General features: G+C 40.2%; 1 long non-coding RNA gene across 1 annotated transcript; it reads right to left on the bottom strand.

Moving 5' to 3' along the window:
* Nucleotides 1-35,300: 35,300 nt before the first annotated feature.
* On the bottom strand, nt 35,301-44,742 carry LOC135310567 (uncharacterized). The gene is made up of 3 exons (XR_010370656.1): nt 44,648-44,742; nt 39,073-39,867; nt 35,301-36,636 (listed from the first exon to the last, which is right to left on the bottom strand). It is a non-coding gene; the product is annotated as an uncharacterized LOC135310567 (long non-coding RNA).
* Between the last annotated feature and the right edge of the window lie 27,347 nt (nt 44,743-72,089).

The following is a 72,089-nucleotide window of genomic DNA, read 5'->3' as shown; positions in this document are numbered from 1 at the left end:
TTTTGGGGCAGGTGAGATGAAGAGTGAAGAGGAAAAGTGATCATTTCAAAATAAGACTTTTCCAGACTGATAGGCTTGTCTGCAACAGCATCTGATCTTGTGGACATGGTCTTCAAGAACTTGGTCTGCATGTCTTTTTAGCCATTGCACAAATTGTGCTTACCTGCTTCTGTGATGGTCATGGGTTTGCACTTGTTTGTCACAAAGATAATGCTTGGGGTAGCAGGATTTTCCTGGTTTAGAGACTGATCTAAAATACACTGAAATGAAAAATGGGTCACTTCTGGCTTCTGCAAGCAAGGAATGTAACACTTAGATTCTATTTTGTAGTTACTGTAGAGCCCCAAAAGCACAGCTATCTGCTTTTATATTCACATTTTGAAGAAGATTTTCTTCCAGGTATAGTTTTTATTTCATTATTTTCTCTCTGCTTTTGTAGTTTTACAAGTAGAACAGTCTGCTCAGGTTGGCAGAAATGACACCTCTCCTATGCACACAGGAAAGTAAGTGTAGGAAACATTAAAATCAATACATGTATAACTCCAGTAACTCATTAACCATATCTGTCCTTTGCCAATATTGTGTTTGTGGTTGAACATATTGTGTTTGTATTATACATACAGACATAACAAATGTTAAGGTTACTCCATATGCAAATAATCTTAGCAAATTTCTCTGCTGTTGCAAAAACCATGACAGAATTAATTTCTTTATGAGGTAGAGTGCAGTGTTTTGTTGACTGCATTATGTCTTAACAGTAAGAAGTTTCTTAAATATGTTGTGTTTGATAGGGATCATTTGTACTACAAGGCAAAGTAAAAGTTTAAGATTTTCTAGTTCCCCTGTTCTACCAAATCCACTTTAGTGCCTTGTTGCAGTGTTCATTTTCTTAGCACTTCTCAAAAGTAACAGCAATACATGATCTCTGATGTTACAGTCCAAGATGAGATTGTTTTGAGTTACAAACAACAGAGACAGAGGTGGATCTCTGAGAAGGAACAGTCCCTGTCCAGGTGTTAGCAGGACATAGGATTTTGGTCCCTATGCACAAATGTCAGGTTCCTGAATGCAGCCAGCCAAACTCTAAGGTTTGGTTACCTACCTGCGCTAGATAGGAGGGGGAATACTCTAGGTCCTAAAAGCACCTAATAAACTAAAAACTAAAAACAAAAATCAAAATTACATCACAAGAAAAATCCACTGGAAAATATGATGCTGCAATAGGCTGGTGCTGGCAGACAAGCCAAGAAAGGAAATGGTCTTCTCCATGTGATTTGTTTCAGGTCTTAACTGCTTGCTGCGTTGAATTAATGTCAAGGAATTTAGTCTGCTGCTTATGAGAACTAATTTTGTGTTCCCCTTTTTTGCGAGGAGGTTGTATTCTTAGACAAAAGCCATTTTGTTACAGCCTTCATAAATGACATTAGTCACCTTTCTGGTTAATTCTGTAAGAATTACTTTTTTTCCCAGCAAAACTAAAATTCCCCAAGACTTTTCCTCAAGCACAGATGGCTACTGTTAACTTTGTCTACAGAAATAGAACTGGACAATTTGTTTAGGGTGGAAAATGAGAAAGAGCATCTGGAGCTGCTCTTAGCTGGAAGAATCAAATTACTAGTAACATTATAAATATTATTCCAGAGGAACGTCTTCTCACTCACAAAACATTATGCCTCCTTGTAAAAAAGACTGGTCTGAAAAACAACCTCAGCTCTTATTTGAAACTGTTGCAAAATGATATGCAGTGGAATTTATAACCACAGGACACCCCTTGTGTAAGAAAAAACCTACTGCCAGGCATTCACATTCTCAGTCTTCCCTTTTCTAGAGTAAATGCAAGTAAAAACACCATCCCCCGCCCTCTCCCAAGCATGACTCCCAGTTTGGGATCTCCTTCAGAGAATCATGTTTCTGCCTTTCACCAAAACTCTCAGCTCAGTCCTTGAGTAACAATATAATCATGCTTGACAGCATATGTACTAAGAAAAAAGAAAAGACATAGGCAAAAATTTACTCCCTAAGTGCTGCAAGTATTCTCCACTAGTTAAGGTCTGCAAAGCTGCCTCAACAGGGTGAGTCATGCAGTTGCTATGGCAGCCCTGAATCTCATCCTGCCTTTCCATGAGAAATGGTACAGCAGAATATCCAATCATGGCAATGGCTTTTCCTCTCTTCATCTCTTCCCTCACACCAACATACATGTGTACAGAACCAGACATCTGTGGTTGTGTGAGGACTCTGTGGTGTTTCTATTACAGTGAGTGTATTGGCTTTCTGTGGCAAGGTTCTGGCAGCAATGGGGCTGAAGGGGTGGCTTCTGTGAGAAGACAGCAGGAGCTTCCCCCACATCCAATAATGCCAATGCCCGCTGGCTTCAAGATGGACCCACCGCTGGCCAAGGCTGAGCCCATCAGCAACAGTGAGAGCATCTCTGGGATAACGTATTTAAGAAGGGGGAAAAAGTGCTGTGCAACAACAGCACCTGGGAGAAAGGAGTGAGAATATGTGAGAGAAAAAAAGCCCTGCAAATACCAAGGCCAGTGATGAAGGAGTGGGAGGAGGTGCTCCATGTGCCAGAGCAGAGATTCCCCTGCAGCCCCTGATGGAGACCATGGCAAGGCAGGCTGTCCCCCTGCAGCCCATGGAGGTTAGCAGTGGAGCAGATATCCAGCTGCAGCCCATGGAGGACCCCACACCAGAGCAGGTGGCTCCCCGAAGGAGGCTGTGACCCTGTGGGAAGCCTGTGCTGGAGCAGGCTCCTGGCAGGAGCTGAGGTCCATGAAGAGGATCCCACACAGGAGCAAGTTTTCTGGCAAGACTTGTGACCCTGTAGGGAACCCATACTGGAGAAGTCTGTTCCTCAGGGACTGCAGCCCGTGGAATGGACCCATGTTGGAGAAGTTTGTGGAGGACTGTCTGCCATGGGTGGGACCCCATGCTGGGGAAAAGCGTGAGGAGGAAGGATTGGCAGAGACAACCTGTGATGAACTGATCACAGTCTCCATTCCCTGTCCCCATGTGCTGCTTGGGGGGGTGGAGTTATGGAAATCACGAGTGAAGTTGAGCCCAGGAAGAAGGGATGGATAGGGTGAAGGGTTTTAAGATTGTTCTTATTTCTCATTATCCGACTCCAATTGGTAATAAATTAAACTGCTTTCCCCAAATTGAGTCTGTTTTGCCCATGACAGTAATTGCTGAGTGATGTCCCTGCCGCCATCTCAACACAAGAGCTTTTCATCATATTTTTTCCCCCTGTCCTGTTGAGGAGGGGGAGTGATAGAGCACCTTGGTGGGTAGCTGGTGGCCATACAGAATAACATAGAAAGCAAATAATCTGACAGATTATTCATCACATGGGGAGAGTCCCCTTGCAAGGAGCAAAGGAATAGGGAGGTCACAGGATGCATTCCTGACAAGCACCAGATTTTGGGGCAAAAAATTCCCCTTCTGTGTATTTATTTCTTGCTCCTAATCCACCCCTCACTTCAAATATTTTTAATACATTTTGGGGGAAAAGGATATCTTTCCTTCTTGTTTATGCAGTATCTAATTCAGTCAAGCTGAGTCTTGAATGGATTTCCTGTCCATTGCAGGAATAAAAAACTTTTTACCAAGAACACTAACGTAGAGGAGTGAGATAAAAATGACTGGCTGTTACGTTAGGACTGGCAAGTGCCAAAAGAGGTGTCTATCAGACAACTCATGCAATGACATGGGTAGTGCTCACTCTGCAAAGTTTTCAGCTTTATAAAGATTAATTACCAGCACAAGTTTATACACTTGAAGAAGAAAATAAAGCAAAGCAGAGAAGAGAATAGAGGCGAAGATGAAGGAAAAACTTTACAGCGCTTAGCCAGTGGAAGAACTTTGCGAGAGATCACCCTCATTCATTGCTGGAGAAGAAGGCCTTAAGTTTTCTCAGCAGGAGAAATACAGATCCTTAAGCTATTTTACCAGCCAGAGGCTAATAAGTTCTGGATTTCATAAAGCTAAATTTCCCTTGTATGTTGCTTTACATAGTAGTAAACTAGATTAAACTAGTGTGTGAACTACATTATACTTACTGCTTTACCCAAGAAGATGAAAGAAATCACATAGAAACCTATTTCAGTGACTAAATTAAAAAGCTGAAAACTGGCAAAATCTCCGGGTTCAAATACCAGTAGGTATTAACAGTGAAGAGGTACTGTGCATCATGTGAATTCAATTCTGTGATATCCTTATATCAATTCTGTGATATGCTTATGTCTGTAGGTGAACCAGTTTTGATGAATGACAGTTTTTGGGAAAAGGCTTTAGATTTGCCATTGTGACACATAAAAAATAAGATACAAGTGATGACAATAATTATCTAATCCCCAGTTGTCTGGGTATTTTGTTTGGTTGATGCATATATATACTTTACTACATATATACTCTAGTTTTCACTTTTCCTGAAAAGTAATTTTGTCTTGATTTGCTTATGCCTTCATTGGAGCAAATATTGATCTTTTTTCGCCTGTGGTTTCTGAGTGGCATGAGCCTGGCTATATATGAATGTACAGGGGATTAGATTTTCCTTTAATGGCTGTGTGACTTATGAGTCTGTCACAAACAAAAGGGACTCAATCTCCTTAGTCATTTTCAGACATGTATTTCCAAAGTCTGACATTTGTCTATAACCAATATTCAAGAAAAAAAAAAAATGCCAATGACTTCAGCACAAAATATGTTGCTACAGCTTTTACAGAGAATTTGACTTTCACATCTCAGCATACATAATGCATGGATTATCCTTTTGAACCTCTAGTTACAAGACTCACAGATAAAGGACGCTTTAGAAGACCTGATCCTTATTTAGGTTCTTAAACAAGGGAGCTGAAAAATTTTACCTTATCAGCAATGAAATATTGGTTTTGGCAATGAAATCTTAAAGGTTGCAGATCCAAGTGACAGCTGACAGTATAAATTTGCAAATGCAGGAAAACCTAAATACATCAGATAATGCAGAAAATCAGAGAGAGGCTGAGTAGGAGTGGGGACTGAGAAAGGGAATCTATTTTGCTTTTAAAATGAGATTTGACAACATTTAGTCAAACTTATTTCTGCCACTCCTCAGCTCATATGCTTCTTCATTTTTGTTTGCTTTATAACCCAACAAGCAATGTTCAAATTGTGCCTGTTTTACACAACAGATCATGGGAAGTAGCACAGGCTAAGAAGGCAAACCCCATTCACACATTCACTGTCCAAGCAGAGACTCCTGGTTTGGCCAATGCTGAGATGCGGAAAAAGACTTCCAAGTGGCAGAAGCCTGGCCAGATACAGACTTTTGGGTATGAATCCCATGAGGACACTCATTTACAAGGACAGACACCTACTTGCTGCTGACTCAATATAAGCAAATATTGTCCATGATCTGCAGGTGTTCCAGCCTTTACTGGCTGAAGAAGGTCCTAATAAACTGCATGTTACTGTCATGAGAAGCAGGAGCTACATCACAAAGAAGGCAAAGCAGTTACTTAAGCGAGCCTTAATATGGGAATGACTTCTTGCCTTTCAGTAACATTTTATTCCTGTAGAGTATCTGTAGGGTAGCAGATACCTCCTTCATTGTGACCTTATTGGATGGCATCAATCATCTCCCAAAAGCAACTCCCAAAATCATCTCCCAAAAGTCTTCTCCAATGACTCTACAGTGCACTCAGGTGATGCCTTCAAAAAAAGATGGGTTTGTTCTGCTCAGGATAGCTGAGAAGAACCCCATCATAAATTATTTCAGAACTGGATTTATGCTATTAAACTGCTTTAAAAAGTAGGAGGCTTTGTCCCTTAGAAATTGAGGCTTAGGTCCCTCCAGTCCCACAGCTTGCATAAGAGCTCATCCTTCACCAGCACCAACTTTTTTCCTCTCTCTGGACACAGGAGGGCCCATGGAAGCCAGAGTGGTGGTGAGGCAGTAAATCCTGCAGTAGCTGTGACAGACCAAGACGTAAGGCAAGATCACAGAGGTCAGAAGGGGGGGATAGTTAACATCTGAAACTTGGCTATATAATCTCAAGGTGTACTTTAGATTACATAAACAACCTCACAAAAACTTTGTGCACACAGCAAGTAAAATGTCTAGGACCAAAGCTAAAGCTCGTAACTCATCTCAGCCACTGACAGTTCAATATGATGATGAAGTGTGAAGTAATGATGGGATGGGAAGGGGAAGGAAAATAGAAGGAGGAAGAAGAAGGAGGAGAACAGGAAGGGAAGGAGGTGAAGAAAGGCAAGGGAAGACTGAGGCTGAATCTGCTTCAACATTCAGTGCTATCCATATTTTGTAAATGCATCTGTTCATAGAATGTGTTTGGTAGGTAAGCATATGTAAGACAGACTAGACATCTATCTTGGATGAAAGTGTTATTAATAGTAAGGCTTCATGAAGCAAATGATCCATGTGGGCCGATCTCTCCATCCCCGGCAGCACTTCAGAAATGTCAGTGAATCCTTCTTAGGTGTGGGGGGTGAGTCAGACCATACAACTGGATCTAGCATGATGACTCCCTCCTGACCTGTTCTGGTGGAAAATGCATATTTGAGAATTTATGGTATGAAATGGGATTTGTTTCATAACCTTTTAACCATGCAAAATGGGAACAGATATAGTTAGAAACCAGAAACAATCTGTAATGCATTGTATTTTCAGCCTGAGGTGTGAAAAATGTTTGCAGCATGATAACAACAATTTTAAGATGTGTCAAGATGTAATAGATTAGAGTCACATTTAGATCTCAAACCCTTATCCTTTCACTACAAGCCAAGAAATCCTTTATTTTTTTCAAGGACTCCTCTCTTATAATCTCTGGTAACCCTGATATTAACAGGAGTCACCAGCAGTTTATTATTACATTCTCCAACTGTTATGTTCTTCAGTGCCTTTAAAATATTTCACTGATTTCACTGTGAAATTGTGTCAGACAAAGACTACTACCACTTTGAATCTTCTCTTCTGTGCAATGTAAATAAGCATCTTTCTTCCCAGCATATACTATTTTCATGAAGATGCGCTGTGCTATGTAATGATCACTGTGCTAGCACTAGCAAATGAATCATGCAATATCTGAACATCTTGAGACAATGCAAAAATATATGGCCTCTTCAAGAATTTCTTCAGCCAGTGAAAAAATGCATGAAACAACTTTAAAAGTGGATGATAATTAATGCAAGTGGTTTCATATTTATTGACTATAACCTACTCCCAAGAAAGAACCTGCTCCTATAGTATGTAGGTAGAATTGGTGAGGAAATGTCATAGCTTAGTCAGGCCCTTGACAAAGTCATTGCAGTCCTTGGAAATGCTCTCATTTACATCATAGTTCTTCAGATGAGACCAGGAATGCTATTGCTATCTATGCATCTTTTATAGACAAATATTACTCTGGATGGCTCAGAAGTGTCAATGTTTTATCTTAAGAGGGAGGATTTAGGATGAGGTCCAGCCAGTTACATGTAACTCTGTTCAAATACTTCTCTGTTAAGTAGGGTTTTAACAGAAAAAGTAGTTTTTGATTAAAATTTTTGGCTTCTTTTTAGCGAAAAAGTGGCCAAAAGCCAGCAAGGACTGATTTAAAGTCCTCCATGGTCCTTCCAGCTGGAATTATTCTGTAATTCCACATCCAGAGACTGTGTCACGAGAAAATTCACAACAAAAAAAGACAGGAAATATGGCAAAACAGATGTGAGGATACTCTGGGAGCCTGATTAAATGCTCTAAATCACCACTGTCTAAGGACATGTTCAGCCAAAATAATTTGTTAAAAATTCAACACCTTCCATGAAAGATAGATTACATTGTCCTTTTTGCCTTCATCTGACCTTGCTGTGTAAATGGAGGGAGATGTTCTTATAACGGAGAAGTTTTGCCCTTTAGCACCTCCCTTTTCTACTCTAAATAAAAGATTACATGCTACTGCTTATCACCATAAATGAAAACAAAACTGCCTCCATTAATTCAGCATTAGCAAAGTTTTCCCTCCTGCTACCCTCTACATCTCATAAACTGCCTGAACCATTCCTTTTCTGTCCAAACTCAGTCTGAGATGAGTAAGGGTTTCAGGGATACAGGAGAGAGTGAAAATTGTGCGTACCACCATAGGTAGGAAGATTGTGCAGTGCTTCCTAAAGATTGCTAAACTCTGGTTTTGCCAGTATTCGTCTGGAATATTTTTCTACTCATGGATGATCTTGGAGGACACTGTGCCTCCAGCTCAAAAAAGTTTCATTGTAGTTTGTGTTCTGTGTGGCTTGAATGAAGGAAAATAAAAATTGTAAATTTTGGACTGAAATTCAGTTTCTCTTGTAGCTGGATTTGCTCCATTACTTGCTTTGGAAAATAGAATCAAAGCTTTAAATTCCTAGCAGAAATTGACTAGTAGCCAGTACAGAGACTTGAGCATGACCCAGATGCTAGTCCAAGGCAAAATCCAGGAACAAAATCACCTTTTATTGCAGATTGAATCTCTATGTATTATTGTGTTCATAACTGACTGGGGTAAGGCACGGCAATCCAGCCAGAAATGGGGGTACATGGATTTTAACAGTTACCTGCTTCTCCAGAGTGAGGAATTATGCCACCCAAAAGCAAATGTTGAAAAGTATTCTTGGTAATGGAGATGACCAGGCTGTCCTTTCACAGTGAGGGTCCTTAAATGGGATCTTCACACTTTATGCTACTGACAAAGAGGAACTGCATGCCTTCCACAAAGTATGTGGACAGATCTTTGAAATGTTCCCGCTTATAACCAGCATAATTTTCTACTGCTCACACCAGCCGCTTTCCAAACAGGACATAATTCTGTGTAGGCAGCATGACTGCTTAGTGGCAGCAAGGATTGCATCAGTGGAGAATAAAATACACAGTTGAGCGTTATCAGCCCGCTGTCAGAAGCTACTTTCACAGTCCATTATCTATTCCAGTTGTCTCAGACAGATGTGGAGGAAGTGGCAGGAAAAGCACTGATCCTGGCAGAGAAAGGGATAGGAGGAAAGGCAGCAGCCATTTCCTGAGCTCTTGGGAGCAATGAGAGCCAACTGAAATAGGACCTCCACTGTGTTGTGGAGATATAGTGATAAGCCCAGCAGTTCTCTGCATGAAAGCAGAGCAATCCATGCATATAAGCACGGAAATCTGACTCATGTAAAACAAATAGGAGATTGTCCTTTGATATTTAAAAAACCATGCAGCTTATGTGAAAGAGGACACAACAGCTCTGTGTCCCCCAACATGTTATTGGAGCTTTCTTGTAGTCATTTGTGTCACCTGAAGAGAGGTTTGTATTTGAAGAGACTTTCAGGGTCATACAGCCTCTATGTGTGACTTTTCCAGGTTAAGTGCCTCAACAGATGTTAGAACAGACTATTTGCAAGTACGATATTGGTTAACCTACCTGTGAACCTGCTGAGAGAAGTATATTCGTGTTATTGCAATGTCTTCCGTATACTATACAGATAATGAGTTATATTTGTTTTGCATTTTGAATATTCACTGTACATACACAATGATATATGCATAAATACTAGCTTCAAGTCCTAATTCCCACTTGGCACAGTGTTTGTAATCAATCAGAAATATTTAACAAGGAGTCATATTAGCTTCAGGCTTGATAGTATGGGTTGCTTAAAGTGGGACATGAATAATTGTAACTCTTAATAAATTCCACTCTTTCCAGTTGCAGTTTGTCCTTTATCTACCCTGTTGCATAGAAATCACTTATTTACAGGAGAGACTAAATGAAATTTCTTAATACAGATGAGAATTTTGTAATTCAGGCTGATTAAAAGGGGAGTTTTCTGTTAAGTGAAAAGAGAATTTAAATGGCCTGTTTCCTCAGCACTCTGGAGGAGGTTTTGCAGTTGAGAATGAAAAGGAAAAAAAATTTCTCTTAAGAAGTATCTTGAAAGAGCTCTTTGTATTATCAAAACCTGTTACATGGATATTGATCTCCATAATTATACATGCACTGCAACAAGTCATGTGACTTAATCTGGCCTGCAATTTTGAGTCGCAACTCTAAATCCTCATAAATATTTTGCTATACTCTAAAAAGTGAAGGAAAGCAGAAATACCAACATTTCTCAACAACATTTTGTGTATGGAAGGGTTATTTCATTTATGTCCCCTTAGCTGCCGGCCTAAGGTCTGCTTAGAACTACAATGAACCTTACTTTACTTCTTTTCACTAATACCAACATATGTGCTAACCTGGTATAAAATCCTCCAAGCCTTACACTGATTTGCACTGACACTGCTTTCCAGTGTTCCAGCATGAAATGTATTTTATCTGCTACTACAACTCCCTCTGCATTTCTAAAGCTGAGACATTTTCTCAGTGGAAGCAAAATGAATGTCTTGCTATCTGGACGTGGTAGTATTTTACACTTGCCTTGCTAGATAAAGGAGAAGCAAATTTGTTCATATTAATCATTACAGTTAAATCTTTGGTTAGAGGCCAAAAAGAAAATGTTAATTTAGGAAGTAATTTTGTCTAAAGTGTTTTAATCCAAGAACAAACTGTAGTCTGCTGACAAGAGCTATACTGTCCTTGTAAGTACAAAACTCCCTTGAACGATGACAGACCATCATCACAGAGGTCACATCTGTAGAATGAAAACCTACCGTGCCATTAACTTGACGTAAACTAAACATAAATGACACAGTTCTTCATCTTCAGCAAGGACTTGCCATTGTAAAGACATTATTAACATACAAAGCTCTTGTTTACAACTGTTGTTAAAATGTCAGACAAATCAGCCAACCAACCTCCTTTATCCTTCTTTGTCTTTTGCTGTTGCTGCTGATGAGAAATTAAGACACTGCTGTTCAGGGTGAAAAAAAGGAGACTATCTGATAGGTAGAAACTTCCTTTTTTGTTTTCCAATAACAATAGAGGTTCTTGTCTTGAATCTGTGTGTCAGCAGCTGCAGACGTGCTGAGAAGTTGTGTTTGGCCATCATGAGTAGGATCTGACTACCCAGATTCTTACTGCTTTAAAATACAGAGGCTTTAGGCAGTGACATGACCTTCTGCAGGAATACAGAGCAAAAAAGAGAAAGGAGTTTCTGGTAAGTTTTAATAATTAAATTATTATGCTTACATCAATAAGCAGACATGAAAGCTCATAAAGCATATGTCCTTGTTTCAGCTGGGATAGAGCTAATTTTGTGTTTTGGATTTAGGATGAGAATAATGTTGATAACACACTGATGTTTTAGTTGCTGCTGAAGAGTGCTTACACTAAATCAAGGACTTCTCAGCTTCCATACTACCCTGCCAGCAAGGAGGCTGGAGGAGCACAAGAAGCTGGGAGGGGACACAGCCAGGACAGCTGCCCCAAACTGACCAAGGGGATATTCCATACCATATGACGTCATCCCACTTGGGAACTGGCTAGGCATCAGTCAGCAGATGTTGAGCAATTGCATTGTACCTCACTTTGGTTTTATATTCTTTCACCATTATAATTATTTTTCCCTTCCTTTTCTGTCCTATTAAATCATCTTTATCTTAACCCACAAGTTTTCCCTTTTTTCTGATTCTCCCCCTCATCCCACTGGATGGGCAAAGTGAGTGAGTGGCTGTGTGGTGTTTAGCTGCCTGCCAGGTTAAACCATGACAGCATATAGAACTGAGTTAAAGCTAATTAGAAATAAATATTTTATTGTAATAAAGGTCAGGATTGCAGATTACAGGAAAAGAGGTTTCTGGTGGGAGGAGCATGGGCTTTAAAGGAAGGACCAGTTCTTGACCCTTGATTTGTTCCAACTTTCAAACTACAAAGATCTGGTGTTCTAGAGCTGAATTTTGGTGCCAGAAGTTTGAGAATAGGGAGTGATAAGAGCAACAGAGAATTTTCTCTATATACAGGAAGCACTCCTGCAGAGCTTTTCTTTTGCTTCAGTTGAAATTAGAAGTACTGTTTTGTTAATAATGTTTGTTCTATCAGCATTTTGGAGGAAGGAAAAAAAAACAACAAACCACCTGATGTCTATATTAAGGCTAACAATTCACCAAGGTAAGAGACCTTCACATAATTTAAAGTGTTATTTCCCTAATGAAGTCCAGTATATGTTGTTTTAAACAAGCACCAGCAGAGTAAGTCAGATCCTCTTTCCTTGCTCTGGCCTTTCACGTATAATTTAGGAGAGGTTAGGCAGTTTTATACCCAGCAAGATTTTAAATTCTTCAGAAGTCAAAACTTAATTCAAGTCAGGTTTATAAACATTGTGCCTTCCAGACTTCTAAAATCTCGTGTCCTTTTGTATTTGCTTGGAGTGCAGCTTGTTACTTCACAAGAAGAAATGTCTTGATATGGGTCTAATCCACTCTTTGTCAGGACACAGTATTTAACAGAAAAGGGAAAAAAAGGCATTTGAACAAAGCTTCGCTTATAAAAATGCTAGCTGTTGCAGCAATTACTTATCAAGACAAAAAAGTTTGGACTGTCATTTTCTGTGTTATTAAGTGTGCATGAAATAATGTTATTAAGCCTGTGTTATCAAGACTATATGAAAACCCACAGTACATTGTGAATCTCTGACTATATATTGTTATTTAGCCTCCTTAATAGTGCAAGTTATGGTGGATTTTAAGAACTCTGTTTAATTTAATTTTTTAATCACTCCTGTACACATACAACATTCAAAAACCATTAACTATTGTACTCAGTGTTCAGCAGAACACTGAAGGAAAACTTTGTACTAAATTTTTCTAACTCTTTTAAAACTCACTGTTGTTGGATACCAAGAGCTAGAAAGATAAAAACGTATAGGAAAGAGGGAAAGAGCATTTATTGTAGCAAACAGATGTATTGTCAGAAAACGTCCTTCAGATAAAATCAGAATTTCCAATGATCTATCCCCCACTTTAAGATTCTCTGCCAATTCCACCACACTGGTTTGTGTCAGATCTAAAATAACGTCTCCTTTGTAGATTCAGTCATGCAAGACAAGAACAGGGAACCCAATCCACTCCAAGAATTCTACAAATGCTCTGTGTCCTCCAATCTTGTTTTTCTTGTATCTGAGAATATTAAATCCTTCATCACCCACCAGTTCTGTCAAGCATATAAATATAACATGTATTTAAAAACATAAGAGTTTTGTTCATGTTTTCCTTCTGACTAGTGATACTAGTGGCAAACCTTCAGGGACACCTTGGGCTGGGACCTATCCTACCCTTGACTAATGGTCAGTTCTACAGACAGTTGTCTCCACCCTTCTCGTAAGAGTCTTTACTTTGGGAGGGGCATCTGTCCAACTTTAGGTATTTGTGGCTCTAAATGGGCCAAAGACAAGACTCTCTTTTCCTGATGAAGTCAATGATTGTTCCTTTGCCCATGGCAAAAAAAAAATAAATTCTTTTGACCCAAGTAGCTTCCAAGCACGTACTTTGCAAGACACTTACTTTCCCACACATGCTGCGCTCTCCCTTTTTTACTGCTAACAAAATCCAAGTGCTTGATACATACAGCTCCAGGATATTTTCACAAATAACTCATAAAAAGCGTAGTCAGCCTCCTGAGAAAAGCAATAATATAACCAAATAGCTTGACTTTTGAATGTCTTATTTTTGCAACTGAGGCCTTGTAAGCAATACTAATTGTTGTCAGTAGGTAAGGTACTTATAAACAAAGAATTAAAAATTTATATGCAATTTCCTTATGGATAACTGTCATGAAAAAGAATGGATGTTTGGAGAGTGTATTATTATAATGTGGTTATGTTCAAGATATGACACATGAGAGGGAGAGAGACATAAAACTTTACATATATACATATGTGTGTGTGTGTGTGTATATATATATATAGTAAAATCTCTCCTTTTTTTTTTCTTTTTAAAATATAGAGTTCTAAAAATGTATAAAACTCTTTGGCATTAAAAAAATCAAGATTCAGTAGTAAAGACCTGTCTAGCTTCCTGGACCTCTATTCTGGCCATCCAGGGGCATATGATACTGCTGCAAAAGCTATTCTTCAGACAACAGGTACAGACGTAGCCTCAAGGGCACCAGCCTGCCCTCTTTTTGTGTCATCAGCAGTATAAAGGAGCAGCCTTTTCTTTCAATTCCCAAATGTCAAAAATGATGTATTTTTGTATGCAAAAATATGATGATTTCTGCTCATGTTAGTAATATTTCACAGGGCCAAAGCTGATTAAGATTTCTGCAGTTTTACAAAACAGCAATGTAAATCCCACAAAGAACATAGTAAAGATGGAGGTTTGGTCACCCTCAAAAAGATACTCTTTCTGAAGTGTTGAATGAATCACAACTTGATCCAGAGTCCAGTGATGCCACCTTGTCCTGTCAATAAGCCATCTTGCAAATGCAGAGCATGTTAAAACCAAATCTGGTTCTATCACATATTTTTATGCGTATTTGTGTCCAAAAACTACAGCAGCACAAGCTGCAGCACACAGTGCTGTTACCAGTGGTTCTTGCTGCTGTCTGTTTCTGCCATACAACTAAAGGAAGAGGCACACTTTTAACAAGAAACACACACTTCACACATTTTGTGCCAGTCCTCATTGAGGACTGTGGCTAGCCTGGATGCAGAAAAACCTCCTGGAGACATCTCTCTTCTTCCATGGTGGCTCCAGGCTGGCAAAGGGACAGAGCAATGCTGGGTAATGCAGATCCCCTTTCTCCTCAAAGATCTCCATGCTGCCTGTGGCACTGGCATCACAGCTGATGCATTTAGAGATCTTCTGGTCAGGCAGAAAAAGTGTTCATCTGAGAGAGCTTCTCAAGTTTAGCTCTGTGAGCCCTCAAGAGAGACATCCAAGAAGGTAATGGAGGCAGCAGCCGGTGATATTTTAGTCTTGCATGGCCTATATTTATGTTTCATATCTTCTGTGTCCCAAGTGTTGCCAGGGGTAGTAAAAAAGAGTAATCAAGACAATCCCCCTATAAGATTAGAAGAGAAATTGCAAAGCCAATTTTGAGAATGGTTTGGGAGATCCTTCAAACCTATTCTGAATGCACAGGAATAACATGCTTTTCAACAGTAGCAGGATTAATGAATCCCACATCCCTCCAGTCTTGCGTTATCACCCTCCCATATCTTCCATCTCCTACACCAGCAGCCCACTAAATATGATGTTTTGATATTACTAGTAACATTATTTTTGTATTGGCCTAATACTGCAGGGTTTCAAGACTTCTCTGGACTATATCTAGCCTAAGCTATTATAGCATGCCTAACTGTGATGGCAGCTATCTCACAAGCAGATCAGCATAGCCTCAGTTTGAGTAGGTTCTGTTCAGCTTATGGTGACTGCAGGTAGTTATTTTGTGTTGACTGAACCATCCACGACTGTACAGTAAAATGTGGTGTGGCAGACTGCAGAGACAGGATGGTGCCAGAGGTCCCAGCCTTTAGGCACAGATCACAGTGGTCGAGCAGGGGTGGCTAAGAAACATGGGACTCATGTTGGTCAGGTAAAGGAAGTTTTAGAGACAAGAAAGAAAATAGAAAAACTGAAAAACTGGAAATCAATGGGGGCAAAAAGGAGCATGTAGGCAGACTTTGCTGAGAAAACCTATACAAATAAACTCATGTGGACCCAAGGACAAGAAGGAAGATGTTGTCAACATCAGTGTCTTCCTCTTCCAGACAAATTACCATCATGCCCCTCCCAGCAAGAAACACAGGACACCAATGACTCGCTGTACCAACCCCAACACCCCAGACTGCTGCTGTGAACCATGGGACTTGGGGAAGCATTTGAAGGGCAAGCATAGCAGCAGAGAGATTGGCAGGTACTGGGAAGCGTTTCTGTATTCAGTTCTAACTGCATTATTGAGGCTTTTCAGTATTAATTCATGTCACGGGTATTTTGACCAGCACAAATGCACTGCAGATATAACACTGTCATTATTACAGATTCTACACATACGCACATCCCAAACTCATTACACTTTCCCATACAATTCCTTTTTCTTTTTGATATTAATGAGGTTGAGGATTTTAATTGTGATTTGATCTAGTCACTTTCTAATAAGCATACTGAAGCAAGAGGTAAGCAATAAACTTTGAATCAATACCATAATTATAGAATAGATTCCCAAAGGAAGTCAATTAATATCTACTATTTTCTACTCCTGTTGTTTGTACTGAAATTTGACTTGCCCTCCATTTATTCCAAAAGAGATTCTTTCCAAAGATCCTTAGCCTTTATCAACAATGTTTAAAAATGTTTTCAAGCCAAACTATCTGCTCTTTGAGACCAAGATATATACTCCTTTTGAACAACAACAAAAAAAGGTTATCTCTGTTTTACATCATATGAGAACTGAATTCTAAGTAAAAGACATCTCATCTTCATTTATCATTTTCTGACTGCACTGTGACCTATTCAAAGGCATCATGTAAATGTTATTTAGTGCACTGTTATAGATCATTCATGGACTTATGGACTGCTAAAAGTATTGTAAAGCATGTACACATCATTGCCAATAGTTAATGACAATCTTAAACTCTTTAACATTTTCTTGACCCATCATTTGAGCAACAACATTATTCAGTTCCCATTGATCCAGGAACTGTTAAAACCAAAATAAAGTGTATAATTAATATACTGACATCCTCATCATTATTCTGGTGATTATGAACAGATTGTGAACAGAAAATATCCTACAGGAACTAGAAATAGTGTAGGTTGTGCAAAGCAGCACAGTGGACGTTCAGACAGCAGAGGCACTAGAAATACCTGAAAAGGGCTAGTTCCAGTCCTATGTATATCTATGTCCCCTCAAATTTTTTGACAAGAAGCACTTTGCTCCTATTTGCAGCACAGCTGAGTGTTAATCCCTTTCATATTAACTGTGAAACAACATAAATACATCAAGGGAGTGTCTGAATTTTCATTTATCCTTTTCATCTCAATGTTATTGACCTTTTATAAGAAGCCAGGCATTCTCTCTTCTTCAGCAGTGGCCATTCTCGTTTCTTTATCACCTATATGCCAGCAGCTATCCATTTACTTGGAGCTCTTATTCTATACCTTCAGGTTCCTCATGGCTGTTTTTGGGGGGGCAGATTGGCTATTTTTTTAACTTGAAGTTGCACTTGTTTATTCCCAGCATTCTTCATGGAGAGCTGAAAATAGTGCTGGGTATGTTCTCAGAAAGTACCTGGGCATTCTGTGATGCATTGTTTTTACAGATCAAATCCAAGGTTGCCACATGACAGCTAGCTTTTTTTTAAACAGAAGCTCAAAATGCTTGGCAGGTAACCCACACAATATTCTGAAACTGAAAAACTATGAGGGCTGACCCTTTGTTCTACCCTCCAGATAAATACAAGCACAGGAACAGGATAACTGGTGGCTCCAGCTCAAACTGCAGCTGTCAATGCCCTGAACCTGGACTGCTTACATCAACTTCCCTTTCACACGCATTCAGATAGACAAATCAAATCAGCCTCTCTTATTCCGTGTTATTTATTTGCTGAGCCTGGAAATGCTGTCATCAAAGAAAATTAAAATAATGACATATCAATTTCATCATATCTCATATACTTCCTGTGTCAATACTGATTAAGTAGCTCTGCTTTCATGTTATCTAAATGTATATGTGTGTATGGAAGAAATACACTTGGAGAAGCTGGGCATAGTATGGATACACGTTATGTTAATGTCCATTGCTCTAATTAATGTTAGGGCTGGTAAAACGTCATTTTACTATATTACAGAAACGATAGAAAAACAAGGAGATTTTACATCAGTTTACCTATTTCATGCTGTGTGACCGGTCGCAAGTTGAGACATTTTAATATGTCTTGAAATATCATATTTTATGATGACAGCACAAATTTGACGGAAAGTAACGCCTAAAATATTTCCAGAAATAGCCCCAGTACAATTTTATTATCACATAATTGTACAAGTCAAGGAATACTTTTTTTAAAAGTAGCTCATTACAAAGCACTTTATGGTATTCTGTTGTTGTCAAGGATACCAGTATTTATGGTAAATGTCTGCCATAAGCAAGCCCTGATTTTGCAGTAACAGGAAATAATCACAGAGACTGAGCTATATTTATATAATTTGCTCCTACAATATACAGAATGTCAGCTTAAGCCCCAGAAGCTTTTGTAACTATATAATATACAGCTAATTTTGAGATCTACCTTGCTTTCACAGGGAAGGGAAGGGAAGGGAAGGGAAGGGAAGGAAGGGAAGGGAAGGGAAGGGAAGGGAAGGGAAGGGAAGGGAAGGGAAGGGAAGGAAGGGAAGGGAAGGGAAGGGAAGGGAAGGGGAAGGGAAGGGAAGGGAAGGGAAGGGAAGGAAGGGAAGGGAAGGGAAGGGAAGGGAAGGGAAGGGAAGGGAAGGGAAGGGAAGGGAAGGGAAGGGAAGGGAAGGAAGGGAAGGGAAGGGAAGGGAAGGGAAGGGAAGGGAAGGGAAGGGAAGGGAAGGGAAGGGAAGGGAAGGAAGGGAAGGAAGGGAAGGGAAGGGAAGGGAAGGGAAGGGAAGGGAAGGGAAGGAAGGGAAGGGAAGGGAAGGAAGGGAAGGGAAGGGAAGGGAAGGGAAGGGAAGGGAAGGGAAGGGAAGGGAAGGGAAGGGAAGGGAAGGGAAGGGAGAAGGGAAGGAAGGGAAGGGAAGGGAAGGAAGGGAAGGGAAGGGAAGGGAAGGGAAGGGAAGGGAAGGGAAGGGAAGGGAAGGGAAGGGAAGGGAGGGAAGGGAAGGGAAGGGAAGGGAAGGGAAGGGAAGGAAGGAAGGGAAGGGAAGGAAGGAAGGGAAGAGGAAAGGAAAGGAAGAAAGGAAAGGAAGGAAAGGAAAGGAAAGAAAGGAAGGAAAGGAAAGGAAAGGAAAGGAAAGGAAAGGAAAGGAAAGGAAAGAAAGGAAAGGAAAGGAAAGGAAAGGAAAGGAAAGGAAAGGAAAGGAAAGGAAAGGAAAGGAAAGGAAAGGAAAGGAAAGGAAAGGAAAGGAAAGGAAGGAAAGGAAAGGAAAAGGAAAGGAAAGGAAAGGAAAGGAAAGGAAAGGAAAGGAAAGGAAAGGAAAGGAAAGGAAGGAAAGGAAAGGAAAGGAAAGAAAGGAAAGGAAAGGAAAGGAAAGGAAAGGAAAGGAAAGGAAAGGAAAGGAAAGGAAAGGAAAGGAAAGGAAAGGAAAGGAAAGGAAAGGAAAGGAAAGGAAAGGAAAGGAAAGGAAGAAATGAGGAAAAAAAGGACCATGGCTATGATTCGTGATGATACTTTAAAAGTCTACTGAAAGCCTCTGACGCTGAAGCACTGTCAGGGCTGACATCACAGAAGCGCTAGCAATATTTCTGTGACATGAACTTAATCTGTTGTGGTAACTCTGCCCTCCATTGTTCAGAGTCCTTTCAGTCTCACTCGCTTGTTTGCAAATCATCCAGTTTTCCTTCTCTCTAAAAGGAACTGATTACAGGGCACATGGGTATCAGTTTCCCTTGAGCAAAAGCAGAATAAGCTGCTTCTTGACTGAGCTGATTGAGTGAGGAAGGGATCTGCTCTAAAAACTACCGAATGTTAGAAGACTTCCATCACTCTAATTGTATCACAGTCTGAGAATGTAATTCTTCTGCAATGTTTGGACAATGTGCTTACAAACTGATGACCTTACTTCATCAGTGCTTAAATCCGAACATAATTTATGTTAGCCTTATACAAACAATTTAAAGAGACAGGCAGTTTAAACTGTATGTGTTCTGTACTCTCAATTGTTTTTCTTACCAAAATGCTATGGATTTTGTCTTTTTTAAAAATAAAACCACACTCAGAGAGAGATTATCTGTTCTCTTTCTACACAAAGATATAGAAATCTTCCCTGTTGGAGGTAAAGAATTTTTACATCTCTCTTCATAGATTTTTGAGGAGTGAAATGAAAATATAGATATATAGTAATCTGGGGGACCAGGTCTTTGGAGTCTGACCCCACAAATGCTCATCTACCCAACCCAGTACATAATTTCATATCCCAACTAGTGACTATGGCAGAACTTCCCAAGGGACATTCCTCATCTTAGTGCCATTTGTGCTTTTAAATCCTGAAAAGCAAGGATCTTTATGATATTACAACAAATATAAATCTTTCCATGACAGCTTGTTATATATGGGTGGAAAAAGAGGAAAAATCATTTTAGTTTCTGTATAGATTATACCAGTTAACATCAGCAGTGAAGACCAGCCTTATGAACTTTGACATTACTGACTCAAAACAGGAGTACTTGGTTGCTGTATCATGAAAAATAGAAATCTCTATGCATAGCATTTACCCACCTGTTTAAATAAGGTCTTAGAAGTCAGACTGGTCCCCAAACCATATTAGAAACATAAGTGAAAAGTGATAGAACAATAAAATTGTTAGGGCAAGAGAAGGATCCATGTTTTCTTGAAGGAAAAACGCACAGCCTAAACATTTTACACCAAGAAAAGTTCTCAGCTTGGACTCACTACTGGAAAATGTCATTTCAGCTTTTGTTGTATCAGTCACAAAACCCCATGTTAGTATTTTGAAATGGATATTCTTGTTCTGAGCAGGGAGCTAAGGCTCATGTTATTCAAAAGTAATTATAAACCCAGTATTTAAAATGTACATTTTACAAAACAAGATGTCCTTTTTTAAAATTGTATTTTTAGCCAAGCTACACAGAAATAATGTGATGAAAAGGAAAGAAAAACCTCTGTAGAATACACACACTCTATTAATTATGTTGTATAGTCATTAATAATTTGATTACAGGAACACTATAATTTTCATTGGCACCATTAAAATGGTACAGCACACATTCTATAAGACACTTTGGAATCAGGGTATGGAAGTACTCCAGCAGCCACTGAGCTAGGTTTTGATTTCAATGATGCTGTAGTGATTTGTACCAGCTGAGTTTCTAGCTCATTGTCTTTTGTAATCTAGTTGTGTCTGCAATTTCCATTTTAGTTAATTCTGATTTAAAGAGTTTTCTCAATATGCTTTTCTGCAAAATTCAGCTGTTAATCAGCATTAATGCAATGTTCTCACTTTCACCACTGGATTTCTGAGAATTTTGTGTAGTTTTAATAATATATTTTTAAATATTCATTCCAAAATATTTTAACAACCTCCTTTCTTTAAAGGAAGAACCCAATAACATTGAACAAGCACTAACGACTGTTTTGAAAATTTATTAAAGAACATTGATATGTATTTTATGGATGTAAAGATGATCCTTATCCTATACTTTGTACTATAGAGCAATTCCAATACTTTGCATGTTTCTTACATCTTTTCAAATGCAAGTAATAATATTAATATTCTTCCCTTTCATCACAACCATCAGGTAAAAAGACATAATAAATAACTGTAAGTCTCTTACTCTGATAAAAATATCAAACTCCAGATTGAAATTCTGTATTTGATTTCTAAATTGCCTCAGAAGCAAGGCATCAGAGAAGGTTTAAAATATGTAGCCATTACTACAAGACCAGGGGCATCTATGTGCATGCTGTTTTGTATTTTGCACTTAAGGTCAGGTCTCCAAGACATATTTGTTTAGCAGTCTTACAATTCAGAGACATGCTTCAGATTTGTGTGCTGATTAGCAGTTTTGTAAAACTCAGCCTGATAACCTGCAGATGTGAATAAATCCACTGAAACAAATAGAAGTGTCGCTACACTTGAACTTACAAACCTCCTGTAGCACCAGGCTGAACTGGGCCTTTGAAATCACTTGTCATGTCTGGTTTTGTCATGCCCTTTCTGTTACAGAGGAAAGGCAAAATAAAATACATCTTTCAGACCGATTCCTGTAACAGATATGCAGCTTTTTAATCAGCAAAGATTATTCTCTCTCTAGCACCTCCTTGGGTGCTTATGAAGCAAGGACAGGAGCTTTTGCCTGGTTCATTTACTAAAGATGTGTTTCTTCTGTTGCATTGTGCAATGTTGTCTGACTGCAGAGCCTGTTCCTGGCATTGCACCCCACATGCCAGAACTTACTTCAGAAATAAAAGAAATAATTATTTACTTCTGAAAATAGAAAACAAAAACAAAACCTGAAACTCGAAGAAAAGACTGTTCACCATTGGACCATTACATATAAGAGATTGTGACAGGTAGAAGATGATGAATGAGTTGTCAGATGTGAGTTGGGCAATGATGTGTATCCATTCTAGCCAATAAAAGATAATTTATAAAACTGAAGGACATTTTAATTCTTTTGGTCTAGTGGCAGTTGGCAGTAATTTTTATTTTTATTTTTATTTTTATTTACACAATGCTCCAGAAACTATGTCTGAGTTTGACAAGTGGGGAAATTACTAATCAGAATGAGACATTTGGTCTCAGTTTCCATAAAGATCTTAATGCAACTCCTGACAGAGTTGGAAACATCAGCTATTCTCAGCCTTGCTCAAGCCAAACTTTCATTTAGTGAAGGACAGCATTACAGCTTTTTCAAACATTCCTCCCCTCCCACTGATAATCCCTCAGACAACTTGTTCTTTCAGAGATGAAAGTAAAGCATTGTAAAAAATAGGGATGATTCTGGGAGTGGTGATGGAGGAATATGTGTATACCGTCCGTATGTTACCATCTGGCAATTGTTACCATCCTACAGAGGCTGTTGAGACATTTCGGGGATAGTGGTATCTTTACTGATGTTTCATCTTATGCTCAGATGATGGTCCTCAAAAGGAAGAAATAACTATGAAAACATGAGATTTAGCAGCATAATAAGCTTGCAGACATATATGCATCCACCAATAAAACCCCTGGAATTTAGGCAGACACTGAGAATAGGCCAGATTAATTTCTTTCGGTAGATTGTTTCCAAAGACTGTGAAGAAAGCTTATATGGTTCAGCTCATTTCAAGATGTATGTTCATTACAGGTGTTCAAAGCTGACAGTAACAAATAACTCCAGGAGACATTTACATGGAAAAGCCTTCATCTGCATGGAAGTCCAAGTGGCAAATGGGGTAGGTAATTTTGACAGTAGGACAAAATGACACTTTACCTAATTGGATATTCAGCTGTGAATAGCTAGGCTATATTTCACAGAAAAGCCAAACAGTTTTCTAATACTTGCAGTCACTCAAAGTAGCATTGTATCAAAGGGGAATGTCCTCTGTCTTTATTGATTATGGGCTTATAATTTTATTGAAAGTATTTTATTACTTACATGACTTCAGAGAGTTCATACCCAAACCTTGCTAAAGCAATGTCTCACGTTGGGATGCAGTTGTGTGGTCTGTGATGTCAGGATGTTTACTAGTGATGGAATAAGATCCCACATTCATAAGTCGCAGTGGACTTTTGATTAAAATAAGTATTTATAAAAATGTTGCCACATCAGTTGCTGTTCAGGCTGATTTCCTGGTACGTTCCCTGATTTTTGCTGTACAGACCTCAATTCACCCTTCTGAAACTCACACAAAAAGAGTATCTTGTTCTTCTTTTGAACTAGAGGTAAATTATTCTCTTTTACACTGATGTAAATCCAGTATAATGGCACCAGCTTCACTTAATTTCTTGTGTTTAAGGCAAGAGCTCTATAAAATGGTACTAGATGTTTGTACTTATAAAAATGGTTACCAAAACTGTCCCTTGCTTGTGTGTATGTGCAATCACTTTACCTTTAAAAAGTGACGAAGTGTACTGATGCTAGGATTAAAGAGACGTGCACAGGAGATGAGCTAGAAAAACTGAAAAATCACATGTAAGAGTAGATTTCATTGAGCACAGTATATGAAATATTAAAGAAAATAATTAATGTCAGAACATTTACCATTTTCAGTCCATTACAGACAAGAGAAAGAAACAAAAATTGGATTAAATGCTCTATATATCAAACAGCTGAAAACAAGGGAGTATGTGTGTATGTAGTGACCTGAAGCTGAGGCTGGGGGAAGGAATGTCTTAAAATGTGCAAGAAAGAAGGGGATACTGAAAGATAATTAAGCACTAGTTCCTCATCTGGCACAGATACCAAGACTTATCAAAGTCAAGGAGGGTCTGGTTCTAAAATCTGTCTCGAATGAGAAAATACACCAGAGATGCAGGATGAGCTGGAAGATTTTAATTTTGCAAGGCCTTTGGAAGCCATCTAAAACAAAAATCTAAAATGTTAGCTCATGTTGTTTACGGCATTATGCAGCTATTCATAGATATTTGCCTGCTGATTTAAGTGACTGCTTGTAGGTACTATGGCTTCAATCAGTAGAAGCTCAGAAAATTCAAGATGTCTACGCTATTTTGTCTCTACCTGCCTCACCCACAAGACCAAGGAGAACAGCCTTCACTACGTCAAAGAGATACAGAAAACAAATTCACTTGCAACAATTACAGACCATGTATAGCATTTCTGCAAATGCTCTTTGGAACCTGCCTGAGACCAGCAGACAACAGGATGTTGTGACATAAGGAATTCCTTGGGAACATTTTGGAATCAGTTTTCCTCAAGCAGAGAAGACTTTTCTGTCTTTTCCTCCCCAGACCATTTACACTGAAAGAGCTTGGGTTATTCAAACAGCTTAGGGTTCCTAGAAAGATAAATACAGATAACAAAATAACTTGCAAAGAGGTAAAGTGCAGCTAACAAGAAGAGAAGAATCTCTGCCACTTCTGTGATGAACAGGGCAGGACATGTGAGTTTTAGGTTCAACATCAGGAAAAAAATACTAACAGTCATAATAAGAAAGTACTTAGAGAAATTCTCATGGGAATGTGTGGAGTCTCCAATGGTCCAAAGCGTGACTTGTCCAAACTGATATGGTGACAGCTGACACTTTACTTTTAGTCAACAACAGGTCCCAGCTCAACTTTCTAGTTCCTCCTCTACTCTCTTTCCTAATCCCACTAATTCTAATGTAAAAATGCACTAATTCTTCACATCTTCACCAGTCTAAAGTTCCAGGCACTGCTGTCATCCCCTAAATTGAATATGCATTGGATGGACAAAACCATCAGTGGCATTAGGCGTCTCTCACTTAAGACAAGATGTCTAACACTGCAGGCACTTCATTCTGCAGAATAGACTGGACTACAGTAGAATAAAATATTTCAGCTGGAAGGGACCTAAAATGATAATCTAGTCCAACTGTCTGTCTACTTTAGGGCTGACCAAAGCTTAAAGCATGTTTTTAAGGGCACTGTCCAAATGCCTCTTGAACACTGACAGGCCTGGGGCATGAATCACCTCTCTAGGAAGCCTGTGCCAGTGTTTGACCACCCTCTAAGTAATGAGATGTTTCCTAATGTCTAGTCTGAACCTCCCTTGATGCAGCTTTGAACCATTTCCAGGTGTCCTGTAGAAAAGATTGGTACCTCCCTCTCTGCTTCCCACCTCAGGAAGCTGTATTGAGCACTGAGGTCACCCCTCAGCCTCCTTTTCTGCAGACTAGACAAACCCAGAGTCCTCAGCCACTCCACACAGGACATGCCTCCCAGATTTTTCCCCATATTTGATGCCCTCCTCTGGATGCATTCAAGGACCTTCACATCCTTTTTAACTTGTGGGGCCCAGAACTGCACACAGCACTCAATGTGAGGCCACACCAACACTGAATACAGCAGTTTAATCACCTCTTTGACGGGGTGGTTATGCTGTGTTGGATGCAACCCAGGGTGCAGTTTGCCCTCTTGGCTGCCAGGGTACACTGCTGACTCATACTGATCCTGCTGTCAACCAGCACCCCCAGATCTCTTTCTGCAGGGCTGCTCTCCAGCCACTCCTTTCCCAGCTTATACTTGTGCCTGGTGTTACTCCATCTCAGGTGCAGAATTTGGCATTTGGTCTTGTTAAATTTCATGTCATTGATGATTGCCCGATGCTTCAATCTATCGAGATCCCTCTGTAAGGTATCTTGTCCTTCAAGGGAGTCAACAGCACCTCCCAGTTTGGGATCATCAGCAAACTTGCTAGTAGTGCACTCAACTCCTACATCCTGATCAGTGGTAAAAATATTGAACAGAACAAAAATATTGAACAGAACCATCCCTAGAATTGAGCCCTGAGGAATACCACTGGTGACCAGTTCCCAGCCAGATGCAGCCCCATCATTCTCTACAACACTTTGAGCTCTGCCCTTCGGCCAGTTCTTCACCCAGTGCACCATGAACCTGCTCATCCCACAGTTGGACAACTTGTCCAGAAGTATGCTGTGAGGGACAGTGTCAAAAGCTTTACTAAAGTCCGGAAAAACTACATCCACCACCTTCCCTTCATTCACTAAGTAGGTGACTGTATCATAGGAGGGCATTAAGTTAGTTAGGCAGGACTTTCCCTTTGTGTACCCATGCTGACTGTGCCTGGTGATTACATTAGTCTTTAAATGCCTTTCAATAGTGCACAGTATAGTCTTCTCCATAATTTTTCAATAAGCTCCTTCAATCAGAGGATGCAGAGGTTCTCCGAGGGACCAGTTCTTCCTGTTCTTTGTTAGTATGAGAAGCTCTTAGAGGTGCATAATTCTCTCTGATGACAATAAGGTATTTAAAATTACTATCTTAGTTGGAATATCTAACTTTTACCTGTTTATATATTAGCTAGATGAGATCGAAATTAACACATAATGCAAAATGAGTCTTGGTTTTACCAAAATGGGAGGTCCAGCACTTAGAGGGAGGTCTTTGGTGTGACTGACAGTTACTGTTTATCTCAGTTACAGTATGACTTGGACTTCACATAGTTCAAGAAAGAAACACTTGAGGCAAGTTTTAACTCCAAGTCCTTTTCTACCTGGCCAGTTTATGTCAATAAGATAGTAACTCCCTTACACTGCTTTATTGAGTAAAGGCAAGGTTTAATCACAAAATTAACATTTTAAGCACATTAGTTCCTAAACTCCTACTCTGAATTAAAAGGAATAGTGGAAACAAGGCCTTTAAATGATCACAAGCCCTCCCGAGGCTTAAAACCTTTTCAGTTAGTGTGTAGTGAGGCCACTTTCCAAATTAAAAGCACAAAATTGTCAGTAATGTTCTACAGGGCAGGAGAGGTGTTTGTAATCTCCGGTTTTGTGTAACTCTACATTGACATCACCATAGGAAAGTTAGTTTTTAAGAATCTCTGTCTGGTGCAGAATGATTTAATTTGTCAGCCTTTTATTTGTCTGTGTTCCTAAAGTAAGTGTCAGGGCTGTAAATACACCAACATGCTCTGCAGTCTATTGTCTGTGCTTGAGGTCACCTCTGACATGGCGTAGCCATGAAACCTGGGATCAGACTTCTGTGAAAATAGCTGAGGCTTAAGAGACAGCCAAGAGAAGTTTCATTGAGGTCACTTTCCTTTGGCTCAGGGGCTGTCTTTAGGCTTCAGAGCTTGATTCTGGTTTCAGCTTGTTGTAGTTATGCCTGTGCCAAGGCACCTACCTTGTTGATCCTGTCACTGACGTGATGATTTTACCTCCTGGCTCAGCTTTGGACCAGACTTGTCAGTATGGATTTGTCTGGCGATCACTGAACTCTTGGTTGAACCTTGCTGCTCTCAGGAGACAATGTATGCTCTTCTTGTTTGAATGCTGTGGAACTGCATCCTGCCTGGTGGAGACACAGCTGCTCTGCCTGCGTTACACTCACTCTAAGATCCTGGTAGATGCGGATGTTTCACGGATATTTCACAATTTTATGTGACAGGAGAGTATGATTTATTCTGTAAGCCTTAGACATGAGAGACTGGAGCTCTTTCTGGAAGCATTACCTGTCAGGACCATTTACTTACACCCTGTGTCACCATCAAACATTTTTGTATCTATACTGCAGTCCAAACACTTGCTAACCCACACAGCTGAGCTCAATGTACCTCAGCTAGCCTGGCCACTGTCCTGGCTCAGTAGGACAGACCTCAGACAGGGCAAGACTCTCTAATTCTTAAACAACTTGCCAGTGCTCTCTGGATTGCACCATAGATATAAACCTCCATTCATCTGTAGGAAAGCTGAATGATAAATGAATCATTGTCTTCCATGGCGAAGTCCCATCTGCAATAACTGACACCTGGCTCAAGTAGAAAAATATATATCAACACTCACAGGTTGAAAACTGAAGTGAAAAACATTTAGACTTGAAAGAATGCTCAGACTCTATGCAAGAAAGGTATTAAGTATTAAAATATATTATCGCCAGAATGTGATCTTTTCTTTGCTTGCAAACGCTCTGCGGTGTACTGCCCATAATCCAATTGGTTGTACTAGATGGTGCTAATGATTTTAATTTTGCAGTGTAGGACTTTTTAATTTGGGGAAGGATATTTCAGCCCTATGTGGTTCTATGACCTCTATCATCAAACACCAGTTCTGCCTGCTTATGCTGTAAACTGTCATGAGCAGAGGCTGTGCTCTTGCCACGCTGCTTTACAGCCCAGTTGGTTCCTAAATGTGGCCCCCCTGTGATATCACTGCTAAAAAGTAAAAATCATTGTTGTTTATCTTTAACTGGTTTTATTTCCACAGTAATGTGGGGGAAAATAAAATAAAGGTACAGGTGTAAGAAGGCAAAACAGTGTTAAGAGAGATGGCAAAATGGAAACAGCACAGAAAACTGAAGGGAAGGGTGCTCAACTCCTCTCTTCCTCTTAACCCTCCTGTCTCTGCATTGCCTCTTTCAGCTGTGTCTCCCTCTACTCTGCCCCAAAGTTATAAAACATTCCAATGGATTAATGGTTTTATGGATTTTGACTATAAAAAATATTTATACAATACATAATTTTTGCCTTTGCAGGAGGAATAATTTTCAAGTGAGTGTGGAAAACTACTAGATTGGCCAGAGAAGCTAAAAATTCTGGCCTGTGTCATTCCCTGGAACAGGTTATCTCTTGATAATGACTGTGTTACAGCATCCTTTTCCTGCACAGAGCATCAGCACACTCACCCAGATGCCATCTCCATTGGCAGAGTGAGGACATGTCCATCCAGAGGGAGGGCAAGAGGAGTCACCAAAGTGACACTGGGAGTAGTCCCAGTAGATGGTTCCCCTTTCTGACACTTTCACCTCTCTGGCATGGCTGCCAGGAGCTGTCTATATAAATATATGCTACTGCGTCAGCCTGCAGATCTTTTTGAAGTTAAAAGGAGTTCTATTATTAGTTTAAATAGGTTAAGGTTTAACCCAGTGCTGAGAGCTCTGACAGTCCCACCACTTTTTTGTACATAAATCCAGCTAAGTCCCTTTTCAGACTCTTGCAGGCCACTCAATACCTCCATTTAAAATGTTTCCTTTCAAAGGGTGCAGAAGGGAGAGGAGAACACCTTGGCATTTATCCTGAATCTACTATTGCTGCCTGCTGTCCAGGATCAAATATTGCAAGTTAATAATCAGTGCCCTGGGTTGTACTGAACCTTTATTGCATTCACACTGCTTTTTTGAAAATGATCAGTGCAGCAGATTCAGATTATTCTACTGAGTGTGCAGGGGGTATGACATTATGATATGCAAATGAAGTATTACTCACTATAATTATCAATATTTTCCTGACTGGCAGTGATGAAACAGCCAACAGCTTTACAAACCCATCACCCCCACACACATATTCCCTCCCTAGCCCATTTTCTCTTATCCTACTGGCCTTTTAAACGGTAAGTTCTTTAAAATGGGGACTTCACATTATTTTGTATGTCTCCATTGCTTCTTGTGCCATAGATATGGCTCTGGCAATCTGTCCATGATACAATATACATACAGTGATGAACTGAGGTTGTATTTGCTTAATATAGATCATTTATAAATTGCTGTAACACAGTCATTACCAACAGCCAAACTATGCCATGGAATGACACAGTCCAGAATTTTGAGCTTCTCTGGCCAGTCTAGTAGTTTTCCACACTCACTTGAAAATTCTTCCCCCTGCAAGGGCAAAAATGATGTATTATGTAAATATTTTTATAGTCAAAATCCGTAAAACCATTAATCCACAGGAATGTTTTAACTCCTAGATACTCTTTGGTCACAGTTAATACATGAAAAACTGCTGACGAGGATCTAGTCTGGGAGACACCCTGTGACCTCAGAAGACATTTTTATACTTATAGTGAAAGTTTCAGCCCTGGATCTAAACACCTCTGTTATCTAGAGGAAGTGAGGTGAAGATTGGATTTGAAATCAACCTTCACACCCTGGGATTTTTTGTATTTATAGGTACAACTCCTCGCCAGAATTCTACATGAAAATGGCTCTTGAGAGTCTGTGCTGAAGTTTCTACAGTATGAGCAAGAAATTTGCTCTTGCAAATGCCAGTGATTAGTTCCTAAAAATCTTTTACTAGGCACCATGCTTGTGAGATGATATAGGGAGAAAATACTTTTCAATGTCAATAAAACAACAATGTAAGCAAGTTTAAGGTTTCAGCAAAACTACCCATTGCTTTCATTTCTTGCAGGTAATTATGATTTTGCTGATGCCAGCCAGTTAGCTCTGTAAGTACGACAGGTTGCACATTAGCAGAAGCATGAGCACTCTTAAAACACTGCTGTGGTATGTGATGGGATCCAACCAGTTCATTACTACAGAAGCAGTTCACCATGACAGGATATGCAACCTTGCTGGGGTACGCAACCAAGGTATGCAGTCATATTTTCTTACTAGGCTACAGTCATTCTCTATCACTTTTATTTCGCATTACCCAACAGATTTTCCAAAACCTACAAAGGGAGTTAGCTGAAATTCCTTTACATCAACCTTAAAATAGCTGCATTTAAGCCACTGGCTTTTGATTCTCCTTATTTAATGGTATATTTTTCACCAAAATAAAATAGTGTTTTCACAGAAGTAAAATGTAAGAATCATCATATTACAATAATAAGTAACTTTTACATTTCAAGTATGGAAATTATGCCAATGAGAACTCAACAACCAAAAAGTTCTCCTACATCTTTGACAGGGAGAATATAGAAGATACCTTCGCTGATTCCACCCCACCCACATCCACACCCCCCAAAAAAAAAACAACTGGTTATTATAATTCATATCTTTGACATTCTTGAAATCTGCTGTCACCAACACTGTCACAAAATGCATACTAAACTGACATCTTAACAAAAATAAAATAGCAAACGTAGCTGCAAACCACTGCCCAGGTTTCTTTGTACTCCCTTGTCACGGTTTTTTGTCTGGGAGTCAGCAAGCAGGTGTGTGGTGCTTAGTTGCTAACCAGGGCTATACCATTACAGTCCTTATAAATATTCTGAGCTCAGGACCTGTAGATGAATGCAGTATGACACTAATCAAGTCATCTCTGATTGCTCTGAAATATACCATTCCATGCCAAGGAATGCCCAAGACTGGATGGGACAGACTATTTCTGCTGGTGGTATACTGACAAAGCAATACACACAGGATGGATCAAGGAAAAGGAAGTATTGGCTAGTCATGCATCATGAGAATCTAAGTTTTTGCTGCAGGTGCTCCACTTCATTCTTCAGAGCATCAGCACAGCTTCACCTCCAGCTCCTCCCCTCTCCTCCACATCAGCTTATGGCAATTACAATTCCTGATTCATCCCCCCCCCATCATTCCCCTATCCCCTCCACTGAAGCAGTGAAGGAAAATAGCTTCAGGGAGACAACAGAGAAACACAGAAAGACACAAGTGTTCAGTATCAAGTCCAGACCCTGACATTTATTTTCAGTGCCTGACAACAATCACAGCACAGGAAGCACATTTAGCAAATAATTAGCATTAGTGTTTCTTATACTGTTTTTCTCTATCAGGCAAGTTGCAGGAGGATAATGTCCACTTTATGCAAAAGTGCTTTATTTCATCATATCTGTACTGGTTTGTCATTTATATATTGAAGTTCCTCCACTGACATATTTCTGAATAGGCTCCGCTGATTTAATTAGAAATAAATGCATTCAACAAATAAAAAGAATGCAGGCATTGCAGCTCCTTGACCTGGCTTATGTCTTAACCTGTGTACTTAAAAGGGAATCTTGAGTGGCCATGTCTTATCACCTGCAACATTTTAATTTGCTGTAGCCCAAAGACAACTCATGATTAAAAACCTACAGGGAAATATTAACCTACGACCCCACACACACCATTTTTAAGTTGACTGCAACAGATCGTATTACTGCAAGATTTTGGAAAATGACCCCATAAGGAAGTAGTGAATGGTCTCCTGAATTCCAGTCATTAACCTGCCTATTCAGAGCAACCTGGCTCCTGAAATATGGTGGGGTCAATGGGATGCTGCTGGAAGAATCTGGCCATGCTCAGTACTGTTGGAGGCATTCTTCAGACACTTTCTCTCCTCCTGTCTGGTTGCAGTTTCTCCCTCAAAGCAAAGATGATAGGGATGGGCAAGAGAAACTATGAAATTATTTCATCCTCTATTTCCCACCACCCCCAACTCACCAGCTTTCCATCAGGCTCTGCCAACCCTTTCCTAAATATTTCAAACTGGCAGTCTTTAAAAGATCACTTCTTGAATGTGAAATAAGGTTAAAGCTAATAATTTCCATGCATTCTTGAAAAATGCATTATTCATTAATTCTTGCAGTTAATACTAATTGGTCTCAAAGGACTTTATTCGGTTTATTACCAAACACACACCTTCCCAGGCACCCCACTCTACTTGTATTATGTTTTTGTGAACTTCTTTAACCTGTTGTCTAAGCGTATGGCATTCAGTAGGTCAGCAGGTGTTTTAAACTTTTTTTTTTAATGTAGACAATAGCAGCATTGTGTATAGGTGCTGGCTATATCCAACATGCTCTTTCTGTGCACATTCTCTCAAATCCTTCTGCCTACTTCTGAAATACGTATTTGAATCTGAATGCACGAATGACCTGCTGTCTCTGTCAGATTATTTCTAAAGGAATACATTAGGAAGTGAGAGAAACTGAACCATCTCTATCACTAGTTATCAATGTCCAGGCGGGCTGGTTAACCATGGCAAGTATCAATAGACTAATTTGATTCTCTGTTATGAGATAGGCCTTTTTGCCAGATCAGCCAGTGTGAATCAACTCACCTCCAAAAAAAATTGTTACTTTTCTTCTGAACCTCCCTGTACACAGCACATTGCCTTTTTTATTATTTTAGAAAATATGTAATATTACATAATAATCACTGACCCTGAGAAGAAGAGAAGTAACTAGATCCAACATAACTTCCTCATTGACTCTCATAGATCTAACAAGTGCTAAATTTATGCAAAGATAGATGCTTTCCTTTGCTCCTTCTATAATAAACATAGAGAGACAGAATATAGAAAACGTTATTTAATTGTGAAATTGCTCAGACTGCTTGGAGATACTTATATTTCTCGATGAGCTGTAGAGGAAATCCAGGAAAAATAATTTTCTCTAGGATTAAAGCAGCATTTCTTTTTCTATGAATATGCTTATATAGAACACAAAAGGGTTGAAAAATAGAAACTGAATTGGTGCAGAACAATAATGCTGAACAAAGCACTCAGGCACAACACAGTCCTGCAAAGGGAGCAGGAAACAAGCATGCAGACATTTATTTCTTCTAGATTAAAGAAAGGATTAAACCTGCCTGCAGACAAAATCCTAAGGTTTTACTATCCTAGAATTCCTGGTCAAAATCACCTTTCATATCAAAGAGATGTGTTTCTGATCAGATTTTTTACTAAAGAAGACTCAATAATACTATTCTGGTGTAAAGACTGAGAGAATTATGGTATTCAGGAAACCTTCCTTCCTCCTATCCTTTGAGTTTCCGATTATAATTCTTAGCCTTACATGTAGTGTGGAAGATTTTATTGCTTTTTATTTCCTGCAGGCACCACACCACTAGCACAGGTAAACATTCTCTCCTCCATAAAGCTGTTTACTGAATTCCAGGTAGTCACCTACCTAAAGGCAACATAAAGCACAGTAGCAGCAGTCCTTCTGGTGCCTCTTCAAGCCAATGCAGACTGAAAACATTTTACTCGAGCAGTTTCAGAAAATGGCTTTTCTGTTGTACAAAGCAAATATCTCTGAGCATATCCAACCTTTGTTTGGGCTAGTTTGTCTTTTCCAATGATCTGTAGGGGAAAAAAAAATCAAGAAAGGAGTAATATGTGGTATACTGCAGAAAGAGAAGAGAATCATTATTCAGTGGTTTCCTATACCCCTATGACATCAATTTAGCCCATGCTCAAAAACTGCCTTCTGAGATCTTTTTAGTCATCTATCAGACAAAAGAAAACACTTCTTTCAGCACTGCTGGGTCCAGTTCAGTGCTTTTAAACAGACTGGTTATTTCTTAGGACATACTCTGCTTTACTCTGGAAGGTATTTTTCTCCCTAGTCTCCCCACATTTTCACATTTATACTGGATGGTTTTACACCTGTGTGGAATGTCCAGATCTGGAAATTTTGCCTGAGCTGGGACTTCTAGTAAGCCTAATCTAAAGAGAAGAAAATGCTCAGAAATGAGATTGCAAGAAATCACACAGTTCTTTCTTCCACAGCTCAGAAACCGTGAACACTAACTAGAAAGAAACTACAATGAACCGTCAAGGCAAATAATGGTGCATATAAGGAGAAGAGATACCACAGAGCCATTCAGTTTCCTGACGACCTTGTCTTTCCTACACAGATCAATACAGTCAGTTGAATGTGAAAAGGCATATTAAGGGCATGGTGATATAATCTCTCATAGCCCTCTCTGCCTTAGGTACTCTAATGACACTGCCCCCCACTTCCCATGGGCTGCATTATAGGGGATCATTTACTGCTATGAGGCAATGTTACAGGGCAAACTGTTGTGTAAGTACAGCAGCTAGTATTTGTCTTGATATATCTTTTTCTCAGGCTACTGATTTCATCATAGTCAGGAAATATAAGATGATGTACAATACTCCAAATTAATTTAATCTTACTTCATGTTTTGTGGCTGTTGGTGTCCTTAATTCCAGCATGCCTGAGTTAAAGCTTAAGGAACCGAGATGAATCAGGGGAAAGCACTGTAAAAAGAAATAATAATTACCTACAGGAGGGAAAGGATAATGGCAGGGATGATCATTCATTAGATTGGAACCACAAGTGCTACAAAGGCTCCCAAACTTGAAATCATGCATCACCAAATGCCACCAATGCATCACGCTGCCTCCATGACTAAGAAAGCAATGCTAGTGTCAGTGGATATTCAGAAACTGTCTGAATATGTTCCTCTTCTCCTGGAAACTGAATTAGCTCTTTTTCTTCTAAGCATTTCAAAAACTAAGACACCTATCAAACTCAGCTCTTATATCAACTTACTTACAACTTTCCATATCCAAACTCCAGGATATACTGGATCTAATGTCAGTATCTCAGCAACAGGCTTTTGCCCGGCTCTAAAAGACAGGGCAACTGATTCAAAGAAACCTAGAATGAAAGGCACGTGAAAAACTCATGCATTTAAAGAGTGGATGTTCATGAAGAAGCCAGTGAAAACCATTTTTTATAATGTTCCTAAGTTCTTTGAAAACATTATGGTCAAAAAATATCACTTTATTACAAAATCAGTGAAAAAAAGTACAGGAAATTAATCTATTTAAATGAATGCACTCCACAGTATTTCATGATACAGGCAAATAATAACGAACATTTCTACTACTAAACATGACAAATTTCTTACTTTTGCTGATACAAAATTATCTTTCCTGCTGGTAGTCAACAAGGTTATGATTAATGCATGTATATAGGATATATACTGAATTGCAGTATATTTTTCTGTTCAAAGTTTCTTAAGACAGAAAAGTAAAAAGAAAAATAATTTTCAGAATAGATATTTTCTTTATAAGCCCTGTGTAGCATAAGTTTGGCAGAAAAGGAAGCTTTTCCCTAAAAATATACAAAAATGTGGGTTTTATTATTTTACTTTTTGGTGATATTTCAATCTTTTAAAAAAAAGAAATTTAAATTTAAAAAAAAAAAATCTGAGCAATGTTAATTTGTATTACCAAGCTTTCAGGAAAATTGATGTTATGCTTGCAATGAAAGATGTCAAAATAGTTAACCAAAGAGGTTTGGTGAAAGTAAATTTTCAATCCATCCTGAAATTTAAGTGCTGGTGTGACTTTGACACCCTGTAACCAAGAATGTTCATTTCCTGCAAGAAACAATGCAAGACTTGGAGGGTCAGGCCCGTTGGCTACCAGAGCCTTTGATTAAGGGTTTTGGTTGGAGGAGGTGGGGTTGAGCATGAAATTATTGAAAGTCCTTGCACTCCCCTATTCAGTGCGATCCTTCACGATGTTGCTTATTTAAAACAAAAGTGAAAACAAAGAGAAAGGCAGGTGTTGCACAGAAAGAATATGGGGAAAGGAGTGAAAAAGTTGACAGCCACAGAAACATCACTATGAGCCTGTCCTCGGAAACCTCCTGCGCTGTAGAACAATCCAAAAGTATGGTGTTTTAACCACAGATCATTGCTGTTCAAATTATTTCTTTGATGAATCATTTGAAATACACTTTGAAAAAGCAATCATATATCTGTTTTTCAGTCTCCAGTGGACTTCTGGAGAAGGACCTGTGCTTCCGTCTATTAAATGAGCTGGAATAAAATTCTAGTGGGATTTGCATTTCAAGTCATCCTTTGCTACACCTTTTCCTCAATAACTTAAATCTATGTTGAAAAAGAAGTCCTGTAAAAAAGTTGTCCAGATTCTGGTGGCTCATGCAGACATGTGGCACAATGTCTGCACTGCTGCAGGTGTTTCTGCTCTTGTAGTCCTGCTGAAGAAAGCAATATTTCTGAACTAATGCATGGTTCAAGCTGGTTTTCAATCTGACAGAGTGGTACTATCACTGAATAATGTAACATGCCCCTAACAGGTAGTTACTTCATTTCTCCCACCTAAATGCACATTATCTAGACGATGATATAATATGAAAAAACTTATCTCCCCAGGCTCGGTGATAAACAAAATAGTATCTGAGATATTTTACAGTAGAATCATGCTCAGGTCATCTTAAAATATCTATTGGGAAAAAAAAGAAACAGACCAAAAATGTCACAAAAAAGCAGGGGAACTGTACTCTTTTTTGTCCTGAGACTATAAAAAATAATGTCACTTTCATGGCAAAAGAGCAACCATATGTATGCATGATATATAATGACATACACACCAAATATATACGTATCTATATATGTGACTTGCATATGTGTATACAGACATATTTCTATATGTAGGTAAATATATTTAGTAATATATGCACATATATTTATGTATACATATTTAGACACATATAAATGCACATGGATAGTATTATTCATACCTAGATTTTGATATACTCAGACAATTTAGACATCTATATATGATTATATATTATTATTCCCTACAGATATACCTATGTCTGTATATAATAAGCATATATACATTTAATGAGCAATTACAACAAAATTTCTCAAAGTGACCTTCTGCTGTAGAATAAACTTTGGTGTGCATCTTATGTTCCCAGTTTGATACTGGGTGTGAGAGTGATTCTGTCAGATAGCTGTGCACATCCACAGAATTACACCCAAGTGGGGCTGGATATCCACACATAGGATTGAAATAAACCTGTATAATAACAGCTAAAAGAAAATGCTATTGGTGCAACATTTAAAGCATTCGCTTTTATGGTGTGCAGGCAGTTCCAAACCATTTGAAATCTAACTGCTGTATCCTTGAATGTTTTCTGAAGTAGAAAAAACTGCTGAGCCTCACAAATCTGGCTAGGGCGTGATGCAAAGGGAACACTCAATTCTTTCCATTTGCCAGAAGGCAATTACCAGTTTGTTTTCTGTACAAACCAAGCATGCAGAATGCCAGTACTAGTGACCTACGCATTAATCCAGCAAAGACACCCCCCAGGAATCGGCACTTTCACTGAGCAGAAATGCAGATGGGGAACAGAGCAGCTTCTCGATGAGTGTAGGCAGAAGTCTCAGCATTTAACCTCAGCACAGACCACAGAAGCTGCAAAGTCTTTTTCACTGGTAACCATAACTTACACTGTAATTCATGATTTCTGGTTGAACAAAAAATACAAATTGCACTGCATCTTGGAAATAGGTCTCTGGAAAATTATATTGCAGAACTTTGTTCCTCCACTACCTCTGAAGTCCAGTTCTCAAAAAAACATTTCATGAAATAATATTCCCAGACTTATTCTATGTTTGGAAAACAAACTGCAAAAAAGTGTCAATGGAACTGGCACAGACATCAGCAGCCTCCCTCAAAAGCAATAAATAAAAAACCCGAATGTTTCGTGTGTGTGTGTGAGCTTAACATATTGAACTGCATGCACATCTGTGGTGGTTTAGCCATGGCAAACAGCCAAATGCCTGCCCAGCCACTTATTCACTCTCCCTCCTTGGTGGGATAAGAGAACTGTGAGCCAAGATAAAGACTGAGGTATTGTTTATCATTTACTGTCTTGGGTAAAACACATTCAACTTGGGGAAAAGAATTTTTTGCCAAAAGCAAAAAAAATCTGAGCAGTGAGAAAAGAAGACAAACATTAGACCAGGTTTTCTGCCTGAAGTACGTTTTAGAAGAGGCACCTCCCCCACAGCTGAGGGGCTAGGCTGTGTCCTGTTGGTGGGTCTGTTGGAACCGGCTGGAACCATCCATGACCATCCTGGCGCAGCCCCTGGCCTCCTTGCACAGAGAACCCTGTAGTCCCACCAACAGCAACGCCTTGCCACGTGCACCCAATACAACATCTTATTATCCATCAAATGTAGGCAACAGCCAAGACATAATCTCAGTCTGCATCCCTAGTCTCAGGACAGACAAGTACTTCTTTCTTTCTAGGACATCTGCAAGATCCTCCCCAACTTCATTTTCCTGCCTCCAGATTCCATCATTTCTATGCAAGCCTGAGCAGTCTGTGAGCTGCTTTGTACAAGGGTGTGTAGGCAGCTTTGTCCTCTGCAAGAATGGGCAATTTGCAACACTCCCTTTTTTCCAAAATACTGAAAAAATGCAGTTCAATATTCTGTATATTCCCACCACACCCTCCCATTCCTTTCCTGCTTTTTTCAGCCTTTTTATTTTTTAGAAGCTTCTTTCTCCTCCCAGTTTCTATCAATATTTCCAGCATCTGTCTCACATTTTTACTCTATACATTAAAAAAAACCAATAACCAAATGTTAAAATAATCCAGTAGCTAAGCAATATTTACCATGCTGTTTGCCGTTGTAGTCTATTGCCCTTTCAATTCTTCCTCATCAGTCAGTCACTATTTTGCAATGAACCAAGGTTTTCACCACCTGGCCTTGAGCACTATCCACACCTTTCTTCATGTGATCGTGTTTCGTTCTACTATTCATCACTGAATGTCTGATTTTAGTGCATATTATGTTGCACTAAATTTACCAGTGCTGAATTAAACTGGTGATGGAGTCACCCAGTGACCACACTGTGAACTCCATCTTGGCTTTGTCTTGTCTTGGACAACCTAAAGGATGTACAGAAGTTCCCATCTTACTGATTGCTGCTTTTTTGTTCTTGTTGTTTGCAGTGAGGATGGGGTGGAGGAGTATTAATGAATTCAGGAAGAAAAGCCAGATCTGACACAGCCTTCAGCAGTAGCTGCTGTTGAGCTTTAACCAAGCTCAAAAGCAGTCATTTGTCTTCCTGCTTTGTTTCATGTCTCTTAGCTTTGAATCTATAAAAACGTTTTACATCCCATCTATAACTATATGTCTTGTTAAACAGCTTTTTGTGGCAGACTCTGCCAGAAGCTTTGGAAACCGCAAATAACTGTGCCAGCTTGTTTCCCTTCTCCCCAGTGCTGTTCTGATTACAGTAATAAATTACAAGTGAACTCCTGTTGAGGAACATCCAAGTCCATGTGGCCTGAGTGACAAATTTTGAATGAGATGAGGAGTCAGTAAATTATTTCAGAGGAAAGTTTCAGTTTCAGCCAATCTTGAATATTTTCTGAATTCCATTTGGATTTTCTTTACAGTTTCAGCTGAAAAAAAAAGGAAAGGTTGGTTGGTTTGGGTTTTTTTTCCTCCAAACTATCAGGTGGAATTATGAAGAGCCTTTAAGCTTCAGTGGGCAGAGACCACAGCAATATGGCCTCAACTACAATCACACAAGAAACAGATCTCATCTGTTAATTTCTTTAGTTCCTCCTTCATGGATGCCTGGCTTGCAACAACCTCATTCTCCTTCCTGTAAAACAGAGAAAATAAAAGCTTTCTAAAGGAAACAGGAAGAACTTTCGAAAATCATGTGATGGTTGCTGCATTAGGTATGTAATGAAGTCTACATTTTCCTGCAGTACATCTTCAAAATTCAAGATTTTGTTTTCAAAAATGTGATTCTTCAATGCTGGAAACAAATATGTTTTATCGTGATGCCTAAAACACTGTTTTATCATATTATTTGTTAATGTGAAACATTCCCCAGATACCATACACATCTAAATACATTCAATTTGCATTAGGAAATAGGAACTAGGGAATGAACTTTCCTGTGGACTCTAAGTTGACAGGCTATTAAAGGAAGAAGAACGAACACACTTTTGATTGCAAACACTGCACAAGACTGAAAAAAAAAACTTTCTTGAATAGCCAGTTTTGAAGAAAATATGAAAATATTATTCAGTCTCATGTTCCTCACAAATGTTCAGAGTTTCCAATTTCTTCTTTTTTGGGGGAAAGTAAGTTTCTCTGTAACTGCCAGTTAAAAGATCAGTTTCACTCCAAAACTTGAAATAGAAAAACCTAAAGAGGATAAATATTAAATAAGGAATTAGACACATAATCTAATCAAGTTACTGTCATGAAAAGTACTTCGCCTAAGCTATCACTTTAAGAAGGATGCTTTTAATAGAAACACAAAGATCTTTGATGATAAGAACCTAATAAAAAATAACTGATATCACTTTTTCACAATCAAAAGCACCAATGAGTTTTGGTTTCATGGAAGTTGATGTGGTGAAAACATAAAAATAGTTTAATCCAGCAATTAGGAATATATCCTATTGAAATGCAGGAAAGATCAAAGTTTAGAAGTAGCTGCTAGTTAGGCTGTTTAGAAGAGTGTAAATGGATGAGCGGAGAACCTTTTCTCATTATGAGTCAAGAGGCAAGAATTTGCTGAATGACTCCTACAGGGACATGTATGTCAAAGTTGAAACAAGAAAAATTGAAAATAAAAATCTTTTAGTAGCAAAGCGGGAGTTCAGGGGAGGCCCAGACTTCAGGTGAGCAGGGCTGGACTTAGGCAGGGGGAGCAGGTAGGTGGCATCCGTGGCAGGCAGCTCTGAAAGGCAAAGGAGCAGACCATTAAGGAGAGCATCCTCCAGGTATAAGACCAGTCCATCCTGATGTGAATGCAGACAAGCATGTTTGTCAGGACTTGGCTAAAAGGGATATTATGGCAGAACTCCAGCATAAAAATGCAGCACACAGGGGTGGGAGTAGGGACACAGAACAAAGGAGGAATTTAGAAAAGTTGCCTGGGCATGTAGGGCTGGTGTCATTCAAGCCAAAGTTCAGCTGGAGTTAAGAAGTTCAAGGGATGTCAAGGGCAACAAGAAGAGCTTCTGCTACTATGCTAGTAATAAAAGGGTGAACAAGGAAAAGGTGGGCCCATTGCTGAGAGGGTTGAGTCATTTAGTGACAGCAGACACAGGTGGGGCTGAGTTACCCTGACCTGAAAGGGTTCAAGGGGAAGGAGAAGGACCAGCAGTGGATGAGGGTTGAGTCAAGGATCACTTATGAGAACTTGACCCACAGAGGTGGATGTATCCCAATAGCACATATGGACTGTGCTAAGGTCAGTCTGATGCCTTGAAACACTGCTCCCTATCATGTGTGAAAGTTCATGAAGGCTGGGACAGATTCTCAAAGACTGGAGAAGACCACTGAATCACACGCACCTTCAAGTCCAAAAGGATGATCCAGAGAGCTATGGGTCAGTCAGCCTCATGTTGGCTCTAGGTAAAATCATGGATTGAGTCCTCTAGGAACACATTTCTGGGCACATGAAAGAATGGAAGGAGAATGGGAACAGTCAGCATAGATTTACAGAGGGTAAATCATGCCTGACCCAGCTGATTACCTCCCGTGATAAAATGACTGGATTTGTGGGTGATAGGGGAGCAGTGGACTTGACTTGGCCAAGGCTGTCAATACTTTATGCCACAATCTGCCTGTATCGATGTTTGGACATTACAGCCTGGCAACAAGTGGACTACGGAAAGGTGTATTGAAGAACATGTCTATTTAACATCTCTCAGTGTCCTCCAGGACATAATGGAGGGCACTTTCACCAACTTCGAAAGTGACAGCAAGTTTCAAGGACCAGGCAATACACATGAGGAGAAGGCTGTCATCCAGATGGGCTGGACAAGGGGGAGGAAAAGGCCAACAGTGTTCTGATAAAATTCAGGCAGGAGCAATGGGCAGCCACACCCTAGGAATGTGACCCCTGGCAGCAATCCTGATAGGGGCTGGAGAAGGGTCCTCTGCTCATCATGTGTCAGGCCTCACCTGGGTATTGTGTCCTGGGGTCCCCGGCAGAAGATACATTGATAAAGCAAAGGAGTTCAGGGGAGGCCATTGGGACAGTGGGGCTGGAGCACTCACCCTGCGAGGAGGGGCTGCAGGGCTGGGGTCTCTCAGCCTTTCCTCATAAGGGAGGTGCTCAAATTCCCTGATCATATTTGTAGCTCTCATAATTATTTACAAAGTAAATAAGAATGAGCTTAATTAAATGCAAAATGACTTACTAGTAAGGAAGCTTTAGGTTCTAGGATAGGCTGGACTCTTTTGGAAGTTTCTTTTGGTAGAAACCTCTGCTTCACCAATGGAAATTTGTCTTCACAAAAACAGTTATTGAGTTAATGCAGATGACACTGAATTACAAATGACATTCTTTTTCAAATGAAAGCCTGTATTTTCCTATTTTAAGAAAAATATTTCAAAATTTTTAATATGACAGTGTGCAATTTCCTACATTATTTTCATTATAATATCTCTACACTGAATTGAAAGCTTTACCATTCTTTTGAAATTGAACAGACTATTTTGCTGAAACTATGACAGGTAATTGAATTTTTTTTTCTTGCTAATTCTTCCAGCACAGGCAAGAACTGGAAAGACTGAAAATTGCACTCTAGTGAGAAGCCTATCTTGAAACTTTTTGTGCTTTCCTAAGGGGCTAGGGCTTATTTCCTAAGAACAGATCTGAATCTTGCAAATGAAGAAACAAGACTGAGCAGCAATATCATTTAATAATACAGTATAATAGTAGTAGCAGTGATATGTAACTTCATCATTAGTCAGGCTTCCTTTCTGCTAACAACTTCTTTAAAAAGGCATTAAAAATATGTTACTGATGAAAATATGTACCAGCTTGAGCAGTACAATTCTGCCTAAAGGACGAGCTGGAAGACCATGGTCAGGAGCAGGCACAGTCTGAATTGTCCTGGTCATATGTCTCATCGCAGGATCTGTTGCATTAATTTCAAAACACAACTATTATTGTATTGGTGCTCTGTTCATTTTATTCCATAAAATACGGTATAGTTCCAATGCACCTTTTCAACAAAAGCCCTGGTAATTTAGAGGCTCAATTTCATTTCAAAAATTACTAGGCCCACTTCTATCCCTCAATATCTTGTTTTAATTGGATTTGGTGCCTTTAGCTATCTAGCTGTCCTAAACACATGGATCTGAGCTTTAGACTTGTTGCATACAAATGAAGTTTAAGCTCAAAGTCACTTCTCAGTTTGACAATTCTTAAAAAATATTTCAACTTTGTAGGATCTTGCCATTCATAAATGAAAAAAATTACTTCAGAGAGATTTATTTTTAATAAGTGTTACTTGAATTTTTCACGTATACCTAATAACTGCAAAGTGTTACATTATCCATCATGTTTCACAGTTGAATACCTTGATGTTTTCAAGACTTCAAGTCAGTTTTCAAAACACATTCAAAGCTGTGGCTGGTTTATATAGGTATCACAAATACACAAGTCATACACATCAACAGCTTAAATAAATGTTACCTGGGTTCACAACTAATTCGATGGGAACACAATGGTATTTTGACCTGCAAATAGGTAGGAGAGGAATCAAAGAAATAAGAAGGGGTTATTGATGGCTAAAACATCTAGCTTCTGACTAATTCTTCTTCATGTGGCCTCAATCACTGTTGATTAACAATAGCAATTCAAATAGAAAGCCAATTACGGTAGTGTTTTGTACCAGAAGTGCAGGAAAGTGTGTATTTATGGCCACACTAAAATTACTTGGGATAAGAGTTCTCAGAGGTACTCAGAAACTTCTCATCCTGCCCATAACATTTTCACCTCATAATCTCAAACCTATTTAAGTTTGGCACGTATTTTCCAAATTCAGTGTAAATAGTATGGACAAGAATTTTTAAAATGTTTTCCTACATACCCACAAAGGCAGACATCTCTGTGTTGGACTCACAGAATCATGTTGTTCAAAATGACAACTCGTTAACATACTTTCTGTCTTTCACTTACTTCTTTCCCCTCTCCTAAACCACCCTTCTTGTCCTCCACCTTATTCTTCCTCCTCTGCACATACCAGCTGAATTTGCAGACAATCATCAGATGCTGGCCTTCTCTATGGAGCTAAAATTGTATTCTTAAAGATGGTAACGTTCCTGCCTCTGGTGGGAGCATTTCAAAGGAAATGTACTATTAATTTCAGAAATGTACTGAAGTTCTTTTAACCTATCTGGAGTACAGAAAAGGATAACCTCTTTTGCTGGCCTGTTTTCTTCTTTCCTTCATCTTTCCAGAATAGTATCACTGTTCAATACTCTTCCTGTTTCCATCATATATGGTGCAGCTGTGAAACTAAAAGGCAGGAAAGAAAATGGAGCATCATGGCTTTGCAGCAAAGCAGCTTCACATCCTGCGTCTTCAAAGTTACCCACATTTTACAAGTTAACTTTGTAGAGTTTTCACTATCTATCATACATAAAACAATAATTGCTCTAGGAAGTAAAACAATGCGAATCCATCTCAGTCGGGACCAGATTGCTTGCCTGGCAATGTCATTGTGGCATTCAATGCAAGAGAATCATATATGGGACTCAAAACTACATTTGTTCTCACAGGGTGGTCCCACTGATTTCCATGAGACTGCTTTGTACGGAACGCATTACACAGAGCATGCAAAAATTATAGTACTTCAGCATTCATTAGTGTGAGCGCATTGGGGTTTTATGCCCAAACCAGCAGTACATGCCTTATATCCTAAGGAGCACAGCTTGTAGATTTGGTGGTTTAGAAGTTATTTTTCTTCTTTAATTCTTTGGATTTCCTCCAAGTGGCAGTTCAAAACTGTCCTTGCAACAAATTGCATTATCACCGAGGCAGGTGAAAAGAACTAGACAAGGCCATTTTCACTCCCAAATCTCTCCCTACGTCCTCATTCACTATCTATCCTTGTTTCAGTTAAAAGGGAATCTGTAGCTGTGGGACAGGACCATCCAATAAGGCAGCCAGCTTCTCCTTCTATCAGGGGACAAAATACTGGTCATTCTTTCCCACTGGTGGTGGGAAAGAGGGTGCTTTAGACATCTTATTGCTGTTCATCACCCAGAGGCATGGTCTAGAATGATTTTGATCTAATAACTTGTTATTGTACTTACTAAACTTTCAGCTAGAAACTTTCTCCTTCCTGCTCCCCGTGCAATCAGTCCCTGCAGATAGAGTATGCAGCAGGCATGTACTTTGAACATCCTGCAAGCATTCATTGAAGACCATCTTTTCTGATTGTAATTGTTTAATCATTGGAAAACTAGCCTGATTATCCAGTTGCTTCACTGGGAGCATTTAAAGTGTCCACAGTGAGACGCCAGGCTATACAAATGCAGTTGTTAAAAACCCTTCTGGAAACACAGCACACAAGCATCTCAGAGCTTCACTTGCAAAAAGATGATTCATTGATATTAAGACGATCTCAGTGCTAAGGGGAATTCCAGACTCCTGGGCTTAGTTATAATTATTTCAAGGCAAGAAAGAGGCTGAATCCCCTTTCAAGGAGCTGCCAACCTTCAAGATCTGCCAAAAAAGCATCAGTCTCACTAGAAAAAGTTTCTTGTTGTCAGATAACTCCAGAGAAACCATGCTGAATCAACTCATCATTAGTATCATTAACTGGAACAGCTTACAATTAGGCTGTAGATGCCTATTTGGTTAAAACCTTTATGAACATGACTCCATCTCTATGCTAAGTTATTTCCTGACATAGAGGGGCTCTATGGGAAAAACAAGTTGTTCAGCTCTGGAAGAGATCCCATTGATGAGTTGGGAGAAGGTAAATCTGGAAGACAAAAGGAAGCCATTCAACCCAACAGTGCATATCCATTCTTGTTTCAAAGTGGGCATAAGACAAGGTCCTTTTCACAGTACAGTCAGGGTCCAGTTGCAGGGAGTCACTCACTCAAAACAGCTCAGCGGAAGCCCTGCCTTGTGACAGATTACAGGCCAGTCGCAGAAAACACCTCCAAATTCCAGCTCCTTCATTCAGGTGGAAATAGGACCTAAGACAGAACTTGCAATCTGATGTGGAAGGCATGCTAACAAACAGGAGGCTGAGTTTAAAAAAAAATAAATAATAATAAAAGAAATATGACATCTCTTTTGATTTATTTACACATATACTATCTTTCTGTTTTACTGACCTGGGAGAGGGGAGAAATACCAAAGAGTGAGATTAAAACACGTTGTGGAGGCAGTAAGCTGTGAGCAAGACTCAAGACTTAAGATGTTGTAGCTTTAGGCCTTAGTTTCACATAGACTAGCTGATCTCAAATAATTAGAAACACTCTATTGCTGTAAATCAACAACTAATCTGCCAGAGTACAGGACATCCAGAGATTAACTCAGAAATGGAAGTTTCCCTTTCAGTACTCCCTTTCATTATTCCCTTTCACTACTAACTTCATGGCAGAAACTTCTCCCTTCGTCCCCACACTTTCTAGCAGCACTGAGGGCTGTTTCAGTATAATGTAATGCTATTTAGCTTAGCAATTTCCCAAGGTAGGCAGTGATATTAATCAGGTCACTATGGAACTCATCAAGGGAAGAATGATAAAACCCCAGGAGGTATCATTTTGAAACAACAATGAAATAATCACTATGTGGCAAGAGAAACCTTTAAGTAGATCAGCAACAGAGCATGGTAAGCAGGCATGGCAGAGTGAAAAATAAAAACTAAGTAAGGAAGCCTTGCAGCTGAACTACTTAAAAGGGCACACCCAAGACAATTAGACACAGAAGAATCACTCTGCCACAATTCTGATCCAATCTGTAGAAGATAAACTGTAAGAAAACTCTTTTTCCCCAGCCTAGCCATGCTTCATCTGACTATATTTTAAAAATAACAGAAAGGTCTATCTGAAACTCACTGGCAGAACAACAATACCCAGAATGGTGCCCTTTATTGTGTTTTTCATAATAACCTTTTCCATTGCATCCAACTTCCCGCAGGTGTGCAAGACCCCATATGACAGGAAACCATCAGGTACCAATGGCAAAGGAAAGAAAATTAAGAGTAACCAGCCTTACAGTTATTCTAGAAGAAGGTTATTCTAGAAGATATAGATATATTCTAGAATATATCACCAACATGTGATATATTGACATAATTTGTAGTGAACAAGGTAGTGAGTATATGTGCCACTGCATTTCATCAGAGGCAATTAGGCCAACCAGTAATTGTATCTACAAGTAGGTTCTATCATTTGTCATAGTTAATAGGGGCTCTTCATTAGGTCAGGCAGCCAAGCACTGTTTTATCAGAAGGAAAACTTGCAATAAGTTCACTTAGCACCCTATGCATCAAGGTTAGAGGTTGTGCATCGTGTCTGTGGTATAAACAAGCAAAAGGATTTCAAAGTTATGAAAAGTGTTTCTCCTTTGCATTCAGAACAGACTTTTTAAAAAGGGAATGAAAACATTTTCCCCATCCTGTAAGAATTCTTGACATTTTCACTGGCTTGAATCAAGTCAAAGTTTCAAACATTAAAAAAAGCTGGAAAAACAAAAAATTGTTCCAAACAAATAACAGGGAGCCAATCAAGTACTTTGTTTAAAGAGGTCTGAAGACTTGTTATATTTCAGCTCTAGTATTTGCTATCGATCATGTTTGAACTCCAAATAAGCATTTGTTTTGCCTATTCCGACAGTTGTAGCTTAAATTGAAATGTTTGCTTTTACACTTTTTTTCAGTAAAGGTAATCTCATTGAAAGGGACCTTTACGGCCAATCAGTCTGAGTTTTAATGATTCAGGTATTTTCCTCTGAAAATATCAGCCAGCTGTGCTTCTATTGATGCAGCTGAAGGGTACCTTTTTGCAAGGCTGACCTTCTGAAACATTCATCCCATAATAAAAGGATATTAAAGGAAATCTTATAAATCAAGTAAAATAGGAGGAAATTTAAGTAGCTTCTTCATGGCACATTAGAATTACCTTATCATATCTTGGCACCATCAGATGTATAGTTTAAAATCACAGTACTATCAGGTACCTAAATAATATTTTGATTTACAGAGGTATGTATTTGCTCTGCTTGCATGTCTTTGTATTGTTAGCAGCCTCTAGGATACAGCTTCATTTACTAAAATGTGGATATAGCACATCTAGTGAGTCCCACAAGAGTTTTGAAATCAAATGCTATTCATAACAAAATTGCCCAATTATTTCTTTAAGTAGATGACTGTGTTTGATAAATGTGCATTGTGTTTGAAAATAGCAATATGACAAATACACTGAGGAATATCACATTAATGGTGTGCTTATGGTACTGTAAAGGGCAAAGTCAGATAACTGAGCCATTCAATTTTGATAGAAACATGTAGGGGTTATCCCTCATCACCTACACTCTGAAATAGCATTGCACTCTTTGCTCTTTCTGACTCAGTTCTTCAGGTGTTTTTTATCTGGCTCCTTTCAATTTCCTTCTCATTTTCTTCAAAACTTAAGAAGGAAGACACTACAGTATAAATTACATCAGTTTTGTCCTCAAATATTCCTTTCTTCCTCTGAATAATAATTATCCACACAAACTAGGAATGCCTTCTTAGCACAGTGAAAAAAGAAAGAAAAAAAGGAAGAATCAAAAGAAGACAGTTTAATGTAGCATGTCTAAAACTCTACCCTTCTTCTGGAGTTTAGAAGTATACAGGAAAAAAGGAATACAGCAGTTAATTTGTTTCTAAGGTATGTTATAAATTGAAGTTCTGTTCAAGGAAAAGAGCCTCCTCAAAACAGAGATTTTTATTTTTCATTTATGTCTCCAATTAATATATCATTGTTATATATTTTCCTTAATCCAAGTGTAAAACACTAAATAATAAAAATATTCATTACAAAAATAATTGAAAAACCTGAGTTGCATGAATAATGGTGTTTTGTGTTTTTCTCAGTTCATTTTTAAAACAAATTGACTGATAAAATTAGAAAAAAAAATAAAAGCCCATAAGCACAAGAAAACAATAACGTTTTTTTTCCTTCTGGTTCCTGAAGTTTCACATTTACTCCGACTGTCATCGGTGTCTCTCTGGTGTTTCTGGTTCCCTCTCTAGAGAGAGAACAGGAGTTATACAATTCTGCATATAGCAAAGATATTAAATGGCCAACTAGAACAGGCATATCAAAGGTTAATTCCACATGAGAAATAGGTAAATGTGTTCTAGTTTTGCAAATCTTTGAATTAATAAAATGCCCAAGCTACATTTGAGCAAGAACGAAAAAAGCGAGGAGATGATCAGAGATCCCTGGAAGTCTGCTAATTAATGAGCCTTTACCATACTTAAATCACTATTAATTTAATTCTTAGAAGCATTCATAGTTTAAACATATATTTGACTAGGCAATAATAGAAGCTAATAACAAAAGAGTTGTAGATTCACTCATCATTCTTGTATATAGCCTCTGACTAAAGGAACTTAGGAAACCTGTGGAAACATATAGGGGGTTGTGAAAAGAAAGATGACTGGCTAGCCAGATCTGGACTATACACAATTTGCATTGAATAAGTATAATTAAAGCCTTCATAGACAACGTAATGGTGGAGGGTCTCAAACCTCAAGTTTACACACTAGAAAGGTATCCAGAAAATAGGACATTGAAGTGTCTAATTTGATTGTCAATACAGAAAAATATCTTTTTTTCTGGAACCTCAAATCTTTACAACATTCGAGAAGCACACAAATGAATTTCTGTTCTAAGCAGAATAGGCAAATTTGGATAGCATAGACACTTACAGAGCTCTCTTAACTGTTACTTATATTTCCTGGCTTAAGCAAGATGAACTGTAAGAGAAGCCAGGATCCACACCGGGGTTTAGTATTTCTGATCACAGGTCTAACATGTCCTGAGCCAATGAGCTGGAATCAAAGAACAGAATAACAGACAAAAGTACAGGAATACAGGACAAGGGAACACCTCTAAGGGTCAAAAATTCTTGTCTTCTGAACAGGAGCTTTGGATTTCCTTTTAAGCAAAAAGTTTCAACTTCTCTAACTTTGAAATCTGAGAGACACTTTAAAATAAATAGATGAAATATATTTTTTTAAAGATTGTGTATTTGTTAGTAACAGGCATCTGTTTGCCACAGCCTCACGCCTGTGAACTGTCTGCCTGAGGACACCTGTAAAAATAGAAATTTGAGCACGTAGCAAGGCTAAAGCTGAGGAATGAGCTTGGTTTTTTCTCAACACTATTAAGACATAGAAAAAGAAAATTACTTAGTGTTTTGCAAAATACAAAATGTTCTTCTAACTAAAAGCTTCCAAGAGATGCTAAAATCATTGCTCATTTGCTTGGGCAAATGATATATATCCATAGAGGCACTGATGATTTTAAAGGAAATGGCAGAAGGAGAAATTTAATCAGCAAGACTCATTCCTATTTGGATGGTGAAATACTCGGTGGTATCAGTGAGGACAAGATCAGGCCAACAGCAAGTGCTTTTGAAAATTGCATCCTACGAAATCCCTACTATGTGATTATGCCATACAGAAATGGTACCCAGTGAACTCCTTGGCAAAGCACTAGTGAAGTAATAGAGGGGTCAGAAAAGAAAAACAATCGGTGAACAGCTAGAGAAACAAAGGGTTTCACATTTTCCATCAGGAATGGCTTTCATGTCCACAACCCTGAAGTGCACCATTCTGTCATTTTTCTCCATCCAGGCAAGTACTTCTTGCATCAGCTGCAGTGGGCTGAAACATGCTGTGCAAAACACCCTTCTGCCAGCTGTTTTGAGCACTGCAGTCTGCAGCACAAACTGTACATGTTCCTCTGGTTCATTGTAGGGCACGTTTTGCTCTGTTCTTATCACTCATTCTGGTCCAAAGAAATTGTGTGTGTCTAAGGTTAGCAGAGTGAAATGAGATCTCTCTGATCTCCTCCTCCTACCCTCTGCCAATCAGCAACAAACAGGGCACTGTTTATTTCCACTTCTTAACACCCTGGACCAGCACCATCTGTCCCATATGCAAGACTGAGCTGCAGCAGTGATTTACTCCTTAGCCAGTGAGCTTATCAGTCATGGACCACATTTGGAAACTGATATTCCTGCTACATTGCTCCTTCTACAACCAATTGGCTCAGTTACTTGATGGAGCTTCTTGGGGAGAAATATATTTTCCGATGAATATATTGTTCTCTCAAGACAGTCTGAAAGAGTTGGGGTTGTTCAGCCTGGAGAGGCGAAGGCTCTGAGGAGACCTCATAGCAGTCTTCCAGTGCCTGAAAGAGGCCTACAGGAAAGATGGAGAGGGACCTTTTACAAGGGCGTGTAGTGATATGACCAGGGGTAATGGCTTTAAATTGAAAGAATGTCAATTTTGATTGGTTATAAGGAAGAAATTCTTCACTATGAGGGTGCTGAGGCACTGTGAACAGGTTGCCCATGTAAGATGTGGATGTGCCATCCCTGGAAGTGTTCAAGGCCTGGTTGGATGGAGCTTTGAGCAACCTCGTCTAGTGGAACGTGTCCCTGCCCATGGCAGGGGGGTAGGAACTAGATGACCTGTAAATGTTCCTTCCAACCCAAAATATTGTATCGTTCTATGATTCTATGATTAATAAGGAAAGTTCTTGCCCTCTATGAATAACAGCTTGATCTTTTATGATATATTGGCTTCCTCCTCAACTTCTGGCAAAGTGCTGTGCTTTTAGTTTATGAATTTGTGTATTTTGTATTGATTCAGCCTCATTCTGATTGCCAATAATTTTATCTGCTTCACTTTATTATCATTGTGACTGATGTGATCTCTTGTAATAGATTGCATTTATTTTTACTATTCCTATTACTTTCTTCTTAATTTATCTGTTGCTGTGCTAGATAAAAATCAGGAAAATATTGAGGTATTAAATTTCTGTAAAGGCATGCCATGGGTTTAATATTCCCAGTTTGATAAAATCATGGACCTGTCCACTAAATGTAATACACTTGTGCATAAAAAGCAATATATTCACTATAACTGAATGATAAAAGTGAACATTCATGCAGGGCACAGATGTGCCAGATGTAGGGGAAAAATATTTATGCAATCAAAGTGGTAAATATCATTCATCACTCTTGAATATTAAAAGGAATTCAGTATACAGAACACTATGACCAGTCATCATGATGTTTAACTAATCCCTTTCCTCTTCCTCTGTCTCAGCCTCCTACAGTTCTCTCCACCTTCTTGTGAATTTAATTAGAAAATGAGTAGAACTTCCATGTACATAAATGGATATTAGAGTGTATGTAATACAAAGCAACTGTAACAATAATACAGCTCACAAGTCTGATTTCAGAGGGACAGCAATATAATAGTCCATAAGTTTAAATTTATGTTTATCTCAGTTAACCACACTCTCTTACACAAATAAGACTCCAGCAATTTTAAAGGCTATCTACCAAATCTTATTTCCTCAAGTATTAATGAAAATTAACTGCACAAAATGCTCTTGACACACCTGAAAGTAGAGGATAGGACCTGCAGTTTTACATCTAACTGCCAGCCTTGGCTATGTCTAACTAGGCACAGCTGATTAGTCTTCTTATAAATCTGCTTTTTGCCAGAAATTTGTTCCCCATGAATTCAATGAGAGTTTTGCCACTGGATTCCTTAGGAGATGATGATTGCTTAACTCATTTTCACTTCTGATAGGGCTCAACTAATTACAAGGCTGTGCATTCATTTGCTTGGACATAGCGCAAAACATAGATCAACTCTTGTTAGAACATAGGACAATAAATTTGGTGTGAATCTCTGCTGCAAAAGCTAGAGCTATATGTGCACTTTTCCATTTCTGAGGAAGCTCCTTTACCTGCACAAAAAGGCATGATTAATACCAGAAATAATGTTTTAGTAACCTTGATTACAAGTGGTGTACTGAAGACATAGTACTATGAGATGATGAGGTTAGACATATTAAAATAAAAACCCTGACAGCAAGGCTGGGACATCATAAAGGAAACCCTCATCTTATGGGCTTGAATCTTTTAATACAGAAGGGAAAAATTTGCCAATGTGGTATCACAAGCACTTTGGCCATTTTCTCCACTACAGCAGATACCAATCTTGCCGCATGAAACGCCAGAAACTAATTCCTTTGATTTGCAGTCTTTCTCCACCAGGCTTGGAAAACAACTGCTGAATACATTTGCAATAGGACCAGCTTATTTTCCATTAGTATCTGAATCAGGAAGTCAGATAAAAAATACAGAAGGCTTTAATATTCAGATACTGGAGACAATTGTGTTAGTGCTTCCCATACTTATAAAGTTTCCCTAGAGTCTCAGACACAGCAGACGCATCTGCAAGACCTTGCCAAAACAATCACCTCCCTGAATTACCTGTGAAATATTTTCTGGCAAAAGGACTCTGTGCTATTACTCAACACCAGTAAATGAAATACAGAACTTCCTATATACAGATATCCTACAGAACATGTGTATAGCTTTACATATCATTGGCTATGGTTCAGAAAATCTGTAGCCAATGATACCAGGGAAAATAATTAAGAAATTGCAAATGCTGCCCTTTGGAAGATCCACAGCAGCCTGCAAAAAAATTGCATTGCAGTACCAGTTATGGCCCTTGAATGCACTGTGGAATGAAAGTGTTCCTCTCTTATTCAATGCAACTGTTTCTTCCTGGGAACTAATGATAGCAGTGTCTGTCCCTTTGGTGAGCAGGTTGCACAGGAAAGAGTTTCAGTAGCACAGTCATGTGTGAGTGTGGGCACAGACTCTGATCTACACAGATAGTGCAGAAATCTAGGAGTAGTCCAGTGAAACTCTTCAAGCTACCTCAGAAGTATTGCAGGGTAGACAGCAGCAGAACCTGGCCATGGGATCAGTGAAATCCACATAACTGCAAGTTTCCTGCGGCATACAGTTTTTTGAATAAGAAACTGACACTAACACATTTACGCTGCCATGATACATGGATGGCTCATGTGAAAATGAAGACTGACCTGTGTAAGGAAAGAGGAGTTTCATACTGATACCTGTGGGCAAATCTGAATGTCAAACCTGTAGAATTAGAAAATGATGATTCAGCTAACCAACAATGAGGTATTTGGCAGCTGTGAGGTACTTTCCAACTGGATTGCTACCAAAAGTCTGGAAGACGTCAGGAAGGTCATAAGCAGGAGGCAGAAGTGAGATTAACATGAAGAAGTGTGGAAAGGAGTGCCTGGCTACTGAGCAAGTCTGAAGCTACTCATACAAAGGACAAGCCCATCACAAAACACTTCACAGAAAGCACGCTGTGCTCACCATTGGGCTGCAGCAGCCACTGCCACCAGGCTATGCTAAAGCCCTGTGACTTGACACTGTGAAGGCTGAACAGTCATTAATTTCACACTACTACCTCCTGCTAAGTAATGGGAAGGCAAGTAATCTCTGTGCAGAAGGAGGAGGATCAGCCACAAGACATGCTTGTTACCTCATGTCATATGCGTACACAGCACGAATCAAACATGGCAACGTGGTTAGACTGCAAACTTTTAATGCAGCATGAGCAAAAAGGTGTGTAAGCAAAACCCTGTGCCTGGAAAGGTGAGTAAGTACTGCGTGTTGTGCAAGGGAAGAGGAACCATAATTGCTGGTCCCTGCAGTAGGACAACAGCACTTGTGATTAGCTCCGTCAGTGGATCCAGAATGGGGCTGGTGGAGAATTTTGCAGAATTACTGGGGGGGTGAGAAATTTGGCAAGTGCACATACTCCTTGAAAAATGAGGATTGCCTGTGGTAAAATAGAAATACTTAAAAGGAGGTCCAAAAGTTCAAAAATAATGAATGCCAAGGGAGAAATACATTGCATATATCTGTCACCTCCATCCTCCCTGCATCTGCCTGTAGGAAAAAACGATGCTGAATGGAAAAAACATTAATAGCGTCAGATTTTACTTTTTGTACCAGATTCAGGTTTCCATCCCATATTGGCAACAAAATTAAGACTTAACCACTTCCAGAAAATATAGATTTTCAAAATTGTAATGTCACTCTTCAAGAAAATGTTCTGGACTATAATAAGCACTAGTATGGAAATTTCCTATTCCAGTTATTCATTTTTAAATAGTTATGTCATAAATAGAAGTCCACCACTTCTGTTTTCTTCTTTAGTGTACAATGACTTGATTATTCAGAAATACCACAAAAAAATTTTTACCAAAAGCACTGTTCAGAAAACACTTCAAATGCTCAAACATCTAGTGGGATAGAAACATCATCTGAATAATAAACCATCTCTGAGGCAGCGGACCACATTTAATATTCAGTTGTCAGTTCTTTCCAGTGTCACTTTGATTTCTGAACTGCACCATGACTGACTCTATCTTTTTGCAAGGGGGAAGTGTTAGAAGGCTGACCTTCAGGACCGAATTTCTGAGCAACTCTCTGTTTCCTTTGGGGGATGTTTTTGTAGTTCACACTTACCCAGATAACAGACATTAGGACACTCCCCACCCCAGTACTAATTATTGCCACTTCAGCAGAATCAGCTGTATTATACCTTCCAAAGGTCATCTCCTGAAAACTCAGCAGCTGGCAGTACAACTCAAAAGACATGGAAAACCAAGAAATCCCTTTTCAAACAAGACTTTGTTGCCCCATGCCCTCAAAGGTGAAAAGCATTGCAAGGCCAAGGATAAAACAAAATTCTAGTATATTAGAATGTATTTCTTTGTTTCTTTATTTCCTCACCTCCATGAGCTGTAGGCAGTGCTCCTACCTGGGAGAGAAAGACACAGTCAGGCCTGTGACTGCTCTGCCTGTGTGTGAGTCCTTCCAGTCTCTGGCAGACTTTTTGCCACGTGCCCCCTCCATTCGCCTTCCTTAAAAACAGTAGTATCTTCTCAGCATAGTGAAACTTGCCAAAGCTGAGGAGGCTGCACCCTTTTTCATGCCTTCCAACCTGTGCTCCAGAAATTACTGGAAAACTTCAATTTTTTTCCACACGATTCCTTTCAGGAGCTTTTCACAGCCTTTTTGTTTAATTCTGTGCTGCTAAATGAGCTACAGACATTGCCTGATTTGTAATACAGGCAGTTTAAGTAATGGTTGTGCAGGCTGGAAGGGCAGGAGGGCTACATCATGGAGGGATTTTGTGACATCCCTCTAAAATTCAGGTTTTCTGGCCTTCAGCTTCAGGTGTTGAGAATTTAAAGGGAGTTCACACTCCATGAAGAGAGGACACAGCTAACCAAGTACTTCAGCACCTCCCTTTTAGCGTGTATGCACACATGCACACACACACACCGGCACACACACACAAACACGGAGTGCCTCCTGGCTTTTGCAATCCTAGTAAAAAACTGCTTCTCATACAGGCAGCTCTGAGGCAAAATTATCACACTAATGGAGTCACTGCTGGCATTGCACCATGCTTGGCATTGATCTGTGCCTCTAATACAGCGTAAAATGCAGGACTGCTTCCCATATTTTCATCTCTTCTAATGGAAAAAATTCCACCGTGCATTATTCATTCTTGTAGGCCCTTGGGGGGTTGGGGTTTTTTTAATTTTATTGGGAACTATATGTTTCTTTAGACTGACCTCTTGGAAGAAAAGCTCCTCATCTTATTTCCCTGAAAAAAAAAAGAAAGAAACAAAGTAGAGAGGAGGAAAGGGAGAAAAAGGAGGAAATGAGGGAAAAATCTGTCTATCTTTTACAAGATAATAGACTTTAAATCAATTTAGCAGACCTCTGGCTCTTCAGGAAAATTTGACTAAAATGACCTCTAAGTTTCATATGGACAACTGCTTAGCTTGTGCTCTGAATGTACGGCACTGATCAGCACAGAGTGCTTAATGGATACCATGGGGCAAGAGTCCTAGCCTCGTTGCTGGCTTTTTCTTTCTGTTATATTACCTCCCTGATGGATAAGAGCTGATCACTCCCAGTCCTGATGTTGGTGCAAATCCAAATGCATTTCTTTTTATTCAGAGGAGACCCTCCAGACATACACTTTGGTGACTGGATGCAGAATTTGGTCTTGTCATACATTGATTTTGGAGGTAGAGTCCATCATGCTCAAAAAAGCTGGGAGAAGAAAAAATCCTGAGTCTATTTCAAGGTTATATTGCCAGCCAGAGTATTACTGTGAACATTTTGCAGCCTGTTTATTGTCCCATTAAACAGATTGCATAGCTCTTACGGGTGATACCTCCGATACTTTTGCTTATCTGGCTACAACGGTCCTTTATTCTTTTAACCATGCTATATGTTAGAGGATTTTTTTTCCTAACATGGTATATAGCAGAATAAAATATAACTACAGTCAGCAAGGCAGGATCCTGAGCTCACTGGTACATACTACCTAATTGGGTAGGGTGGGATGAGATCTTGTGAGATACCTAAAACTTCTCTCCCACCCAGAACTAATAAAGTTCAGTTCAACACACTTCTCACTGGTGACGGTGAACCAACTGATGGAAATCCAGAATAAGGATTGCTCTGCAAAATGTAGCCTCTGATGAATGGCTGAAAAAGCAATAGTAGTTTTGCTAAGAGAGAGAAGAGCCAGAGATACAAGTCTTCTAATATGCAGAAGATAGCTTCTGATGAGAAAGTAATAAACTTCCTTGAAGAGTATGGCTTATTGGAAAAGAAATCAGGAACTAACCTGGAGTAAGGAAGGCCTAGGAAAGACATTAAAGAGAAACATAAAGTGTAATTACCCAGAGAGTCTGTGTGATTGCTATTTCTGGAGGAAAGTGAGTCTTACTGGATGATGTCTCGAAACATCCTCCAGCCTTCTTTTTCACAATTGCAGCTTGTGGAGGTGCTATCTCTTTCTCTAGAATCAGAATCACAGCTAGTTGCAAGAGCCTTCCATAAGGCTCAATAAGGAGTTGCCTGACATTTTTTTGCTGCAGAAACTTTATCATTCTGCTTAGCAACAAAAAGTGGTTTAAAACTTCTGTCCTGCCTCACTATTTCATTGCAGGCCAAAAGGAGTTAGCAAAGAAATAGACAAGCCTATAGATCTTCCAATCATTACCACTTGGCATCTCATTTGGAGAAGATACACCTCCTTCTTCATCTATTTCACACCCTAAGGGCCCAAAAGGCCAGAGAAGTAGACCAACGGTTTGAAGCAGTAAAAGAAACCCATTGTATAAATCCATCAGGAGACCTGGGCTATACAAACATAAACCAAACACAAAGACTTCAATCTTTCTGAATTAAAAAACCCTCCCATCTAACCCCACTGAGAAGAGGATGCAATGAGCTGATGAGGACTCCGTATACCACAGGCCTGTGTGAGCTCACTATTCTTCCGTTACACCAAGCTAACTGGGAGCCCACAGGTGCAGGACTCCATGGAGATCTTGCTGGAGATCATATACTGCTTCTCAGGAGAGGTCATTAACTGGAGTATGCTGTCTGTCAGGTCGGCTACCTGGCCTTTGGGTCCTGTTCCTCCTCGCTTTCCATGCAGATGGAAGTACGTCTGGGATGGGGTACAGAGAAAGTTAGGAGCAGCTGACAATGCCAGACACATTTTGCATGTCTGCATTGTATTTCCAGCCAAAGGAGCAGAACATCATCTCCTGGGACAATCTGACAGAGTAACACTATTGCTTTCTCATTCTCTAAATTTCAGAGCAGCTTAGATATCTGCATGAAACACTGATCTCTTGTGAGAAGCCAGCACTACATCAACATGTCATTCTTCTACTAAGAACAAGGTATCAATTAAAATACAGGACCTCACCTCAAAACTAGACCTACTGTAAAGAAAAGTCAAAGGCCAAAGAAAATGCAAGTCTGGTAAGCTTGTAAGCCCAAATTTATAGCCTACTTCTAAATCTAGCTAATAGTGTATGCCCATCAAGATGCCAGTCTGGGCTTTGTATCTCGGTTTCTTTTGAGTGGAGACAGAAGCCTGGAAGAAGCAGATAAAAGCCCAGGTCTTCCCTGGTTCAGATGCTCTTACATGCCAGAGGATCCACTCTAATGCAGGGAAAGCCCATGCATCCTATCATACAGCCATGATTGTGTTCAGTCCAGAACTAAATTACAAATTAATTTCAAGGGAAATTAATTTGAATACCCTGAAACCTAAGCTGTGTAGCAACGTTTGGTAGATATATTCTCTATTTATTTTACAACCATATTCCTCCCGGCACCTAGTCTGGGTGTGGCAGCATCATCTCCTGTCTATGAATGAAACGCCTGTCAGTGATGAGCCACTACAGGGAAAGCTCTTCTTCAGAAACCACAACACTGCTCTCATTGTGTGGCCTTTATCATGCACCCAAAAAACATGCTACAGAGATCACTGAAGGAGACTGTGTGTTACCAACATGTTGACAGGAGGGAACAAAAGGAACAATTTATCTGCACAGTTAATTTTCTGGCTCAACAGAAAAAGCATGAATTTCTGTCAACTGCTCATGCTCCTGATTCTAGTGCATTGTAACGCTGTTCATTTATTGAATAATGGCCCTTTTAGGAGGTGAGGATGACAGAGTTGCAATGAATCTGTGAAAGTCTTGAGCAGATCCATCAATCATTGTCACCGACCTCAACTACGTTATTTACTTTGTTCAGTTCAGAAATTATGAGTAACATGGTCATTTGTGCCTGTCACCGTATGCCCAAGACACTTCTCATGCTATAAAAACAGTAGTTTTAAGTGTCAATCCTCTGTACAATCTCACCAGAGCTGTTCCTTAGTGCACACATGACTTTCTTTTTTCTCCAAATGTTTTGAAATAAGTACAAATTAGAAATAGTGAAATTTGCAGTTCCGAAAAAAAAAAGGTTACTGTTCTCAAAACATAAATAAGATGATGACATTTCAGTAAATAGTGTATTCTGTTGCTTAGAGCACCAGTTAGAAGAAATTCCTTCATAACCTCTCATGTCACGGAAGCAGTTCAGCAAAAGCTATTTTCAGCTGACAATTCTGAAATAAGAGATCAGAAATTACACCCTAAATTCAAAAGTCCAATAATAGTAAAAAGACAGATTCATGTGGAGCCAATCCAAAAGTTTTGGCTGTATACATTTCTGTTGTTGAAAAAAGACATGGAGGAGCAATATTAAGAATTATTAAGAATTATTAATTATTAAGAAGTATTATTTTTTATGAGACCAAATGACTGTAAAGATAAATAAAAGAAACAGATTACACTTTTTTTTTCTGTCAAACAGGAAAGGCAAAGAGCAGGCTAACTGGACCTGTAACCTAGTATGCTTTATTCTAGCGATCAGCAGTGAATCTTTTGAAAGATATTTTTTCTGCAAGTTTTACCTCTTAAAGCTTTCAAGGCTTTGTAACTTCATGCCTTCCTTAACAAAGCAGCAAATGGAAAATCTCAGTGGATTAAATGCTCTGTTTTGTCCTCACATCAATATTTCATAAGGGAATTAGACTTAATATGTTCCACTCCTCCTGCTCAGTATGCATGGACAGGCAAGCAGGAGCGGGTCAGTGCTCATATCCCAAGATGGTGTGCACCAAATAACACTAACATAAGCTAGTTCTTGCAAGCCCAAACTACTATTATTCCTCAATCGTATCCTGTTATCCTTGGCCTTCCTACTCTCCCCACCTACATAACATTAAAAATGTAACACTTAGAAATGGAGCTCTTAGGATCTGTGGGTTTTCCAGCAACGTATTTTGAGTAGCTGGCATTTAACGTCACCAGCACTGAAATAACCACCTCTTCTATAGCACTATTCTCTGTAAATCCCAAAGTCCTCAAGGACACATGACTCTTTCAAGTTTTTAGATGGGGAAAATGAGTCACCAGTGGAAGTGAGATTCAGCAGCTCAGGCCAATACTGAAGTTGGAGGCCAAACACGGCTCTCCCAGCCCCTGCCCCTGCAATCTGCACTGCATCTCAGCTCCTCGTGGGCACAGCAAAGGCAAATTCTCCTTCCTGAGGTGGAGCCTCACTGGAATAATTGGTGTATAAATTATGAACAGCTCTGAACGCCAGCCTTACTTGCAGGAAGTAGAAATAGTACTTTCTCCAAACCAGCAGTTTTGGTAAAGATCAGATGAGATTAAGACCACTCTCTTCAGGACACTCCCTGCCTACTGCAAGCAGAAAAACTTTCAGGACTCAACTGTATTTTATCTCTTTGTTCTATCTCATCAGTGTGCCAAGCAAGGGGACACTCCTCTGGGATTTCAGAGTCAGGCACAAAGAGATATTGTTCCTTTTAATCATACCCAGCCATACAGCACATAAACCTTCTTTCTGCCACTCTTTTTCAGGGCTGCCAGCCTGACCCTGCTGCTGAGACACCCCCAGAGAGTTAAGGCCAGCAGGCAGGGATGAAGCACTGGTGGACATTACTTATTAATAGAAAGACAAGCAACGATGGTGGACACTGATGGAACACCTCAAATGGAGCAAATGTATAGTTTTCCCAATCCTCATCCTATGTGACCTTTACTTGAGAAAATCTGTCACAAGCACAGCCCACTGCTTACTGACTTAAAAATGTGTAGCTCTCAAATCAGAAAGCTCTTAGCCACCAGCACATAGCAACCACCAACTGAAATTGTCTCCACGTGCAGACTGTACTTTCCAGAAATGCCCTGTAGGTTGCAGGGAATAAGTAAATCTCAAGCCTGCCATTACTGAGGGGCAAACCCACTGCTACAGAACTGTCCTCAGGGAGCTGTGACGCTCGTGATAATTAAGATTAGTGCATGTATGTGCTATCAAACCTGGAAAAATATCAGCCGTTGCAATGAAGAAATACTTCTTGCTGGGAAAAAGGCAGTGTCCTTCCAAAGGTGTGCCACTTCTAATGTATTTTCTAACACACTCTGCCCTGGTGTGGGTGCCCATGTTTCCAGCTGCCACAGCAAGAGCTACCTGAAGGCTAAATGCCGAGCAGGTAGCATAGTGCAGCTGCTCGACTCATTCCAAAAAGTGTTTGTTAGGATCACCATCCACTGCACTATCTGCTGTAAATGGCAGGTGTAATGAAGCTAACCATTTCTATTTGGCATCATTGTCATTAATTGACTTAAGTTCTGTTACCAGTTTCAACTGTTTGCAATCATGCATGTGACAAATCCAGGCAGGGCTGCAGGACTTAAAAAAGAATCAGCTCTGAGAAATGCAAAGTTACTTGCTGAAATGCAGGCTTCCACAACATCCCAGTGAACTACAGTTAGGTGTTCGTCATTTGCTGACAGACTGAAGGTTTGCATGGCTACCTTTTCCACGTGCAGTAGCTGCTGCTTAAGTGAAATCTCAGAAAATTATTATCTCTGTGGAAGAGCTTGGAAAAAAAGAAATAAACCACTAAAAGTACATAATTGAACATATGGTGTGAATCAATGACATGATCCATACATGGCTAAAAACGAGCATGGATTCTGCCGAACATCTGTATGCAATTGTGGAGAGAGACTTACTTGCCTGAAGATGTTTAAATCGCATCTGAGTAAGCTTGTCAATGCAAAAGTTGTCATGTGGAAATGGTACTATTTTATGGAGCAAACATAGACACCTGTGAGGAACTGCACACAACCTAGTGCTTAATGGTCTGGATCTTCTTGAAAGAGCCTTGTAGCACCGTGAAATAAGCCAAAGCTGCAAATCAGACAACAGAAGTGCTCGATTTCAGGGAAAAGGAAAAAGCATAGGAAGGCCCTAATGCAAAGCCGGTAAACACACAAAGAGCAAAATAATTTTGAGTTATTCCATATGACACTTGACCAAATTTTAAACTGTAGTTCTTATTTTAAATTGTTCATTCCTTCCAGCATGACTTCTTTATTACATCTGACACTGAAGCACAAGACTGGGTCACACAGGTAATAGCTGGTGCCAGATCAAGGAAGCTGCCTTTAAGCAGAGCATGGATGCTTCTCTCCTTCTGTAACTTCACTGGAGGTTGTCTGCAAAGCAGCAGTCACGCACTTTTCCCAACAGTCACAGGAACATGTAAAAGATTGAGTAAAAGTAAAAGTAAAATTATCTTTCTCCCCTTTCTGCAGGCTGGAGAATAGCTCTCAAGAGAGGATATTTTACTCCAGGGTTGTTTTGTTTCCTAGTCACCATTCCTTCTATTGGAAGTTGATCCCCAAACCATTGGCTGCATTTGACACTGATATAACCACCTACATAACACCACTGCCATTAACAGAGTACTAATTTATACCATGAGTCCACATGTTGATGCCAAGGGTTGGATTTGCTGTTTAATAGAGCAAAATGCATGTGGGATTTTTTTTTTCAATGCTACGCAAAGGTGTCTGATTTGTTCTCAATACTGTGAAATAAAAAATAGAGCAAGATATTTTGTTTTGTATTTTATGCTAATGGGTTAATCTCAGCAGGATATTTGTTCCACAAAAGCTTTGAAAGGCATACAAATTAATTATATGTATCACAGAAACCATTGCAATTTCCACATCTAATTAGCACAATATGGCAACATTCAGTGATATGCTGTTCACCATAATATTCGTTGCAAGGGTTTATTTTCTGCTTTCAAAGTAATGCTAAGGAAGACAGCTGATCTCACATTCTACACATCAAGCCATAAGCATTTATCAAGGTGTCAGCACAGAGTAACACTTCTAGGTTGTCAATATTCAATCTGCAGTAAAATTAAATCATAGGTCACTAGACTCAGTTCATCAAGTCAAGAGTTTAGTGCAGATGCTGAGTTGGATGTCAGGAAGCTTCTAAACAAAGCACATAGAATCATAGAATCATTAAAGGTTGGAAACAACCTATAGGATCATCATCAAGTTAGAAAAGACCTCTAGGCTCATCAAGTGCAACCGTCAGCCCAACACTACCAAGTCTCCTAAACCATGCCCTGAAGTGCCACATCTACACGTCTTTTAAATACCTCCAGGTATGGCGACTCCACCACCTCTCTGGGCAGCCAGTTCCAATGCCTGACCAAATGCAATATTCTGCCCCTTTTCACCATGGAAACACCATATAGTATCCAAAAACACATGCTATATATGTACAGCATCACCCCACAGCACACTTCATTTTTTTAAGAACAGGCTGCATCAGCACTATTACTTCTGAGAAATCACCACATTGCACTTGTGGATGGGCAGCCTCGACCCTATTGCTTATGTGACAGAGTCCAGCACAGGACCAAAGGGCTTTCAGTGATGGGATAATCTCCAAGACCTCTGTCCATGGGAACATTGTGTAACCTGCTAGTAAAAAACACATCTGCTATCCAAAGAGCTCTGTCCCTTGTTCCCCTTTCTTACTTCTAGAGATATGCCCAACCCATCAAAAGGTGAAAATGAAAGGATTTATGATCCTCTGTTAGCAACCCAACATGGTAACTGTGCTCTTCATTAAATGATTGTGAAAATGGCACACTGCTGTGCAACCTTGTTCTTCCTGCATCCTCTTCCGTTCCTAAGCAGGACCATGACTGGTTTTTTATAAAATACCAACAATCAGCAGTGTATAAATAACAACACTCATTTGCTAGGTTCTTCCATTTCAAAGACCTCTCCATGCCTTCTACAGTTTAATGAACTTGGCCTGATGGAAGCTCATTCCTCCAAACAATTCTGAGAGGGGCATTTAAAAAGAAAACTTGCCCTCGGGCTGATTACCAGCCGCCATGCCTTCATGCCCGTCGTGCAGCTCAAACGTGAGGCCAACCTCAGGTCTGAAGCCAGCTGCCTATGCTAGACTGCTGCTAAAGTGTAATGAGTGGGGTCAAGACAAAACCCTGACTCAGACCTTCAGTTAATGTGGTAATACAGCACAGCCTGAAATGTAGTTGTTTCCTACAGCACTGGCTGAGACTACTACAATAAACAATGACCATGAAGCAGTCAAGTTTAAAATCTATTGTAACAGAAGGAAAGCTGACAGCAAGACATCAACTCTGGATATGGGGAGAGAAGACTTCAGGTTGGTCAGGGAACTACTTAGTAAGGTCCCCTGGGAAAAAGCTTTTGAAGGTGCCGGAATCCATCAGTGCTGGTCACTTTTTAAGTACCACCTCATAAGAGCGCAGGAGCAGGAAATTCCAAAGTGTAGGAACTCAAGCAGGTGAGGCAGGAGGCTGGATTGGTTAAGCAGGGATCTTCTTCTAGAAATAAGGAGAAAAAAGAAAGTATATGCCCAGTGGAAGCAAGGTCATGTGACATAGGAGGACTACCAAGATGCTGTTTGTTACTGCACGGATGAAATACATGTGGCCAAATCTCAATTAGAGTTGAAGCTGGCCAGTACTGTGAGGGACAATTAGAAGGACTTTTTAAAATACATTAATGGCAAAAGGCAGGCTAAAAATAACATTGGCCCGTTGCTTGATGAGAATGGTCACCTCACAAACAGGGACATAGACAAACGTTTAATGCTTTCTTTTCCTCTGTGTTCAACATCAATGCTGGGCTCTGGGACACCAAGAGCCCTGGCCTAGAGAACCATGACTGTGGGAATGATAAACTCCCAATAAACCCTGAACTAGTGCAGGACTTGCTGCTCCAGCTGGATCCCTGTAAGTCAATGGGGCCTTATAGAATTCATCCAAGGGTACTTAAAAAGCTGGCTGATGACAAAGCAAGACCTCTCTCAATGACTTTCGAATGCATTTGGGAATCTGGAGAGGTCTCAATTGACCGGAAGCTGGCAGATATTGTCCCAGTCTTCAGGAAGGGCAACAGGGATGACCCTGTGTAACTACAGGCCTGTCAGTCTCACTTCTGTGCCTGGCAAAAATATGGAGAAGATTATTCTGGGAGTTATTCAAAAACACCTGAAAGACAACACAGTCATTGGTCCCAGCCAGCATGGGTTCACAAGGACAGAGTCCTGTTTAACAAACTTAATTTTCTTCCATAACAAGGTCACCCACCTAGTTGACCAAGGAAAGCCAGTTGATGTAATCTTTGTGGATTCAGTGAAGCTTTCAACACTGTCCCTCACAGTACCCTCCTGGACAAAATGTCCAGCACACAGCAGGATAAATACGTAATGCAATTTGTTGTCAAGACCTCCACACACCTCCCAGCACTCAGAAGGAGAAGCACAAATGTAACTGATTGTGAATTCTGTACCTTGGCTAATGTTTCTGTAATTTGCTAATGCCTTTTACTTTCTCAGGAAATAATCATTTCTGTCTAGAGACTGCTAGATGCTGGGGAGTAGAATCTGCAAGGCAGACCCTGGCAACTCAGGGAAGCTGCCAAAGGAAAACTTCCACAATAGCTCCTTACTTAAAAAACATCATACCCTGGGATTGGGGCAGACCTCTTGATACCATTTTATCTAATTAAATCTTTGAAAGATATGAAGTGAATTTCAAAGGGAACATTACTTTTTGGCAGGATAAGGAAACTGTTTCGCAAAAAAGAGCGCAAATGAAGTTTTATGGAAAGTGGTGAATAAATACCTGGTTTTGCTCTCAGAAACCTTTGCTTAGTGGTACTTGCAGGCAGGATTTGCCAGTGACAGTGTCTGCCTCGGGGCTGGGAATTGTGACAAAAAATAACAGCACATTACAATGCAAAGTAAGCAGCTGAAAGAACAAATACAGAACACTTAACGATAATGTACTGGCGCACTGTCCACTGTGTCCTATTCAGATACCTAGATCAAAGCCTTATGCAATTGCTCAAGGGCATGTTGCCAGGTAAAAGCAAACCCTTAAGCAGCTCCATTCTCACACTTTGATGATCCAAAATACATTATGTTTTTAATATTTTTTAAGTTCTTGAACAGACTTATTTTCACCAAACCCATAATAAAGAACCCAACACAATAACCCTTCCCCACAACTTTCTCTCCCTTTTTTGTTTCTGTTACGTTTGGATTAATCTCATTTTTACATGCCGCAACATTGATACAAATTCCAAGATAACTTTGAGGGGAATGAAAACAGGGTTTATTTCTCACAATTTCTTTGTCTTTATAAGAGGTGGGTTCTGGCTCCACTGAAAATGGGAAGATTAATTTTCTGGTTGAAGTTTTGGACTGGGACTCAGAAGACAGTGCTTGCTACACATTTGGGTTATTCTGGATGCACCTCTTGCAGCTTCAACTTCCTACAATATTCCTTCCTTTTTCTACCTTTTAGCAAACCCTGTAAGTTTGAGCCCAGGAGAGCATAAGAAACTAATCCCACAGTCTTTGCTCCTCAACACCATTTGGGTAAGGAAAAATATCACTGAAACAATAATCTGCAAGAGTAAAGACTAGAAGTTTGGGATCTGAAAAATTGCTTCTTATATCTATTTCTACAACCCCTGTTAGCATACTGTTAGATTATTCCAAAAGTATTTCTTGGGAAGTGAATACTATTCAATGTGAATAAGGTCGTGAGACAGCAAAAACAACAAAGTATGATGAATTTAGATCTAATAAACATGAGCCTGTACTGCTTTGGATTTTCTGTAAGACTACATAATACATTTACAAATTTAAAAAGCCTTAAAATACTGAGAACGCTAATAATACACGGTGAGCTTCACATAAGTAGGGTCAGTTCACACAGGCAAGTCATCAATACCTTGGTTTTAATCAGATTGAAAAGGGACGTAACACCTGTTTTGCTGTCACAATCCACTGTTGTGCTGAACAGTTTGGCAGAGGTTAAACCCCGTTGCTTTCCAACCGACCTCAGGTAACTCTGGGAGGTTGGGGGTGGCTGGGCTTAACTTCTGATTAACTCAAAGGTTTTATCGTGACTAGGTTCCTTTTACATTCTCAGAAACAGAATTAAGACTCAAAGTGGAGTCAAGTGCCAAGTTACTTTATCTGGCCAGAAACAGATACAAGAGAGAAAAGCAAAGAGAGAGAGAAAAGGTGAAAAACTGAACAAGAGCAGGGAAGAGGGAGGGAGGGAGGGAGGGAGGCAGGGAGCGCGACTGTTGCAGTAGCTGTCACCACGGGTCTGCGGCCGGCCGGCCGGGCGGCCCGGTCCGGGGGAGCTCCGGGAGGACCGGGGGGCCCCGGCGCCCGATGTATCTTTGAAGGCGGTGGAGGGGCGGGGAATGTTCCAGGACACTGCCTGGCCGCCTCCGCTGGTTTCCCCTTTCATAAGGTCGCTCTCCTGCACAGCCAGCAGCTGCTCTGCAGAGCCGCGCCCCGCCGCGGCCGTGGGGCGCATGCCCAGTACCGGCTCTAGAGGGCGCCTGAAAGGTGTAGCGGGCGCGAGCCCCCCGTCCGCGGCCCGTCGCCCCTGGGCCCGGGCGCATGCGCAGAGGACGGGTACTCCGAGGGGAGGGGACACGCGTTGCTACCGGGGCGGCCTTGGCGGGTGAAGTGGCCCGCTCAGGTGCCGCGGTGCTCAGGCTTTGGTAGGTAAACATGCCTGACGACAATGTCGAGACAAGTTTCTAGACCCTTATATATGCCTACTCATGGGCTACACACAGGTTTTTGGTGCCTCCAAGGAATTCACGTGGTTTTAAGTGGAGCTCACAGAGACTGACACTAGCGTTAAACCACCAGAATTCAGCCCATGCCATGGCTGCTCTTTTGAGACAATATGAAAAGCTAGAGGATGTGTCCAAGCCAAAAGTGACATCTGGATTAGCTATGTGGGGAGGAAGGGAGCTATCTAGAAATAAAATATAATCCCTCTAAAAGGCAGAACACCATAATAGAATTTAAAAAAAAAATTAAGAAAACAAAAAAAGATAGCATAACTGTGCAGGATAGATGCACAAGCAACTGAAAGACTTAGCAGCTTTAACACCTGCTGTAAGCATAACTTACCCATCCCATCACCAGTGTAAAGCAATGGTGTGACTTCATTTAAATACAAGTTGAACAGAAAATCATAGTTTTCAAGTGTGCCCAGCACCCCAAGTATCATTAGCATTAATGGGAATGGTTGGATGGTGAGTACATCTCAAAGCCTGGTGGATTTTGTCCAGTGATTCAGTTGTGAAGCGAGGAGAAGAAGGAAGCAGGAGACACTGGCTTCTAGTCCTGTTAGGTCCATGAAAGCATACTGTCAGTCACTTTTCAGAGTCTAGTAAATGGTAAACTCTTATTCCTTAACAGGAGGAGACAGAGAATGGAAACCAAGGTAATAAAATCCCAAACAGAGGCTCAATGTATCTAGAGGGTGAAATGGGTATTCTTAAACAAATGAATTTTTATTACAAGTGCTTTGTTACTACCATCATTTAACTACGCTAGTGCTAAAGAAGCAGCTTGTCAGAAAAATCAAACCTTCTACACAGATCCAAGGAAGTAAATTGTTAAAGCAATTCTCAGTCACAAACAAAACACCTGGGATGATGCTGCAGCTTTAGCTATCAAAAAAGAGCAAGAAAAGCCTACATGTGAACCTGGGGGAAAAAAATGAAGGAACAGAAATGAAACAGAAAATTGCCACTGAAATTCTAGATCTGTATTTTTAAATTTAATGCTGGGCACCTGTGAACACTTCTGTGCATGCTTAGCTTTGTCCAAGAGAGTGATTTCACTATAAAACCACAGACTACAGGTGCAGTCCTCCACTGCTGAAGTACTGCAAATTTTGCCTTTGATTTGAGGAGACATTGTAAGCTTAAGGTGCATCTCTTCATCATCAGCCCCATCTTCAAGCTCTGTGGGCACAGAGTGACCCTCACCACAGCCTGATGGCCTTGGCTGTTTCTCATGAAGAAATGGCCACACTGCATCACTCCCAGGATAGGAAAGAAATCCCGTGGAAAAAGGTGGTAGTGCCATATTGATGTTTCTCCTCAGACAGCCAATTCTTCACCTGTGCAGCAGGTTTACAGAAGACCAGCAATGCATGTTTCCCAGGCACACTGTCTACTCCGATCTCAGGCTCACCTTGCTGTGTCCCAGCTATCCCCTATAGCGATGCACACTGTGCCCCTGTGACTGCACATATGAATTGCAGGTGAAGAAAACTGGAAACAGGATGGAGGTGTCATGCTTCCAGGAAATAACCATCCATCCAAGACAGAAGGCAGCTGTATATCTTTGGGCTGACAACATGTAGGCAACCAAAGCTCAGGAGCATCTACTTCCACAGTTATTGCAGTTTTGTTGAACAAAAGCTCCATTCCAAATATCCTACTGTTATTCCTTATTTTTGACAAAATAAAAGCTAAAGACCTCTTTATGAAGAGCTACTAAAATGTTAACCTCTCTATAAAAAGAACTAAGTCTGTACAATCACAGGATGTCAATATACACAACTTAAGAAAAAATTCAGAAACGGGAAAAGCCTTAGGCTAAATTTTAAAAGATAATTAAATGCTATAATTAATTTCCCTTGAACATGATTAGCAGATCGACGAAAAGACTAAAATGTAGCTTAGGTTTAATTTAAATGGCAGTACAATGGCAAATGCTGTTTGCCTGGAACTCATCGATTTGATAATAAACTGAGAGACCCACTGGAAATGAGACTTGAGACAGCAATAGTTGCAACAGTATCATCTCCTGAAGAACCCATGAGAAATACCCTCTCTGACTGATGGACAGGGGCTTCAGGGCAAGCTGAGATATACAATGTGGAGCTTTCAGCAGACGTGTGGTGGGGGAGGTGTTCGCAGCACCAGGGGAAGGAGGGGAAAGCATCACGGGTGGCAGCGACTGCAATGCCAGCTGCACTGCTTGTCATGAGAGACTAAGACTTTTCCTGCAGTTTTCATAGTTTTATTTTCTTCTTTCATCCTTAGGTTACTAACAAGTGCCTCCAAGTCCCCTTGGGGGCCAGCGCATGCCCCAGCTACTGGACCAGCCCTGGTTTTCCTGGCTTCTGAGGCACCCTAGTGCTGCCGGCGGCATGGCCTCTTGTGGGCTGGCGAGGCCTGGGAGCCACTGGCCCTCCTCTTCTGGGGCTTCCGGGGCCCCCCATGCGAGCGGTCTCCGCCTGGACCAGGAGCAGAGGGCCTGCGGCTGCAGGCCTGGGCAGAGGGACCTGCCAGCGCCACCACCTCCCCCGGCTCCTCCTGGGGCTGCTCCTGCTCGGCAGGGACGGGCGCAGATGGGGGGCAGGTGGGACCCCCACGGAGGGCAGCCACTGATGAGCTGGGCTGGTCTTCAGCATCGGAGCTCGCAGGGCTGCTGGAGGAGGCCAGGCTGGAGACAGGAGTCCCCCCCCGGGAGCTGGTGCAGCTGCAGCTGCGGGAGCTGGAGCTGGCTGCAGGGCCTCTTGTCCTCTTGTGGGCTGGCGAGGCCTGGGAGCCACTGGCCCTCCTCTTCTGGGGCTGCCGGGGACCCCCTGGTGAGCCCTCCCCACCCTGGCCAGCGGTGGAGGGCTCTGCCACCGTGCGCCCTAGCTCCGCATGGGGCTCCTCCTGCAATCCGGGGTTGGGGACAGGATTCCCCCCTGGGGAGGCGGCGGGGCTGGGAGTGGCCGTGGGTCTGTCCTCCTGCTCCTCGGCAGCAGGGGAGTCCAGAAGCTCCAGCTGCCGCAGGATCTGCTCGCCGCACCGGTCTGCGGCGACATCGATGAGCTGGCGCACAAATGTCACGGTCTGGTGTTGCAGGAAGGGCTGCAGATTCCGGACCAAGGCCTCCTCATCCAGCCCGTAGCAGCACAGCTCTACTGTGATGATGGCCACTACTGCAGCCACCTGCCACCAGTGGGCCCCGAACAGCACCCACAGCTCCTGGTTCATCCAGGCCAGCAGGGGCTCAAGGATCTCCAAGGAGCCGCGGAAAAGGCTCGCCCAGACCTCAGGCTGGAAGCCAGCCACGTAAGTCCTGGGCACG

The sequence above is a fragment of the Phalacrocorax carbo genome, chromosome Z (genome assembly GCF_963921805.1).
Source record: "Phalacrocorax carbo chromosome Z, bPhaCar2.1, whole genome shotgun sequence".
Taxonomy (NCBI): domain Eukaryota; kingdom Metazoa; phylum Chordata; class Aves; order Suliformes; family Phalacrocoracidae; genus Phalacrocorax; species Phalacrocorax carbo.
Note: the sequence above shows the minus strand (reverse complement) of the source record. Positions and strands in the feature narration are given on the sequence as shown.